Here is a 69,938-nt window from a genome sequence, read left to right on the forward strand (position 1 = left end):
TCCCACTGACACCAATGATGGGGCACTATTCCTCGCACTGACACCAATGATGAGGCACTATTATTCCCACTGACACCAATGATGGGGCACTATTCCTCCCACTGACACCAATGATGAGGCACTATTCCTCACACTGACACCAATGATGAGGCACTATTATTCCCACTGACACCAATGATGGGGCACTATTCCTCCCACTGACACCAATGATGGGGCACTATTCCTCCCACTGACACCAATGATGAGGCACTATTCTTACCACTGACACCAATGATGGGGCACTATTCCTCCCACTGACACCAATGATGGGGCACTATTCCTCCCACTGACACCAATGATGGGGCACTATTCCTCCCACTGACACCAATGATGGGGCACTATTCCTCCCACTGACACCAATGATGGGGCACTATTCCTCCCACTGATACCAATGATGGGGCACTATTCCTCCCACTGACACCAATGATGGGGCACTATTCCTCCCACTGACATCAATGATGAGGCATTATTACTCCCACTGACACCAATGATGGAGCACTATTCCTCCCACTGACACCAATGATGGGACACTATTCCTCCCACTGACACCAATGATGGGACACTATTCCTCCCACTGACACCAATGATGGGGCACTATTCCTCCTACTGACACCAATGACATCTTGCTTTTCCTCCCCCCAATACCAAAGAAGCATTGTTTAATCGTTCCCTCACCCACATCTTCAATCTCTCCCTCTCTACTGGCGCATTCCCCTCCCCCCTAAAGCACGCACATATCACCCCCATCCTCAAAAAGCCCTCCCTGGATCCCGGGGACCCCAACAACCTCAGACCCATCTCCCTGCTGCCACTCACCTCCAAGCTCCTTGAGCGCATAGTCTACGATCGCCTAAGCGCCCACCTTATTGACAATAACCTCCTTGACCCATTACAGTCCGGCTTCCGTCCCCTACACTCCACTGAAACTGCCCTCCTCAAAATCACTAACGACCTACTAAACGCCAAAGCCAAGGGCGACTACTCTGTCCTCCTTCTCCTGGACCTCTCTGCGGCCTTCGACACAGTCGACCACCCCCTCCTCCTTAATAAACTACTCTCCCTTGGCATCAGAGATACCGCTCTCTCCTGGTTCTCATCCTACCTATCCCGACGCTCCTTCAGCGTCACCTACAATGGTACCACCTCCCCCTCCCTCCCCCTCTCTGTTGGGGTCCCCCAAGGCTCTGTCCTTGGAGCCCTTCTCTTCTCCATCTACACCTCCTCCCTGGGCAAACTCATACACTCCCATGGCTTCAACTATCACCTCTATGCTGACAACACCCAAATCTACCTCTCCACCACTCTCCTCACTCCCACATTCTCCGCCCGCATCACTCACCTCCTAAACGACATCTCAGACTGGATGTCGCTCCATTTCCTCAAACTTAACCTCTCCAAAACCGAACTCCTTGTCTTTCCCCCTGCCAACCCCCCCCCCCCCAGCCTATCCATCACCACCACCAACTCCATTATCATTCCCGCCCCGCAAGCCAAAATCCTTGGCGTCATTCTGGACTCGAACCTCTCCTTCCAACCGCATGTCAAATCACTTGCAAACACATGCAGGCTCCATCTCCGCAACATTGCCAAGATACGTACCTTCCTCACCCCAGACACCACCAAACTTCTAGTACACTCCCTCATCATCTCACGCCTTGACTACTGTAATTCTCTTCTCACCGGCCTACCCAAGTGCAGGCTCTCCCCGCTCCAGACCATCCTGAACTCAGCGGCTAGACCAGGGGTGGGCAAACTTTTTGACTTGAGGGCCGCAATGGGTTCATATATTGGACCCGGGGGCCGGACCAAGAGTAGATGAATGATGTGTATGTGTCATCCATAGTAAGTATAGTAATATTCCCCCATAGTAAGCATAGTAATTAATCCCCCATAGTAATTAATCCCCCATATAGTAATTCATCCCCCATAGTAATTCATCCCCCATAGTAATTCATCCCCCATAGTAATTCATCCCCCATATAGTAATTCATCCCCCATATAGTAATTCATCCCCCATATAGTAATTCGTCCCCCATATAGTAATTCGTCCCCCATAGTAATTCATCCCCCCTATAGTAATTCATCCCCCATAGTAATTCATCCCCCATATAGTAATTCATCCCCCATAGTAATTCATCCCCCACATAGTAATTCATCCCCCACATAGTAATTCATCCCCCACATAGTAATTCATCCCCCATATTAATTCATCCCCCATATAGTAATTCATCCCCCATAGTAATTCATCCCCCACATAGTAATTCATCCCCCACATAGTAATTCATCCCCCATATTAATTCATCCCCCATATTAATTCATCCCCCATATAGTAATTCATCCCCCATATAGTAAGTCCCCCATATAGTAATTCATCCCCCATATAGTAAGTCCCCCATATAGTAATTCATTCCCCATATAGTAAGTCCTCCATATAGTAATTCATTCCCCATATAGTAAGTCCTCCATATAGTAATTCATTCCCCATATAGTAAGTCCCCCATATAGTAAGTCCCCCATATAGTAATTCATTCCCCATATAGTAAGTCCTCCATATAGTAATTCATTCCCCATATAGTAAGTCCCCCATATAGTAATTCATCCCCCATATAGTAAGTCCCCCCCCTGTGTCAATTCACTTACCTTTGGTCCGCGCGCTCCTCTCGTATTCCCGCGCCGTTCTGGTCTTCAGGGAGGACTGTGAGAGGAGTTCGTCACGCTGCCCCGCCTACATCCTGGCTGCCCCGCCTACATCCTGACAGCTGCAGAGTCCTGACGTCCGAGAGGAGGGAGGGGGGCGGCCATCCGAGAGGGGGGGCGGCCATCCGAGAAGAGAGGAGGGGAGAGGAGGAGAGGAGGGAGGGGAGAGGAGGAGAGGAGGGAGGGGAGCGGGCGCCCGGCACACAGGAGAGCCGCATCTAAATTTGTAAAGAGCCGCAGCTTGCCGACCACTGGCCTTGCGGGAGCCTAGCTCCGCGGGCCGGATTAAAAGGTCCGCCGGGCCGTATACGGCCCGCGGGCCGTAGTTTGCCCATTGCTGGGCTAGACTCATCCACCTCACCACCCGCTCCACCTCTGCCACCCCCCTCTGCCTCTCCCTCCACTGGCTCCCGATTGCCCAACGCATCAAATTTAAACTCCTAACCCTGACCTACAAAGCCGTTCACAACACTGCCCCTGACTACCTCACCAACCTGATCCCCAAGTACCACCCTACCCGTACCCTTCGCTCTTCACAGGACCTCCTTCTATCCTGCTCCCTGGTCTCCTCCTCCCATGCACGACTGCAGGACTTCTCCAGGTCCTCCCCTATCCTCTGGAACTCACTGCCCCAATCCATCAGACTGTCGCCTTCCCTCCCCACATTCAGGCGCTCCCTCAAAACCCATCTCTTCAGGGAAGCCTACCCCCCCCCTTTCCTAACGGCCATCCTCCCTCATTCCTCCTACCACTCCATCCCCCACAGCCACTTCATTCCCCTCAGCCACTTCCTATTGTTCCACTACCCCCTCCCTCCTAGATTGTAAGCTTGAAAGAGTAGGGCCCTCTTACCCCTTGTGTGCTGTTTGTTGTTGCTGTACTGTTTCATGTATTGTCCCCCCCTCTATTGTACAGCGCTGAGCAAACCCTTTGGCGCTATATAAACTCGATGTAATAAATAAATAAATAAATAATAATCCCACTGATACCAGGACCATTTCTACTCCCACTGGCCACAGTCCGCCCCCCTCTGAAGTCTGAAGGAAAGTCAATTGGCCGTTTGTTTAGAATGTCTGGAGGCTGCTGCCCTAAACCATACAAAGTGCTGTGTCTGCCTCATATCACACAGGGTTGGTCCCTCTAAGGAAGCACAACGGCAAATATTGACTGTGTACTCTGCCAATAAAATCTTTCACAGGATTATTAATAAACAATTCCGTTTATCAAAGTGTCAATATGTGGAATGGTGAAGACGGCATGTCCCTTGTGATGAGTCCAGCTGGAAAAGTAAAGAGTTGCCTTCATCCTTGCACAGTTGTAGCAGCTCCTCTCCTGGACTAAACCGGCTTCCTCACCACGTCACATTGCAGCAAAGTGTCATTTCTCCAGTGTTGTCACATGGAAAGAGAGAATCAAATATTTACAGAAATGTGAGGGGGAGGGGCTCACTTCTGGGAGATACTGGATAGGGCAGGTGTCTGCAACCTTTAAGACATAAAGAGCCACTTGGACCCGTTTCCGAGAGGGAAAAAAACAAATCCGACACTGCATATATTGCAAAAAGCGCTCTGGTCATGAAGGGGGTTTAAGGGCCCAGTAAGCAAAGGGTTAATCAGGGCCACAGTGTATCGTCATAATCACAATCATAGCCTTAGGTCAGTGGTGGGCAACCTTTTTTTTCAACTGAGCCAAATCTCGCCAAAACCACGATTGAAATTTATTTTGAGAGCCACATTTTTAAAACTGAAAATACATCCCCCATATAGTAATTCATCCCCCATAGTAATTCATCCCCCATATAGTAATTCATCCCCCATATAGTAATTCATCCCCCATAGTAATTCATCCCCCCTATAGTAATTCATCCCCCATATAGTAATTCATCCCCCATAGTAATTCATCCCCCATAGTAATTCATCCCCCATATAGTAATTCATCCCCCATAGTAATTCATCCCCCATATAGTAATTCATCCCCCATATAGTAATTCATCCCCCATAGTAATTCATCCCCCATATAGTAATTCATCCCCCATATAGTAATTCATCCCCCATAGTAATTCATCCCCCCTATAGTAATTCATCCCCCCTATAGTAATTCATCCCCCATAGTAATTCATCCCCCCTATAGTAATTCACCCCCCCTATAGTAATTCATCCCCCATAGTAATTCATCCCCCATATAGTAATTCATCCCCCATAGTAATTCATCCCCCATAGTAATTCATCCCCCATATAGTAATTCATCCCCCATATAGTAATTCATCCCCCATAGTAATTCATCCCCCATATAGTAATTCATCCCTCATATAGTAATTCATCCCCCATAGTAATTCATCCCCCATATAGTAATTCATCCCCCATAGTAATTCATCCCCCATAGTAATTCATCCCCCATATAGTAATTCATCCCCCATAGTAATTCATCCCCCCTATAGTAATTCATCCCCCCTATAGTAATTCATTCCCCATAGTAAGTCCCCAAGTCCCCCCTGTGTCAATTCACTTACCTTTGCTCCGCGCGTTCCTCTCGCCGTGTTCCCGCGCCGTTCCGGTCTTCAGGGCGGACTGTGAGAGGAGAGGAGTTCCTCACGCTGCCCCGCCTACATCCTGACAGCCAATGTTTGCCACGCTCTGCGGGCCGGATTAAAAGGTCCGCCGGGCCGTAGTTTGCCCATTGCTGGGCTAGCTGCAGAGTCCTGACTTTTGGGGCGGCCGCCGGAGAGGAGGGAGGGGAGCGGGCGCCCGGCACACAGAAGAGCCGCATTGAAGTGTGTAAATAGCCGCGGCTTGCCGACCACTGAGCTACGGCAACCCTATTGCCTGTCACCTGGTGGGCAGTGTGCTCCGGAGCCGCAGCAAAGGTGAAAAAGAGCCGCGGGTTGCCGACACCCGGTATAGGGGAAGGGGATCAAATCCTTATTTCCCTCATGAACATGCAGATCAGTCATCATTTGTTAGACGCATTTCTGCTGAATTTGTTGTTGTATTCTGTCTCTCAGTGTTACACCGAACATTCCATTGTTAGACCGATCATTTCTGTGTGAGGGGCGAACATTCAGCATCAGCCGGGGAGCAAATACACATTTCCTTCACTGTATGTACAAAGTGACATCGATCCAAGCTGGACCTACAGTATGTAACTATGCAAAAATATCCATAGCTGGAATTTATCTCTAAAGAAAGGTCCAGTTTTCTCCAATATGGAAAACATATATCCTTAAAGCGGGGGTGTCAAACTCCATTTCATGGCGGGCCGTATCTGCAATATGGTTGCCCTCAAAGTGCCGGTTGCATCTGTAAGACTAGATGTCCAGAGCACCCCACCCCCATTGCATCAGATGTCAAGAACCCCACACCATCTCTAACAGCACCCCTTTTGGGAGCAGAGCTGGAAAGCAGAAAGAGCAGGGTCTGGAGGAGGACCAGAGGAGGAGTGGAGTCAGTTAGTGCAGGGTCTGGAGGAGGACCAGAGGAGGAGTGGAGTCAGTTGCCAGAGTCTGCAGAATGCTGCGACCAGGGGAGGCAGAGATGAGGGGGTGCTGCAGCTGCACTGAGAAGTGCAGGATTTGGCAGAGGAGTTCTATTCTCCTCTCTGCTGCCGACTGCTAAGACAGGGTGGGGGTAGAGACAGGGGGATACCTGCAGGAGAGGTGCAAGGGCCACATGAAATGGCCTGGAGGGCCGGATACGGACCGCGGGCCTTGTGTTTGACACCTGTGCCTTAAAGCCTAAATTTAGGTAAAGAGTAAAAAAAAAAAAAAAAAAACAACAGCCCAAGGGATGGTACTCATGTGAAGTGTCCCTTGTCCCAATGCTTAAGTCATTGTGGAAGTTCAAAGTTCTCTGCCTCCTTCCCATACCATGCCAGAATTTGGTGCTGCGAGGATTAATATCAGAGTTGGACCTGTGCCATGCATTCATCAACTATACTTCCCTCCTCCATTCATAGCAGCTGTACTTAGGGATGCACCAAAATTTTGGTGGCCGAAACGTTTTGGCCAAAAACACCCCTATTGGTCTTTGGCCAATATGAAAATAAGCACCAATACAGGTGCTGAAAAAAACCCCGCCCGCCGCTGCCACCCCTCTCCGCTGCCCACCTGCCTCTGCTGCCTCCATCCACCAGCGATCGGTGGTTCTCAGCCTTACCTGAGAAACCAATGAACGATCCTGGACCTGGTCATAGAGATAAGTGAAGGGAAGATGGCCTCCACTCATCTCTATGCCCTTGGAGGACTGGAGCGACGTCACTTCCAGTTCACACGTGAAGTATGGCCACGTATGTTGGAGTAAGAGCAATAATTCTCGCACTAGACCTCCTCTGTAACTTTACACTGGTAACCTGTAGAAATTTTTAAAGCATCACCCATGGAGATTTTTAAGTGCCGCAGTTTGATGCTGTAATGGAACCGACCCCAGACTGCGCTTGAGTACTTCTGTTAGAATACCACTTCCCCATCTGAACACCGACAACAGACACCACAGCTGACCATACAAGACTAGACGACACCAGTCTTGAAGTAAACCAGGAGGTAGACTAGTTTATTTGAACACAGATACAAGATATATACACTCAGGGGACAATCCCCCCTCCCAGCATAATGACACAGGGCGGGGCTATCTACATTTAGTAACAAGAGACCCACCAACAGACAGTCCCATCAGGAGGGAGGGCTGCTGGAGACCCCCCTCCCTCTACCAAGCCAATACACATAAACACATACATCCCATAATAGTTTGCTCCCAAGCCAGACACACAATAGAACAACGGGATGCAACCACACAACACCAAACAATCCACAACCCCCCACCCCAATATTAGGACAGATCACCCTGTACCCCTAACAGGCACAGGGTGACTTACACATAAGAGGGACATAGGGAGCTGAGACAGGGGTCTCCCCACCTCTCCAAAGTGAGCTGGGTTCCATGGGCCACCGACCCAAAGTGACTCCCGTCAAAGATGCCATTCCACGAGCGTGCGCAATTTTAAAGCGTTACATGTTGGGTATCTATTTACTCGGCGTAACATCATCTATCATATTTTACAAAGAAATGCCGTATATATTGCTTTTTTTTAATCATTAAAGTGTATTTTTTAAAAAATATATATATTAATATTTAAAAACTGTCCATTTTGGTTTAAATTTTGGCCAAGTGCATCCTGAGTTTTTGGTTTCGGCACCAGAATTTTCAATTCGATGCACCACTAGCTGTACTACAGCTTCCATGAATGAAAAGCAATCTACGAATGGAGGACAGACAGATGAATGAAAGGTCCACGTCCTCCATTCATACACAGCTGCACCGATTTTAAAAGTGAATGTAGCTGAGGGGAGAGGAACCCCCCACCCACTGTTGGGGGGCGGGGTTAAGGGGTACGCTTTACCGAAACATGTTCCATGTTACACCCTACAAATGGGGGCTATATATAACATGCTCCAAAAGGTGAACTTATCCTGTAACCTCTTATCGCTGATAGTACACATTATGCGGCTTCTCGGAGGGTGGGCCTTAGCACCAAGAGGCCATATATATGTGTACCGAAATGTAAAGACAGCTGTTCCCGAGAGCGCGCCCCCTGTCCGCTCCCGACACAGTTACCCGACGCTAGCAAAAAAGTTCCCAATCTCAACTTGTGATCGGGAGCTTTCCAATCATGTGACTGCTGTGACAGCCAATCACGGTGGTCACATAATCAGAAACCCCGCCCCACCTCTTAGCATCAGAAACCTCTTAAAGGGCTGGGAGGCGATGGCATTAAGGGGTTAAATGACATAAGTTGTGGTTTACTAAAGCTGCAGAGTGCAAAATCTGGTGCAACTGTGCAGAGAAATCAGCTTCCAGGTTTTATTGCCAAAGCTTAACCCCTCGCCCTCCAGAGGATTTCCCCCCCTACCATTTTTTGCGTTACGGCGCTGCGTTACTTTAACTGACAATTGCGTGGTCATGCAACGCCGCACCCAGATGAAATTGATGTCCTTTTTTCCCACGAATTGAGCTTTCTTTCGGTGGTATTTGATCGCCTGTGCGTTTTTTAATTTTTGCGCTATAAAAAAAAAAGACAGACAATTTTGAAAAAAAAAAAAACAACATTTTTTACTTTTTTGCTATTAAACATGTCCAGTAAAAAGTTTTAAAAATCAAATTTCGTCATAAATTTACACCAAAATATATTCTGCTCCGTGTCTTTACTAAAAAAAAAATCCCAATACGTCTAAACTGGTTTACGTGAAAGTTATAGCGTTTACAAATGGCGGTTTAGATAATGGGATTTTTTTTTGTTCTACTAGTAATGGTGGCGATTGCCGACTTATAGCGGGACTTCGGGCATTCTGACACTGGGGGGAGGGGGGACTTGGTGTCATTGACACTCCCAGTGACACCAATACAGTGATCAGTGCTAAAAAAAAAGCACTGACTGTACTTATGGCACTGGGCATGAAGGGGTTAATATGAGGGGCGATCAAAGGGTTAACTGTGTGCTGGGAGTGTTTTCCTAGGGGGCGGGAGGTGTGTGCTTCACTGTAAGCACACTGATCGGGATGGCTATGCTGTGCAGTGTGCTGAGCTGACAGGGAGGAAGACTGTTAGTAAACAAAACAGTCTTCCTCCGCGTTGAAGATGCTCGGTAATCACCGGGCGCTGGCGGGTAATTACCGGCTGGGACTCGGTAATTGACAGCTGTGGCCGCGAATGGTGGCACGGGTAGGGAGCGCGCGCGCCCCTTACCCGGAATTGCAAGATCACGTATATATATGTGATTTTGCATACCCCTGCCGCCCTGTAGCAGTATATCTGCTATAGGGCGGTGAGGAAGCGGTTAATTGAACAAGCTGAAGTTGGAAGCTGATTGGCCACCATGCACAACTGTGCCTGATTCTGAGTGCTGCAATTTTAGTAATTCTCCCCCATTGTCTCCTAAATGTCAGGCATTTTCTAGCATTGCTTGAGCAAACAGGCCCTTAGATAGCAGAAATCCATTAAAACTATAGAATGACATCACAGAAAGCACAACAGATAATAAAATAATAGACCCGTTTATAAATAAATAATTTGCAACCAAATCCTAAATACTTGGGACAGCACACGACATCTGACTGATCACCGCTCTCAGTCGGTGTAGGAATTGTTCTGGAGGCGGACTTAACGCCTCTACATCCAGCTTTTGAAAATCTGCATCACCAATCATCGTCGACAATACATCTGCGATCTTCTCCAGGTCAAACAGGGCGTGGCGCGGCCCTGGGATCATTCGGTCCTCGGTGGGGATATCTACGCCGTCTGTTTCCAGGACTTCCAATCTGGGCTGTGCTATCATCTTCAGGAAGGTGTAGAATTCTGTATAATCGATCCCTGTGCAAGATTTCATGATGACCTGAGGAAGGAATGCAAAAGAAAAAAAAAAAAATCGGCGTTATAGAAAACAATAATAAATATCGCAATTTAGAATTTTTATATAACATTTATTAAAGCAGAGCTCCACTCAAAAGGGGAAGTTCCGCTTTAAGGACTGCTCCCCCGCTCCCCATTAAGGATTGGCACCTTCGGGGGGCAGGTACCCAAATTTGACAGGTACCTGATCCCACTTCTGGGCCAATCACCTAGGCCAGGGGTAGGCAACCTGAGAAACGCAGGACTACAAGTTCCATCATTCCTCTGCAAGTCACAGCTGTAACTGTCAGTTTTGTAATCTTTGCGATGCCTACTGGGAAATGTAGTTCCACAACAGCTAGAGAGCCGCAGGTTGCCTACCCCTGACCTAGGCGATCGGAAGAGGAAGGTGTCCTTTCTCCCTCTCTGTAGTCTTTTGGGACACGTGACAGGTCTCAGAAGACTACAGGACCATTCAGGAAGCGCAGCGCTACTCGCGCATGTGCAGTGGGTACCTGGCTGTGAAGCCGCAAGTTGTCACAGCCGGGTGCCCACACTGATGATGTCGGCCTCCTGGAACACAGGACGGCCGGTGAAACGGGCTGCGGGGGACACACCACGGGACGGAGGGACAGGTAAGTGGCTATTTTTTAAAAGTCAGCAGCTACAGTTTTTGTAGCTGCTGACTGTTATTTTTTGACAGCGTGAGTGGAACTCCGCTTTAAATAATATACCAATAACCACCCGTGCTTATGTCAGTCAAACACAGATGAATTTATATTCGCAGCCGCTACCCCATCTCAAAAAAACAATCCAAAAATATAACATACAGTCAGGTGAATAAATATTGGGACATGGACACAATTCTAACATTTTTGGCTCCATACACCACCACAATGGATTTGAAATGAAACGAACAAGATGTGCTTTAACTGCAGACTGTCAGCTTAAATTTGAGGGTATTTACATCCAAATCAGGTGAACGGTGTAGGAATTACAACAGTTTGCATATGTGCCTCCCACTTGTTAAGGGACCAAAAGTAATGGGACAATTGGCTTCTCAGCTGTTCCATGGCCAGGTGTGTGTTATTCCCTCATTATCCCAATTACAATGAGCAAATAAAAGGTCCAGAGTTCATTTCAAGTGTGCTATTTGCATTTGGAATCTGTTGCTGTCGACTCTCAAGATGAGATCCAAAGAGCTGTCACTATCAGTGAAGCCATCATTAGGCTGAAAAAACAAAACAAACCCATCAGAGAGATAGCAAAAACATTAGGCGTGGCCAAAACAACTGTTTGGAACATTCTTAAAAAGAAGGAACGCACCGGTGAGCTCAGCAACACCAAAAGACCCGGAAGACCACGGAAAACAACTGTGGTGGATGACCGAAGAATTGTTTCCCTGGCGAAGAAAACACCCTTCACAACAGTTGGCCAGATCAAGAACACTCTCCAGGAGGTAGGTGTATGTGTGTCAAAGTCACCAATCAAGAGAAGACTTCACCAGAGTGAATACAGAGGGTTCACCACAAGATGGAAACCATTGGTGAGCCTCAAACACAGGAAGGCCAGATTAGAGTTTGCCAAACGACATGTAAAAAAGCCTTCACAGTTCTGGAACAACATCCTATGGAGAGATGAGACCGACATCAACTTGTACCAGAGTGATGGGAAGAGAAGAGTATGGAGAAGGAACTGCTCATGGTCCTCAGCATATCACCTCATCAGTGATCATGGTGGTGGTAGTGTCATGGCGTGGGCATGTATGGCTGCCAATGGAACTGCTTCTCTTGTATTTATTGATGATGTGACTGCTGACAGAAGCAGCCGGATGAATTGTGAAGTGTTTCGGGAATATTATCTGCTCATATTCAGCCAAATGCTTCACAACTCATTGGACGCTTCACAGTGCAGATGGACAATGACCCAAAGCAGACTGCAAAAGCAGCCAAAGAAGTGGAATGTTCTGCAATGGCCAAGTCCATCACCTGACCTGAATCCGATTGAGCATTTCACTTGCTGAAGACAAAACTGAAGGGAAAATGCCCCAAGAACAAGCAGGAACTGAAGACAGTTGCAGTAAAGGCCTGGCAGAGCATCACCAGGGATGACACCCAGCGTCTGGTGATGTCTATGCGTTCCACACTTCAGGCTGTCATTGACTGCAAAGGATTTGCAACCAAGTATTAAAAAGTGAAAGTTTGATTTATGATTATTATTCTGTCCCATTACTTTTGGTCCCTTAACAAGTGGGAGGCACCTATGCAAACTGTTGTAATTCCTACACCGTTCACCTGATTTGGATGTAAATACCCTCAAATTAAAGCTGACAGTCTGCAGTTAAAGCACATCTTGTTCGTTTCATTTCAAATCCATTGTGGTGGTGTATAGAGCCAAAAATGTTAGAATTGTGTCCATGTCCCAATATTTATGGACCTGACTGTACACCTGATAGCTAGTGATGCACCGAAATGAAAATTCTGGTGCCGAAAATTCAAAATGCACTTTGCTGAAAACCAAAATGTGCAGTTTTCAAAAGTTAATATATATTTTTTTTTGCAAAAAAATACTTTGATTAAAAAAAAAAAAAAAAACCAAAAAACCAATATATTCCCCAATTTTTTTGTAAAATATGAAAGAGGATGTTACAGCGAGTAAATAAATACCCAACATGTCACGCTTAAAATTGCAGCATGCTTGTGAAATGGCGTGAAACTGCGGTACTTAAAAATCTCCATGGGTGATCCTTTAAAAATTTCTACAGGTTAGCAGTGTGAAGTTACAGAGGAGGTCTAGTGCGAGAATTATTGCTCTCGCTCTGATGTTCGTGGTGATACCTCACGTGTGTGGTTTGAACATCATTTACATATGTGGGCATGGCCTACGTATGCGTTCATCACTACGTGTGGGGGGGGAGGGCACTTTAAACATTTTTTTTAAATTTATTTAAACTTTTTTAAAAAATTTATTTAATTTTTTTTTCTGTCCCTTTAAATACAGTTTAATCGCTTTTATTCTTATCATAAGAAATGTATGCATCCCCTGTGATAGAAATAATTAGTGACAGGTCCTCTTTATGGAGAGATATGGGGTCAATAAGACATAATTAGTGACAGGTCCTCTTTATGGAGAGATATGGGGTCAATAACACATAATTAGTGACAGGTCCTCTTTATGGAGAGATATGGGGTCAATAGGACATAATTAGTGACAGGTCCTCTTTATGGAGAGATATGGGGTCAATGAAACATAATTAGTGACAGTTCCTCTTTATGGAGAGATATGGGGTCAATAACACATAATTAGTGACAGGTCCTCTTTATGGAGAGATATGGGGTCAATAACACATAATTAGTGACAGGTCCTCTTTATGGAGAGATATGGGGTCAATAAGACATAATTAGTGACAGGTCCTCTTTATGGAGAGATATGGGGTCAATAGGACATAATTAGTGACAGGTCCTCTTTATGGAGAGATATGGGGTCAATAACACATAATTAGTGACAGGTCCTCTTTATGGAGAGATATGGGGTCAATAGGACATAATTTGTGTCAGGTCCTCTTTATGGAGAGATATGGGGTCAATAGGACATAATTAGTGACAGGTCCTCTTTATGGAGAGATATGGGGTCAATAGGACATAATTAGTGACAGGTCCTCATTATGGAGAGATATGGGGTCAATAACACATAATTAGTGACAGGTCCTCTTTATGGAGAGATATGGGGTCAATGAAACATAATTAGTGACAGGTCCTCTTTATGGAGAGATATGGGGTCAATAGGACACAATTAGTGAGAGGTCCTCTTTATGGAGAGATATGGGGTTAATAGGACATAATTAGTGACAGGTCCTCTTTATGGAGAGATATGGGGTCAATAACACATAATTAGTGACAGGTCCTCTTTATGGAGAGATATGGGGTCAATAGGACATAATTAGTGACAGGTCCTCTTTATGGAGAGATATGGGGTCAATAGGACATAATTAGTTACAGGTCCTCTTTATGGAGAGATATGGGGTCAATAGGACATAATTAGTGACAGGTCCTCTTTATGGAGAGATATGGGGTCAATAACACATAATTAGTGACAGGTCCTCTTTATGGAGAGATATGGGGTCAATGAAACATAATTAGTGACAGGTCCTCTTTATGGAGAGATATGGGGTCAATAGGACACAATTAGTGAGAGGTCCTCTTTATGGAGAGATATGGGGTCAATAGGACATAATTAGTGACAGGTCCTCTTTATGGAGAGATATGGGATCAATAGGACATAATTAGTGTCAGGTCCTCTTTATGGAGAGATATGGGGTCAATAACACATAATTAGTGACAGGTCCTCTTTATGGAGAGATATGGGGTCAATAGGACATAATTAGTGACAGGTCCTCATTATGGAGAGATATGGGGTCAATAACACATAATTAGTGACAGGTCCTCTTTATGGAGAGATATGGGGTCAATAACACATAATTAGTGACAGGTCCTCTTTATGGAGAGATATGGGGTCAATAGGACATAATTAGTGACAGGTCCTCTTTATGGAGAGATATGGGGTCAATAGGACATAATTAGTGACAGGTCCTCTTTATGGAGAGATATGGGGTCAATAGGACATAATTAGTGTCAGGTCCTCTTTATGGAGAGATATGGGGTCAATAGGACATAATTAGTGACAGGTCCTCTTTATGGAGAGATATGAGGTCAATAACACATAATTAGTGACAGGTCCTCTTTATGGAGAGATATGGGGTCAATAGGACATAATTAGTGACAGGTCCTCTTTATGGAGAGATATGGGGTCAATAGGACATAATTAGTGACAGGTCCTCTTTATGGAGAGATATGGGGTCAATAGGACATAATTAGTGACAGGTCCTCATTATGGAGAGATATGGGGTCAATAACACATAATTAGTGACAGGTCCTCTTTATGGAGAGATATGGGGTCAATAACACATAATTAGTGACAGGTCCTCTTTATGGAGAGATATGGGGTCAATAGGACATAATTAGTGACAGGTCCTCTTTATGGAGAGATATGGGGTCAATAGGACATAATTAGTGACAGGTCCTCTTTATGGAGAGATATGGGGTCAATAGGACATAATTAGTGTCAGGTCCTCTTTATGGAGAGATATGGGGTCAATAGGACATAATTAGTGACAGGTCCTCTTTATGGAGAGATATGGGGGGTCAATAGGACATAATTAGTGACAGGTCCTCTTTATGGAGAGATATGAGGTCAATAACACATAATTAGTGACAGGTCCTCTTTATGGAGAGATATGAGGTCAATAGGACATAATTAGTGACAGGTCCTCTTTATGGAGAGATATGGGGTCAATAGGACATAATTAGTGACAGGTCCTCTTTATGGAGAGATATGGGGTCAATAGGACATAATTAGTGACAGGTCCTCTTTATGGAGAGATATGGGGTCAATAAAACCCCACATCTCTCCTCTGCAATGTAAAGCATTAGCTCAAAAAAAAAAAAAGCATTGATCTAGTGCTTTAAAAAAAAAAGAGAAGTGGTCAGAACGGGACGTGACATCGCTCCGGTCATCCAAGGGCATAGAGATGAGTGGCGGCCATCTTTCCTTCACTCATCTTTATGCCCAGCGGCAGATCGATGGTTTCTCAGGTAAGGCTGAGAACTACCAAGCGGCGACGACGGCAGCGAGGTTTTTTCGGCACCTGTATCGGTGCCTTTTTTCATATCAGCCGACGGCCGAAAGGGGTATTTTCGGCCGAAGCGTTTCGGCCACCGAAATTTCAGTGCATCCCTACTGATAGCGCTTGCAAAACAACACTCAACACAATGTGCAAATATCCCAAAAAAAATATTTCTATACGGACACTTTATGTTTTTTGTGGCGTTTTAACAGATGAAAGCACAAACTAACTGGAACTTCGCAGTGATTGGCTTTGAATACAGTTAATTTTTGTTTAAGAAAAAAAAAATGTGAATTTTTGGAGATTTGCACATTGTATTGAGTGTTGTTTTGCAAGCGCTATCAGGTGTGTGTAATATTTATTGAATAATATCTATTATATCTGTGAGAAATGACGTCTAAACTTGCGTCCAGAGCTTCGGGAGAGGGGGGCAGGGGGCCATTTTGCACTTTGCATTCAGAAAGCTCTGTAAGTAAATTGGGGAAACTACATTTCCCACCCTTCATTGTAGCATTTCTGCATAGTATGGAGCTGGGCTGCTGTTAGGTAGGCTGTACAGGGGCCCTGTGATGTGTGACAGCGCCCCCCTTACCACCCCAAAAAATATCAAGATTATATTTTCACTAAAAAAAGCACTTACTAGAATAGAATGCAGCGGTGCTGCACGCTCCCAGGGAGTGCGCACAAGCAGGGAGCGGGAAGGATGTTTATAAACGGCCGGACGGGAGCAGTGCAGGGGCGGGTGGCTGTTTATAAACGTCCTCCCCGCTCCCTGGGAGTGCGCAGCACCGCGATCCGGTGCCCGCTGTGTCCGGAGGACCGATCGTTGCACGGGACCTCTGTGTAAGGTCCCGATCATGTGATCACCGATTGGTCGATCAGTGATCACATGAAGAGTAGTAAGCAAGATGTCACTAAGTGGTTAAAGCAGCGCAGTGCCGAATATCAAAAAAATGTCCTGGTCACGAAGGGGGTAAAACCAAATTACCAAAATGAAGGCCGCAGGATTATATAACCCCTTCACACCGGCGCCTCCCGGCCCTTTAAGAGTTTCAGAAGCCGGGAGGCGGGACAGGCGGGGTTTAGGGATCATGTGGCCGCCGTGACGCGTCGTCACGGCAGTCACATGATCGGGAAAGGTCCCGATAGAAAGAGGAGACCGGGACCTTTTCCGTGAGTACCGGACATGTGGACGGGCGGGGTTTAGGGATCATGTGACCGCCGTGATGCGTCGTCACGGCGGTCACATGATCGGTAAAGGTCCCGATAGAAAGAGAAGACCGGGACCTTTTCCGTGAGTACCGGACATGTGGACGGGCGGGGTTTAGGGATCATGTGACCGCCGTGACGCGTCGTCACGGTGGTCACATAATCGGGAAAGGTCCCGATAGAAAGAGGAGACCGGGACCTTTTCCGTGAGTATCGGACATGTGGACGGGCGGGGTTTGGGGATCATGTGACCGCCGTGATGCGTCGTCACGGCAGTCACATGATCGGGAAAGGTCTTGATAGAAAGAGAAGACCGGGACCTTTCCGTGAGTACCGGACATGTGGACGGGCGGGGTTTAGGGATCATGTGACCGCCGTGACGCGTCGTCACGGCGGTCACATGATCGGGAAAGGTCCCGATAGAAAGAGGAGACCGGGACCTTTTCCGTGAGTATCGGACATGTGGACGGGCGGGGTTTGGGGATCATGTGACCGCCGTGATGCGTCGTCACGGCAGTCACATGATCGGGAAAGGTCTTGATAGAAAGAGGAGACCGGGACCTTTCCGTGAGTACCGGACATGTGGACGGGCGGGGTTTGGGGATCATGTGACCGCCGTGATGCGTCGTCACGGCAGTCACATGATCGGGAAAGGTCTTGATAGAAAGAGAAGACCGGGACCTTTCCGTGAGTACCGGACATGTGGACGGGCGGGGTTTAGGGATCATGTGACCGCCGTGACGCGTCGTCACGGCGGTCACATGATCGGGAAAGGTCCCGATAGAAAGAGGAGACCGGGACCTTTTCCGTGAGTATCGGACATGTGGACGGGCGGGGTTTGGGGATCATGTGACCGCCGTGATGCGTCGTCACGGCAGTCACATGATCGGGAAAGGTCTTGATAGAAAGAGGAGACCGGGACCTTTCCGTGAGTACCGGACATGTGGACGGGCGGGGTTTGGGGATCATGTGACCGCCGTGATGCGTCGTCACGGCAGTCACATGATCGGGAAAGGTCTTGATAGAAAGAGAAGACCGGGACCTTTCCGTGAGTACCGGACATGTGGACGGGCGGGGTTTAGGGATCATGTGACCGCCGTGACGCGTCGTCACGGCAGTCACATGATCGGGAAAGGTCTTGATAGAAAGAGGAGACCGGGACCTTTCCGTGAGTACCGGACATGTGGACGGGCGGGGTTTGGGGATCATGTGACCGCCGTGATGCGTCGTCACGGCAGTCACATGATCGGGAAAGGTCTTGATAGAAAGAGAAGACCGGGACCTTTCCGTGAGTACCGGACATGTGGACGGGCGGGGTTTGGGGATCATGTGACCGCCGTGATGCGTCGTCACGGCAGTCACATGATCGGGAAAGGTCTTGATAGAAAGAGAAGACCGGGACCTTTCCGTGAGTACCGGACATGTGGACGGGCGGGGTTTAGGGATCATGTGACCGCCGTGACGCGTCGTCACGGCGGTCACATGATCGGGAAAGGTCCCGATAGAAAGAGGAGACCGGGACCTTTTCCGTGAGTATCGGACATGTGGACGGGCGGGGTTTGGGGATCATGTGACCGCCGTGATGCGTCGTCACGGCAGTCACATGATCGGGAAAGGTCTTGATAGAAAGAGGAGACCGGGACCTTTCCGTGAGTACCGGACATGTGGACGGGCGGGGTTTAGGGATCATGTGACCGCCGTGACGCGTCGTCACGGCGGTCACATGATCGGGAAAGGTCCCGATAGAAAGAGGAGACCGGGACCTTTTCCGTGAGTATCGGACATGTGGACGGGCGGGGTTTGGGGATCATGTGACCGCCGTGATGCGTCGTCACGGCAGTCACATGATCGGGAAAGGACTTGATAGAAAGAGGAGACCGGGACCTTTCCGTGAGTACCGGACATGTGGACGGGCGGGGTTTGGGGATCATGTGACCGCCGTGATGCGTCGTCACGGCAGTCACATGATCGGGAAAGGTCTTGATAGAAAGAGAAGACCGGGACCTTTCCGTGAGTACCGGACATGTGGACGGGCGGGGTTTAGGGATCATGTGACCGCCGTGACGCGTCGTCACGGCGGTCACATGATCGGGAAAGGTCCCGATAGAAAGAGGAGACCGGGACCTTTTCCGTGAGTATCGGACATGTGGACGGGCGGGGTTTGGGGATCATGTGACCGCCGTGATGCGTCGTCACGGCAGTCACATGATCGGGAAAGGTCTTGATAGAAAGAGGAGACCGGGACCTTTCCGTGAGTACCGGACATGTGGACGGGCGGGGTTTAGGGATCATGTGACCGCCGTGACGCGTCGTCACGGCGGTCACATGATCGGGAAAGGTCCCGATAGAAAGAGGAGACCGGGACCTTTTCCGTGAGTATCGGACATGTGGACGGGCGGGGTTTAGGGATCATGTGACCGCCGTGACGCGTCGTCACGGCGGTCACATGATCGGGAAAGGTCCCGATAGAAAGAGGAGACCGGGACCTTTCCGTGAGTACCGGACATGTGGACGGGCGGGGTTTAGGGATCATGTGACCGCCGTGACGCGTCGTCACGGCGGTCACATGATCGGGAAAGGTCCCGATAGAAAGAGGAGACCGGGACCTTTTCCGTGAGTATCGGACATGTGGACGGGCGGGGTTTGGGGATCATGTGACCGCCGTGATGTGTCGTCACGGCAGTCACATGATCGGGAAAGGTCTTGATAGAAAGAGAAGACCGGGACCTTTCCGTGAGTACCGGACATGTGAATGGCGGGAAATTATTTTGGTATGCAAAGTGGTTAAAAAAATAATTCGTTAAGTAAACCAATGCATTCCAAAATCACAACGTTCGGTTTGGTGATGAAGGTTTTGATGAATGTGCAGGAGGACTGAAAAAAAAAAGAAAGAAAGTCCTGAAAGAAACACATCACACAAAAGCCTCATGTGAGAAGTAGAAGCAACCTCAGCCCTCCGACGCGTTTCGTCCCACCCCCGGGGCGTAGTCTTAGGGAACAAGTCAGGACACGGGAAAGTCCCACTTCAATTTGGCCGGGTGTGGGCTACCGATACCTGACAGTGCTGATCCCAGTTATCCATTGTGTCCATCCACTCCGCGATCTCCCGCTGCACCGCTGTCAACTCTTTCTGCAGAAACCGCCACATCACCGTCACGTTGCAGCCGTTGACCCAGTTGTGATTGATGGAAATGGTGTCTATCTGGAACACAGGAAACGTATATTATGGAGAACGATGACAAGGGCTTGTAAAGTGGCCGTTTCTATAATAAAAGTAGTCAATGGCAGCCATCCTGTAAAGGAGCAGGCTGAGTACTTACCAGCTGGGCACTGTGGTTCCTCCTGCTGACATCCATGTCGTTACAGAACACAGTAGTGACACAGGAGTTGGGGGGGGGAAAGGAATCGGTGGGGTGAAATTACTAACAGCATATTGGGGGGAGGGGGGGGGGTTGATTTACTCAAGGCAAATAGACTGTGCACTTTGCAAGTGCAGTTGCTCCAGAGCTTAGTAAATGCGGTGAAGCTCTGTTGACTTCCATCATCCAATCATAAGCAAGCACAAAAATATATATATATTTTTTTTATTTTCCTCGCATGTGATTGGGTAATCTTTGCAAAGTGAAGCTCCATCCTATTTACTAAGCTCTGACGCAACTGCACTTGCAGAGTGCACAGTCTATTTGCCTTGGGTAAATCAACCCCGATAACGTATACGTCCAATGGGTGGTGAGGGGAATCTGCGCTTCCAAGAGCTCCTGACACTGATGCTATGTAACTCTCTGGGGTCAATCAGACAGCACTCCCCTCCCAGACGCTGTGGGATGATTTACTAAAGGCAAATAGACCGTGAACTCTGCAAGTGCAGTTGCCCTCATTTTTCCCCAGATCTTAGTAAATGCGGTAAAGCTCTGCTGATTTACACCATCCAATTGCGTGCAAGCAAAAATGCTGGGGTTTTTTTTGCATTTTTTAGCGTTTTTTTTTGGGGGGGGACGTCCAAAAACACTGGTTTTCTGTGTTTGACAGCGTTTTTCTGAGTTTTGCTGCGTTTTTCAGTGTTAGAGCGCTTTTACAGCTAAAAAACTCCTCTAGAAATCCACTAGTTCTGGTTTTTTTCCAGCCAAAAAACATTGATTTCAATCTCTGTGTGTATGGAGACAGAGGATAACATGCTGGGGGGGTTTACTGGCTGTAGAAAAAAAATGTCAAAAGCCGAAAACAGCCGCTGTAAAAACTTCCCGTGTGCGTGAGGACTAAATCAGAAAACAGGACTGGGGCAAAAGAAAATACACGGAAGGGCTGATTTACTAAAACTGGAGAGCGCAAAATCTGGTGCATAGAGACCAATCAGCTTCCGGGTTTTATTATTCACCTTTTGAACAAACATAATAAATACATTTTTTTTGCAGTTAAAAAAAAAAAATACATTTATTATTTTTTTGTTTCAGGAGCCTGTAAAACATTGCACCAGAGATCAGCAGATTGCTGGTGCCATGCAGGTCTCCTGCAGACCTGTCAGTATATCTGCTAACTGGTATGGAATTGCAGCACAGTGGCTAAATGGTTAGCACTTCCGCCTGGCAGTACTCGGATTGTTGGTTCAAATCCCAACCACGGCACCACCTGCCTGGAGTTTGCATGTTCTCCCTGTGCCTGTGTGGGTTTCCTCCCACACTCCAAAGATTGAGCTTTCTTTCAGTGGTATTTAATTGCTCGTGCGGTTTTTATTTTTTGCGTTGTAGAAAAAAAAAAGACCGACAATTTTGAGAAAAAAAAACCAATATTATTTTTGCTATTAACCCCTCGCCTACCGAGTACTCTCACCCCCTTTCTGTCCAGGCCAATTTTCAGCTTTCAGCGCTGTCGCATTTTGAATGACAATTGCGCGGTCATGCAACACTGTACCCATATGATATTTTTATCTTTTTTTTCTCACAAATAGAGCTTTCTTTTGGTGGTATTTAATCGCCGCTGGAGGTTTTACTTTTTGCGCTATAAACAAAAAAAGAGCAAAAAAAAGTTTTTTTCTTTGTTTCTATTATAAAATTTTGCAAACAGGTAATTTTTCTCCTCTCGTTGATGAGGCTGCATGGATAAGCAACAATGATGGGCGACACTGACAGGTGGCACTGGTGGGCACAGATGGGTGGCACTGCGGGGATACAGTAAATGCAGGTTCCGGGGAGAGCGGATACAGTGAATGCGGGGTCTGGGGAGAGCGGATATAGTGAATGCGGGGTCCGGGGAGACCAGATATAGTGAATGCAGGGTCCGGGGAGAGCGGATATAGTGAATGCAGGGTCCGGGGAGAGCGGATATAGTGAATGCGGGGTCCGGGGAGAGCGGATATAGTGAATGCGGGGTCTGGGGAGAGCGGATATAGTGAATGCGGGGTCCGGGGAGAGCGGATATAGTGAATGCGGGGTCCAAGGAGAGCGGATATAGTGAATGCGGGGTCCGGGGAGAGCAGATATAGTGAATGCGGGGTCCGTGGAGAGCGGATATAGTGAATGCGGGGTCCGGGGAGAGCGGATATAGAGAATGCGGGGTCCGGGGAGACCGGATATAGTGAATGCGGGGTCCGAGGAGAGCGGATATAGTGAATGCGGGGTCCGGGGAGAGCGGATATAGTGAATACGGGGTCCGGGGAGAGCGGATATAGTGAATGCGGGGTCCGGGGAGACCGGATATTGTGAATGCGGGGTCCGGGAGAGCGGATATAGTGAATGCGGGGTCCGGGAACAGTGGATATAGTGAATGCGGGGTCCGGGGAGACTGGATATAGTGAATGCAGAGTCCGGGGAGAGCGGATATAGTGAATGCGGGGTCCGGGGAGAGCGGATATAGTGAATGCGGGGTCCAGGGAGAGCGGATATAGTGAATGCGGGGTCCGGGGAGACCGGATATAGTGAATGCGGGGTCCGGGGAGAGCGGATATAGTGAATGCAGGGTCCGGGGAGCGCGGATATAGTGAATGCAGGGTCCGGGGAGAGCGGATATAGTGAATGCAGGGTCTGGGGGGAGCGGATATAGTGAATGCGGGGTCCGGGGAGAGCGGATATAGTGAATGCGGGGTCCTGGGAGAGCGGATATAGTGAATGCGGGGTCCGGGGACAGTGGATATAGTGAATGCGGGGTCCGGGGACAGTGGATATAGTGAATGCGGGGTCCGGGGAGAGCGGATATAGTGAATGCGGGGTCCGGGGAGAGCAGATATAGTGAATGCAGGGTCCGGGGAGAGCGGATATAGTGAATGCAGGGTCTGGGGGGAGCGGATATAGTGAATGCGGGGTCCGGGGAGAGCGGATATAGTGAATGCGGGGTCCTGGGAGAGCGGATATAGTGAATGCGGGGTCCGGGGACAGTGGATATAGTGAATGCGGGGTCCGGGGACAGTGGATATAGTGAATGCGGGGTCCGGGGAGAGCGGATATAGTGAATGCGGGGTCCGGGGAGAGCGGATATAGTGAATGCAGGGTCCGGGGAGAGCAGATATAGTGAATGCAGGGTCCGGGGAGAGCGGATATAGTGAATGCAGGGTCTGGGGGGAGCGGATATAGTGAATGCGGGGTCCGGGGTTTAGTACCACTTTAATTGAACAAGCTGAAGTTTGTAGCTGATTGGCTCCCATGCACAGCTGCACCAGATTTTGCCCTCTCTAGTGTTGGTCAATCCTCCCCGACATGTCCCGTCGTGTCCTATATACAAGGTCTATGATCTCCATGTGATTCTCCTCTGTGATGGTCACCTGAACACGGCCTCAGCACACTTGCCCGTCGCCTTACCACGTTGTACACCTGATGATGCCACCCGCTGGGCACAAAGATGATCTCTCCGGCTTCCTGTGTCACCTCCATCGGCGGGCAGCACTTCTGATAATTGGGGTACAGTTTAGGGTCCCGAAGGGTAGAAGACGTCACATCATACGGGAGATTTCCATGGCAATCCCTGAGGTTTTCCTCTGATCCCGGGGGAAAGAGCAGCCACTTCTTCCTCCCGCAGATATTCGCCGACCAGCTGTATGAACGGAAGACGTCGGCGTGGAACGGAGTCCTGTAATCAAACAAGTACAGAATAGCCACATAGAAAAAAACGTTTTCCATCAGTCAGACCCGGCTGGCAGACCGTAAGGGCCATTCACACCGGCAGGCATGCTACAACAGGATTTTTGTAACTCACCGTAAAATCCCTTCTGCCATGCAGAGCCATACAAAGCAGTGTGCAGGAGCTGACAGGGGAGAGATCTGTGTTGTTCATACGAAGGTCTCTCCCCTGTCAGAGATAATCAGCGATCACCGGGTGCCGGCGAGTAATCACTGGGCGAGACCCGGTGAATGACAGCCGAGACCACGAATGTATACCGTATTTTTCGCTCCAAAAAACGCACTTTTTTCCCCCCGAAAAATGGGGGAAAATGTCTGAACGTCTTATGGAGCAAATATGGTGCAGCGGGGCCAGTATTCCCGCCGCCGCCGTGTAAGAATACTGGGCCATCCGCTTGGCTCTACTGTGCAGAAGAACCTGCTCCTCGGTCCTACCAGTTCCTCAGTCCAGCGGTGTCCTGCTTTTACCGGCCGTCTTCTCTCCCCGGCTTCTTTAGTGTGGGCACTCGGCTGTGACAGCTTGCAGCTTCAGGAGATGCCCACTGAGCATGTGCAAGAGCACTGCTCTTTGTGAATGGCCACCTGCAGTCTTCTGGGACCTGTCACATGACCCACAAGACTACGGGGAGGACAACTCCGCGGAAGTGGGAGCGAGTACCTGTCAAATTCAGGTACCCGCTCCCCCTCCCTCCCCAAAGGTCCGCAGTCTCTGGTCATCTCCTGTACTGTGTCCGCAGTCTCTGGTCATCTCCTGTACTGTGTCCGCAGTCTCTGGTCATCTCCTGTACTATGTCCGCAGTCTCTGGTCATCTCCTGTACCGTGTCCGCAGTCTCTGGTCATCCCCTGTACTGTGTCCGCAGTCTCTGGTCATCTCCTGTACTGTCCGCAGTCTCTGGTCATCTCCTGTACTATGTCTGCAGTCTCTGGTCATCTCCTGTACTGTGTCCGCAGTCTCTGGTCATATCCTGTAGTATGTCTGCAGTCTCTGGTCATCTCCTGTACTGTGTCCGCAGTCTCTGGTCATCTCCTGTACTGTCTGCAGTCTCTGGTCATCCCCTGTACTGTGTCCGCAGTCTCTGGTCATCTCCTGTACTGTGTCCGCAGTCTCTAGTCATCTCCTGTACTATGTCTGCAGTCTCTGGTCATCTCCTGTACTGTCCGCAGTCTCTGGTCATCTCCTGTACTATGTCTGCAGTCTCTGGTCATCTCCTGTACTGTCCGCAGTCTCTGGTCATCCCCTGTACTGTGTCCGCAGTCTCTGGTCATCTCCTGTACTGTGTCCGCAGTCTCTGGTCATCTCCTGTACTATGTCCGCAGTCTCTGGTCATCTCCTGTACTATGTCCGCAGTCTCTGGTCATCTCCTGTACTGTGTCTGCAGTCTCTGGTCATCTCCTGTAGTATGTCCGCAGTCTCTGGTCAGCTCCTGTACTATGTCTACAGTCTCTGGTCATCCCCTGTACTATGTCCGCAGTCTCTGGTCATCCCCTGTACTATGTCCGCAGTCTCTGGTCATCTCCTGTACTGTGTCCGCAGTCTCTGGTCATCTCCTGTACTATGTCTGCAGTCTCTGGTCATCTCCTGTACTATGTCCGCAGTCTCTGGTCATCTCCTGTACTGTGTCCGCAGTCTCTGGTCATATCCTGTAGTATGTCTGCAGTCTCTGGTCATCTCCTGTACTGTGTCCGCAGTCTCTGGTCATCTCCTGTACTGTGTCTGCAGTCTCTGGTCATCTCCTGTACTGTGTCCGCAGTCTCCGGTCATCTCCTGTACTGTGTCCGCAGTCTCTGGTCATCTCCTGTACTATGTCTGCAGTCTCTGGTCATCTCCTGTACTGTGTCCGCAGTCTCCGGTCATCTCCTGTACTATGTCCGCAGTCTCTGGTCATCTCCTGTACTATGTCTGCAGTCTCTGGTCATCTCCTGTACTGTGTCCGCAGTCTCTGGTCATCTCCTGTACTGTCTGCAGTCTCTGGTCATCTCCTGTACTATGTCCGCAGTCTCTGGTCATCTCCTGTACTGTGTCCGCAGTCTCTGGTCATCCCCTGTACTGTGTCCGCAGTCTCTGGTCATCTCCTGTACTGTGTCCGCAGTCTCTGGTCATCCCCTGTACTATGTCCGCAGTCTCTGGTCATCTCCTGTACTATGTCTGCAGTCTCTGGTCATCTCCTGTACTGTGTCCGCAGTCCATTGGTTCAGAATATTTTCTTTCTTGTGTTCCTCCTCTAAAGTCTAGGTGCGTCTTATGGAGCGAAAAATACGGTACATACGTGATTGTGCGCACCCGTGCCTCCCTGTAGTAGTATTTCTCCTATATGGCGCCGCGAAACCAGTTAACCAGGCAGTGCTTACTCCAAAACATTTAACATTCTCTGGCTCTGAAGAAGAGGAGACTGCTCCTCGAAACGCGGCAGTTTTTGAGGGTCCTCTCGTGATATGGAGCTGATCCGGCTATTGCTTGCTTTGGACTTTGATATGCTCTTTTTTTTTATGAGTATATAATTACTGGGATACAATAAAGCTGTCATCTTTGGTAACGCCCTAGGCTGGTGCGCCCTCTTTTTCCTGGTCTTTACAGCAATTCTCTGAACCTTGCCTGCCTTGAACCACAGACTGCCATTGGACCAATCTGCCTGGCTGCCAACCACACGGACCTATTTGCTGTGCTTATGTCAGGGTCCTGTCCACGGCAGGAGTTCTGGAAGATCTGGCATTTCTGCCAGTACTCTACATGGCCGCAGAAGTACACATCAACCTCAGTCTGGTGCTAGGCGGCCTTTATAAGGAGGCTCATCACTTCCTCAAGTTACTGGATGATCTCTAGCTCCCCGTGCCCTGTTCCTGGTTTCTGTGACTTGACCTGTGATTTCCTGTTACCGACTCGGCTTGCTCCTGGACCCGTCTACTCTACTTTACCCCTGATCTGACCTCGGCTTGGCTTACGGATACTCTCTCTCTCGCTCCTCTGTGTATGACCTCGGCTATCCCATCTGATTATGTCTGCTCTGATTCCCACCTGGTACCTGACCTTGGCTTGAACCGACTACCCAGTAAACATCTAAATCCCGGAAGGCTTGCATACCACGCACAGGCGCCTCCTGTCTGCAGACCTATCTCCGTGCACCAGCTGTGCTTCTGCGTGGACCACCAACCAGAACTCCTACAGGCGACCTGTGCAACTTTGGGCCTGACTCCCGCTGTCCCACTGTCAGGGGAGTCTGGAACGTAGCCGCAAGGGAAGCCCTCTCTCCATTGGCCTCCATCACCAGGTACATGATAGCTTAGTTTGCACCTGCCCTGGCATGGTGGCCAGGCGCTATAGCATTGTGTATAAATCCTGAGGGCAACCAAGTACCAGTAGGCCTTTTTTTCCTTACGGGAAAGGGGGCTGCTATAGGTGAAAAGCACAGCTGCAGTGCCTGAGTACCAACGCTAGGGGGAGGCGTGACATAGGTTTGCCACATTTTTACGCAGCTCAATGCACAAAAACTGCCAGACACAGCAGAGGTTGGAGGTTCAGATACCAGTCCTGACACCTACTATGCCTCAGAAAGGAAAAGATCGTCTGCAATTCGAACAATGGTAACTTTATTCATTCGGACAACATGAACAGAAATTCCCACCTGACTTCTCACCCAGGACCTCCTCTGTTGATGCGTTTCTCCCACGAGATTGGGGTTCATCGTACAGCCTAGCCTTGAGAATGAAAAGCATCAGAGCAGGAGGTCCCAGGAAGGCATTTCTGTTCGTGTGGTCTGGATGAATAAAGTTACCAGCCTTTTTTTTTTTCTCACAGGCAGCCGGCCTTTTTCAAATAAAACATCCCGTCGAGGGGTTAATCTTCCAGCGGGCACCCCCCTTCCAGTCCGCACACTTTTCCCCCTCTTCCAGTCCGAACACTTTAACCCTCTTCCAGTCCGAACACTTTAACCCCCTTCCAGTCCGGACACTTTCACCCCCTTCCAGTCCGGACACTTTCACCCCCTTCCAGTCCGGACACTTTCCCCCCCTTCCAGTCCGGACACTTTCCCCCCCTTCCAGTCCGGACACTTTCCCCCCCTTCCAGTCCGGACACTTTAACCCTCTTCCAGTCCGGACACTTTTCCCCCCCTTCCAGTCCGGACACTTTCCCCCCCTTCCAGTCCGGACACTTTCACCCCCTTCCAGTCCGAACACTTTAACCCCCTTCCAGTCCGAACACTTTCCCCCCCTTCCAGTCCGAACACTTTAACCCCCTTCCAGTCCGGACACTTTCCCCCCCTTCCAGTCCGGACACTTTAACCCCCTTCCAGTCCGAACACTTTCCCCCCCTTCCAGTCCGAACACTTTAACCCTCTTCCAGTCCGGACAATTTCCCCCCCTTCCAGTCCGGACACTTTAACCCCCTTCCAGTCCGAACACTTTCCCCCCATTCCAGTCCGAACACTTTCCCCCCCTTCCAGTCCGAACACTTTCCCCCCCTTCCAGTCCGGACACTTTCCCCCCCTTCCAGTCCGGACACTTTCCCCCCCTTCCAGTCCGGACACTTTCCCCCCCTTCCAGTCCGGACACTTTCCCCCCCCTTCCAGTCCGGACACTTTCCCCCCTTCCAGTCCGGACACTTTCCCCCCCTTCCAGTCCGGACACTTTCCCCCCCTTCCAGTCCGGACACTTTCACCCCCTTCCAGTCCGGACACTTTCCCCCCTTCCAGTCCGGACACTGTCACCCCCTTCCAGTCCGGACACTTTCCCCCCTTCCTGTCCGGACACTTTCCCCCCCTTCCAGTCCGGACACTTTCACCCCCTTCCAGTCCGGACACTTTCCCCCCTTCCAGTCCGGACACTTTCACCCCATTCCAGTCCGGACACTTTCCCCCCCTTCCAGTCCGGACACTTTCCCCCCTTCCTGTCCGGACACTTTCCCCCCCTTCCAGTCCGGACACTTTCCCCCCCTTCCTGTCCGGACACTTTCCCCCCTTCCTGTCCAGGCCAATTTTCAGCTTTCAGCGCTGTCACACTTTGAATGATAATTGCGCGGTCATGCAACACTGTACCCATATTAATTTTTTAGCATTTTTTTGAGACAGATAAAACTTTATTTTGGTGGTATTTATTCACCGCTGGGATTTTTAGTATATAAAATGAAAATGTCCAAAAATTTTGAAAAAAAGTGTTTTTCTTATAAAATTTTGCAAATAAATAATCTTTCTTCATAAATCTTGGCCAAAATTTATTCCGTTATCTTTTTAGTAAAAACAAAAATAACCCAAATTAGTTTATAACCAAATTATAATTTTTCTAAATTTCTTTTACATTTTTATATTATTGTTTTTTTTTCTTTTTTTTACATACTGTCAACCTAGCAGTACAGTGTTACCATGGTGACACTGTACTACTTGTGGGGGGTGATGAAGATTTTTTTTTTTTTTTTACACAGATTGCTTTTACACCCATAACGGCTGTAAAAGCAATCATTTCTCCTTCTCTCTGGCTGCATTCTTGCAGCCATTGAGAACTACTTTGTGAGCTGTGATTGGCCACAGCTTGTCACATGGTACAAGGCTGTTGTGAATAGCTCTGTACCGTGTGATCTCTGTGATCATTCACAGATTTCACACGTAGTAAGCAATGATGTCAGAAGTGACATCTTGCTTACTACTCTGCATGTGATCACTGATTGGCCAATCAGTGATCACATGATCGGGACCTCACACAGAGGTCCCGTACGATGATCGGTGTTCCTCTGTGTCCGGAGGATACGGTGGGCACCGGATCACGGAGCTGCGCGCTCCCAGGGAGCGCGCACAAGCAGGGTGCGGGGAGGACGTTTATATACATGGGCCGGACGGGAAGTGGTTAATAACCTTCACTGACAGATACATAAAGCAATATCAAATGGCCCTAAAAAAATCATGATGTCTGTACCATGAAGCAGCCGGACCCATATAGACAAAGCGATAATCGTCCACGGCGATGGCGTCCCAGTATTCATTCAGCCAGTCTGATGAGAAGTATTCTGGTATTTCATATGCATCATAATCTGGATACTCCCTGGAAGACGGAAGACGTGATCGTTAGTTATTAAGTTCAACACTGACACTGAGGCTTAGCAGCACAGAAGGATGAAGCCATCTTTGTTCAGGCATCATCCAGGGTCACCGTCTACTTCCTGGACTGAGCGGCCGGCTCAGATATGACACATCATTCTGGCACCCCAGCAGTTCTTATCTGTGTTTAAAATGTCTGACACAAATCAGACCCTGCTGCAGCCTCGTGACTGGCTACAAAGTACAGTCTGATCACTGGGGGGAGGGGAGACTGAGGAAATGCTTCCTCCTGCCTGCAGCAGACTGATGTCAGCATCTCAGCCTAGGCAAAGTCACTGATTGTAGATCGAGGGCGGCATTTTAATGACAAAAAGTGAAGCTTTTATGAAAAATGATACTGTTGCTGTATATTGTGACATCGGAGTGTACACTTGGAGACCGATAGATTCACTCTAAAGATGAATTCCAGGTATGGATATTTGTTTTTTACATAGTTACATTGTTTCAGCTTGGACCAATTATTATTATACATGTAACTATGTACAGAATCTACTATACCTGGCCAATTCCACTGGAAGCAGGAAATCTCTGTAGCGGTCCCCGCTACTACACCTCTATTACTTGCTACTACAACCCAATTGTACCTCTACTACAATGCTACTACAACCCTACTGCACCTGTTACACAGCTACTACAACACTACTACACCACTACTACAACCCAATTGTACCCCTACTACACCGCTACTACAACCCAATTGTACCCCTACTACACCGCTACTACAACCCTACTACAACCCTGCTACACCACTACTACAATCCTACCACAACCCTACTGCACCTGTTACACAGCTACTACAACCCTACTACACCACTACTACAACCCAATTGTACCCCTACTACACCGCTACTACAACCCTACTGCACCAGTTACACAGCTACTACAACACTACTACAATGCTACTACAACCCAATTGTACCTCTACTACAATGCTACTACAACCCTACTGCACCAGTTACACAGCTACTACAACACTACTACAATGCTACTACAACCCAATTGTACCTCTACTACACCGCTACTACAACCCTACTGCACCAGTTACACAGCTACTACAACACTACTACAATGCTACTACAACCCAATTGTACCTCTACTACAATGCTACTACAACCCAATTGTACCCCTACTACACCGCTACTACAACCCTACTACAACCCTGCTACACCACTACTACAATCCTACCACAACCCTACTGCACCTGTTACACAGCTACTACAACCCTACTGCACCACTACTACAACCCTACTACAACCTTGCTACACCACTACTACAACCCTACTGCACCCCTACTACACTGCTACTACAACCCTACTGCACCACTACTACAACCCTACTACAACCTTGCTACACCACTACTACAACCCTACTGCACCACTACTACAATCCTACTACATTAATACTACAACTCAACTGCACTGCTACTACATTCAGGGGTGTATTTGGAGTGAGGCTAACAATGTTTGCCTTGGGTGGCATTTTTCCAGGGGGCCCCTGGTAGAAGGGGAGTGAGGGAAGCCATGGTGTCCGGGGGGGGTGGGGGGTGTTTGTGTGTGGGGTGTCGCAGGTTGTGGGGGGGGGGGGTTGTCTGGTTAGTGGCACATTTTTTGTATTGCCTGGGGCAACACAAACACTAACACACATATAAATAAGTACATACATATATATATATTAATTACTTTGGTCCGAGTTGAAGCATTATAATTATGTATGGGCAGCACAGCGGCTAAATGGTCAGCACTTCCCCCTGGCAGTACTCAGGTCATTAGTTCAAATCCCAACCACGTCACCACCTGCCTGCAGTTTGCATGTTCTCCCTGTGCCTGCGTGGGTTTCCTCCGGTTTCCTCCCACACTCTAAAGACATGCTGGGAGGTGAATTGGCTCCTGTCTACATTGTCCCTAGTATGTGTATGAATGAATGGGAGTTAGGGACCTTAGATTGTACACCCCTTGAGGGTTGGGGACCTTAGATTGTACACCCCTTGAGGGTTGGGGACCTTAGATTGTACACCCCTTGAGGGTTAGGGACCTTAGATTGTAATCCCCTTGAGGGTTAGGGACCTTAGATTGTACGCCCCTTGAGGGTTGGTGACCTTAGATTGTACACCCCTTAAGGGTTAGGGACCTTAGATTGTACACCCCTTGAGGGTTAGGGACCTTAGATTGTACGCCCCTTGAGGGTTGGGGACCTTAGATTGTACGCCCCTTGAGGGTTGGGGACCTTAGATTGTACGCCCCTTGAGGGTTGGGGACCTTAGATTGTACGCCCCTTGAGGGTTGGGGACCTTAGATTGTACTCCCCTTGAGGGTTGGGGACCTTAGATTGTACACCCCTTGAGGGTTAGGGACCTTAGATTGTACTCCCCTTGAGGGTTAGGGACCTTAGATTGTACACCCCTTGAGGGTTAGGGACCTTAGATTGTACACCCCTTGAGGGTTAGGGACCTTAGATTGTACTCCCCTTGAGGGTTGGGGACCTTAGATTGTACGCCCCTTGAGGGTTAGGGACCTTAGATTGTACGCCCCTTGAGGGTTAGGGACCTTAGATTGTACGCCCCTTGAGGGTTAGGGACCTTAGATTGTACACCCCTTGAGGGTCAGGGACTGATGTGAATGTACAATATATATGTAAAGCGCGGAGTAAATTGACAGCACTATATAAGTACCTGAAATAAATCAATAAATGTAGACAATGAAAGGGAGAGGTGAATGCAGTTGTGTCTCATTTTTGCTATCCTGAAATAGTAAAACAAGTGAGCATTGTTACGTAAATTGACGGCGCTATACAAGTACCTGAAATAAATAATAAAATAAAATACACATACCTGGAATTACTTTTTACTATATATAGGTCCTTTCTCCAGTATCGGTGCATTACCTCTGCATGTGCCAGTCTTTCAGGTACAGACATCCCTTGGCAGACTGGTAGGCGTTGTCCCTGCGCTCCCTCCAGTATTCCCTGTATTCCTGGAGAGGGATCTGCTCCTTGGGGTTGGCGTTGTACTCCTTCACATCGCAGTTAGCAACAGGAACAGCGGCATCCCCTGGAACAGATGTAATCAGCATAAGTAAAGCAAAAACGCAGCGCGTCAGCCTGAGCTTCTCTACCGTAACAACGCTGTCACATACGGGACCCAATCACAGGTCTTGTATTAGCCTGCTGGCGGCTTTTCCATAAATCCACAACGTATGTACTTTGCTGGGATCCCGGTCTTCCAAAGGGAACATATAAGGATTGATTTAGGGGAGCTGGCACTGGTTACTTGGTTCCTAACCCCTCCCTGCCAACCCCAATGTCCCTTTAACCGCTTCCAGTCCGGACACTTTCCCCCCTTCCAGTCCGGACACTTTCACCCCCTTCCCGTCCGGACACTTTCCTCCCCTTCCCGTCCGGACACTTTCCCCCCTTCCAGTCCGGACACTTTCACCCCCTTCCAGTCCTGACACTTTCACCCCCTTCCAGTCCGGACACTTTCACCCCCTTCCAGTCCTGACACTTTCACCCCCTTCCAGTCCTGACACTTTCACCCCCTTCCAGTCCGGACACTTTCCCCCCCTTCCAGTCCTGACACTTTCACCCCCTTCCAGTCCGGACACTTTCACCCCCTTCCAGTCCGGACACTTTCACCCCCTTCCAGTCCGGACACTCTCACCCCCTTCCAGTCCGGACACTCTCACCCCCTTCCAGTCCGGACACTCTCCCCCCCTTCCAGTCCGGACACTTTCCCCCCCTTCCAGTCCGGACACTTTCCCCCCCTTCCAGTCCGGACACTTTCCCCCCCTTCCAGTCCGGACACTTTCCCCCCCTTCCAGTCCGGACACTTTCCCCCCCTTCCAGTCCGGACACTTTCCCCCCCTTCCAGTCCGGACACTTTCCTCCCCTTCCAGTCCGGACACTTTCACCCCCTTCCAGTCCGGACACTTTCCCCCCCTTCCAGTCCGGACACTTTCCCCCCCTTCCAGTCCGGACACTTTCCCCCCCTTCCAGTCCGGACACTTTCCCCCCCTTCCAGTCCGGACACTTTCCTCCCCTTCCAGTCCGGACACTTTCCCCCCCTTCCAGTCCGGACACTTTCCTCCCCTTCCAGTCCGGACACTTTCACCCCCTTCCAGTCCGGACACTTTCACCCCCTTCCAGTCCGGACACTTTCCCCCCCTTCCAGTCCGGACCCTTTCCCCCCCTTCCAGTCCGGACGCTTTGCCCCCCTTCCAGTCCGGACGCTTTCCCCCCCTTCCAGTCCGGACGCTTTCCCCCCCTTCCAGTCCGGACACTTTCACCCCCTTCCAGTCCGGACACTTTCCCCCCCTTCCAGTCCGGACACTTATACCCCCTTCCAGTCCAGACACTTTCCCCCCCTTCCAGTCCAGACACTTTCCCCCCCTTCCAGTCCGGACACTTTCCCCCCTTCCAGTCCGGACACTTATACCCCCTTCCTGCCCAGGCCAATTTTCAGCCTTCAGCGCTATCACACTTTGAATGACAATTGCGCGGTCATGCAACACTGTACCCATATGAGATTTTTAGCATTGTTTTGAGACAGATAAAACTTTATTTTGGTGATATTTATTCACTGCTAGGATTTTTATTTTTTTGCTATATAAATGAAAAAGTCCAAAATTTTGAAAAAAAGCGTTTTTCTTATAAAATTTTGCAACTAAATAGTCTTTCTTCATAAATCTCGGCCAACATTTATTCAGTTATCTTTTTAGCAAAAAAAAAAAAAAAAACTCAAATTAGTTTATAACCAAAAATGATAATTTTTCTAAATTTCTTTTTACAATTTTATATTATTATTTGTTTTTTCTTTTTTACATACTGTCTCCCTAGCAGTACAATGTTACCATGGTGACACTGTACTACTTGTGGGGGGTGATGAAGATTTTTTTTTTTTTCTTTTACACTGATTGCTTTTACATCCATAAAGGCTGTAAAAGCAATCCTTTCTCCTTCTCTCTGGCTGCATTCTTGCAGCCATTGAGAAATACTGTGTGAGCTGTAATTGGTCACAGCTCGTCACATGGTACAAGGCTGTTGCGAATAGCCCTGTACCATGTGATCTCTGTGATCGTTCACAGATTTCACACGTAGTAAGCAGTGATGTCAGAAGTGACATTCAAGTCTATGGGGGAGGCATCTTCCCATTCAAGTCTATGGGGGAGGCGTCTTCCCATTCAAGTCTATGGGGGAGGTGGGGGAGGCGTCTTCCCATTCAAGTCTATGGGGGAGGCGTCTTCTCAGTCAAGTCTATGGGGGAGACGTCTTCCCGGTCAAGTCTATGGGGGAGACGTCTTCCCGGTCAAGTCTATGGGGGAGGCGTCTTCCCGGTCAAGTCTACGGGGGAGGCGTCTTCCCCAGTCAAGTCTACGGGGGAGGCGTCTTCCCGGTCAAGTCTACGGGGCAGGCGTCTTCACGGTCAAGTCTACGGGGGAGGCGTCTTCCCGGTCAAGTCTACGGGGGAGGCGTCTTCCCGGTCAAGTCTACGGGGGAGGCGTCTTCCCGGTCAAGTCTACGGGGGAGGCGTCTTCCCGGTCAAGTCTACGGGGGAGGCGTCTTCCCCAGTCAAGTCTACGGGGGAGGCGTGTACCCACTCAAGTCTAAGGGGGAGGCGTGTACCCACTCAAGTCTACGGGGGAGGCGTGTACCCACTCAAGTCTACGGGGGAGGCGTGTACCCACTCAAGTCTATAGGGGAGGCGTCTTCCCATTCAAGTCTATGGGGGAGGCGTCTTCCCATTCAAGTCTACGGGGGAGGCGTCTTCCCAGTCAAGTCTACGGGGGAGGTGTTTCCCCAGTCAAGTCTACGGGGGAGGCGTGTACCCACTCAAGTCTACGGGGGAGGCGTCTTCCCATTCAAGTCTATGGGGGAGGCGTCTTCCCATTCAAGTCTATGGGAGGCGCGATTTCCTATTGACGTCTATGGGGCACAATTTCCTATTGAAATCTATGGGAGGCAGTGTGTGAACGAATCCAGACGTCAAGACGCAATTTCTAGCCGCCATGGCGACCAGGGATTTGTCGAGCCGATATATAAATATGACAAATTGTCATTCACACAATGACGGCACTGGAAGGGGGTGTACCATGCCTGTACTGAGGTGGTTAGGATGTCAGAAGGCAGGTGTATGGGCTCCTTGCTGGCTGGCAGTGCTGGGTCATTGACCTTGGACCACCCATTACCATGAGTACAATGAGGTCTGTGGGTCATTGTAAAATACCAAAATTCTGCAGCAGATGATCCCAGTTCGGCTGGTTGTCGGCGCTGACCCAGAATTTCCGGCTCCCCCAGGATCTGGTGAAGTTGGAGGAGAAGAGGCACGGCACGTTCCCGATCATGTACTTGTGGAAGAACTCATGATAGCTGAAGGTTTCTGGGTCTTCAATGAAGTCGATGTGATCCCGGACGTGGTGTAGAACATCTGATTGTTCCGTCAGCCTTTCCTCCATGAGATCTCTGGATTTGGGGGGGGGGGGTGTCACATCATCTCATCGGCCATCTGTGGACCTTCACTGGTCCTGTAAATACACAATGCACAACCATTGGGGCACATTCACACTGATCTGTAGCATAAGCGCGGAAGAAAACGCATATGTGATTTTGCCGTGATTTTCTTGCAATTGCGGTGCGTTTTTTTTCCAGGACATGCGACTCAAAAACTGCCTCAAAAATAAACACGGGTGCGTTTTTCAGGGTGTAACCTCCACACACACTGATTGAGCCAGCATGGTATCACTCCCCCTCTGTTCTCATTGGCTTGACCAGCATGGTGTCATTCCACCTCTTCTCCCTCACTGGTTCGGCCATAATGGTGTCACTCTTCCCCCCCCCTCTACTACACCATCACTGATTGGACCAGCATGGTGACACGCCCCCTTATACTCTCACTGATTGGACCAGCATGGTGTCACTCCTTCAAACAACTTTACTGGTTGGACCAGCATGGTGACACGCCCCCTTATACTCTCACTGATTGGACCAGCATGGTGTCACTCCCCCGAACAACTTTACTGGTTGGACCAGCATGGTGTCACTCCCCCTTACACCCTCACTGGTTGGGTCACCATGGTGTCACTACCACTTACACCCTCAATGGTCGGGCCAGCATGGTATCACTCCCCCCTCTACACCCTCACTGGTTGGACAAGCATGGTGTCATGCCCCTTTACACTCTCACTGATTGGACTAGCATAATGCCACACCCCCCTTACACTCTCACTGATTGAACCAGCATGGTGTCACTCCCCCTTACACCCTCACTGGTTGGGCCAGCATGGCGTCACTCCCCCTTACACCCTCACTGGTTGGACCAGCATGGCGTCACTCCCCCTTACACCCTCACTGGTTGGACCAGCATGGTTTCACTTTACCCTACACTCTCCCTGGTTGGTGTCACTCCCCCTTACACTCTTACTGGTTGGGCCAGCATGGTGTCACTCCCCTTGGTTGGACCAGCATGGTGTCACTCCACCACTGGTCACTCTTTGGCTGGGCCAGCATAGTAGCACCCCCCCCCCCCCGTTCCTAGGAATTCAGGAAGGGGTGGTATTCTGTATCCTTTATATATCAGTTTAGGATGAAGCAGCCCGCCATGTGAAGCCCAACACCGACCACAACGCAGCACTGTGTATAATGTGGGGAGGAGTTAGACCCTCTGTCAGGTTTTCACCATGGAGGGATCTGACACCACTTCCTCTCAGGACAGGAAATAATGTAAAATCTATCCAATGGGGACACCGATAGAAACGTTAGCAGGGCTAGAAGCTCTGGAAATGTTTGTATTGCTGCCGGTGCTTTCCTGTTCTGGTGACAACCATTATGTCTATTTTATGGGTGTCTCTGGGACAGGAAGTAAGGCAAAATCTCCCTTATGGGGTCACAGCCAGAAAAACCAAAACACATGACAGAAATGTCCTCAGTCCATCCATATTACACAGAAATATTTCTAGGAGGGTGACAGAACAGAATAAGCTGTGATATCATTGGTCAGCCTGTTATATCCCCTCCCCCGCCCATAATACAGATCTCATTATGAAGAGGGGGGTCTGTTCCCCCAATCTGTGATCAGAAGCCCCCTCTGTATAAGACCCCCGACCATCCTCACCCGGAACCAATCCGACTTGCTCATGTTTCGGGGCGGACGGAGTTTCCGGGTGCACACGGCATGGTCAGCTGACCCCGCGGGGTGACGTCACTCCGGCATAGAATAACAAAAGCAACCGGGAGAGCGAGGTGAGCGGCCGGGGAGGGGACCGGTGATTAGCGGACGGGAGCAGAGGGGCGGGGACTGGAGAACTACAAATACCAGACGGTGTCAGAGGAAGCTGAATGTCCGGGGGGCTGAGGGTGGTTGCATCTGTGTGGAAAGCTGCTGTCACCTGATTTATCTACACAGAGAGTCTGTACCAGAGGAGCTTACACCCAAATGTCCCCTCCCCCACAGTCCCATCAGTCTCTGTACCAGAGGAGCTTACACTCTAATGTCCCCTCCCCCACAGTCCCATCAGTCTCTGTACCAGAGGAGCTTACACCCAAATGTCCCCTCCCCCGCAGTCCCATCAGTCTCTGTACTAGAGGAGCTTACACCCAAATGTCCCCTCCCCCACAGTCCCATCAGTCTCTGTACTAGAGGAGCTTACACTCTAATGTCCCCTCCTCCGCAGTCCTATCAGTCTCTGTACTAGAGGAGCTTACACCCAAATGTCCCCTCCCCCGCAGTCCCATCAGGCTCTGTACCAGAGGAGCTTACACCCAAATGTCCCCTCCCCCGCAGTCCCATCAGTCTCTGTACTAGAGGAGCTTACACCCAAATGTCCCCTCCCCCGCAGTCCCATCAGTCTCTGTACTAGAGGAGCTTACACTCTAATGTCCCCTCCCCCGCAGTCCCATCAGTCTCTGTACTAGAGGAGCTTACGCTCTAACGTCCCCTCCCCCGCGGTCACATCAGTCTCTGTACCAGAGGAGCTTACACTCTAACGTCCCCTCCCCCACAGTCACACACTGTTATTACTATACATTTATATAATTTTTTTTCTCATTTCCCTTTAATTACAAACTCTTCCTGGAGACATCAGGGGTCTATTAGACGACCCTTGTCTCCCCTCCCCCCGCAGCACATGGAGCAGAGACTGTGCTTGGTTAGCTGCCTCCCTGTCTGCAGTGGCCAGGAGCTGCGACAATCCTGTCCTGTAAAGAAGGCGGGTCCTCGGCATCATCCATGACACCAACACTGTATTGGCAGCACAGAAGTAACGTGAACGCCTTGAGGAAGGCTTCAGGACGAAACGCGTTGGGTGTTACTGCTGCATCCTACCGGGGAGGGGAGGGGCCGGTACACCTGCGCAAGACTGGAGGGGAGGGGCCGGTACACCTGCGCAAGACTGGAGGGGAGGGGCCGGTACACCAGCGCAAGACTGGAGGGGAGGGGCCGGTACACCAGCGCAAGACTGGAGGGGAGGGGCGGGTACACCTGCGCAAGACTGGAGGGGAGGGGCGGGTACACCTGCGCAAGACTGGAGGGATGGCTGGAGGTCCAAAATTAGTTTTTGGACCCAATCTGTTGGGGATTTTGGGGTGACCTCAGTGGATGTGTTTGTTTCCTCAGCCTGGTTCTCTCTGTATCAATCCTCAGCAGAGCCCGACCTCAGATAATACAGAGATGTGTTTTATGTCTCCTATTTTGTAGAGCTCCGCTCTGGGATTTCCTGGAAGGTCCTCCCCGGGTCCCTCTACTCTGATGACTAAGGAAGTCCCTGTCCAGTCCTGGCCTTGTTCCTACTACCTGAACAGCGAACGGCGATGGGTTCCCGGCCGCCTCTCGCTGACTCCCACCCACCTGCGGTTCAGGGAGGACAACGCGGAGACGTTCTCGGTGGACTTCCACCTGTCCAGCATCAGTGAGATGAAGAAAGAGTCCTCCAGTTACATCTTCAGCTCCATCACCGTGTTGGAGAAGGACAACGCCAAGCACTGGTTCAGCTCCCTGCAGCCAAACCGCAGCGCCGTCTTCACCGTCCTGGAGCATTTCTGGAGGGAGCAGCTGCTGTCACCGCGGGGAGAGCGGGAGGAGGCCAAAACCTCCAAAGGGAAGGAACTCATCAACATTGTCAGCGGGTCCCAGAAGAGGCTGGAGGACACCACCAAGGTGCTTCACCATCAGGGGGAACAGTTCGACAATATCATGAAGGACTTGAACAAAATAGAAGCCGACATGGCCACGGCCGACAGGTGAGCGCAAAATATTCAGATACACAGCAGTGTTGGCTTCTTCTAGTGAGCTAAAATATTTGAAGTCCCAATTCTGGGGATGAAAAAAAAAAACTTGCAGTGCCCCCCCTCCCCCACTGCAAGGGTTAAATGTTCATTATGTCTGGGGGTATTACTTATCTGATTTCCCACTTCAGTTGGCTGCAGGACTCTCTGGTCTGTGGGATGAGCCTCAACATCATCAGTGCAGTGCAGGGCTCTTAACCCTGCTGGTGGTGGGTTCCCACAAATGTAATGCATGCAGGGACCTACAGAAAGTTACCCCAGTGTCAGGGAGAGGAATAGTGCCCCATCATTGGTGTCAGTGGGAGGAATAGTGCCCCATCATTGGTGTCAGTGGGAGGAATAATGCCACAAAACTGGTGTCAATGGGAGGATTAGTGCCCCATCATTGGTGTCAGTGGAAGGAATAATATCCCATCATTGGTGTGAGTGGAATAAATTGTGTCCCATTGTTGGTGTCGGGAGGAATAGTGCCCTATTGTTGGTGTCAGTGGAAGGTGTAGCACTCCATTGGTATCATTGGGAGGAACAATGTCACATCACTGGTGTCAGTTGGATGATATAGTGCTCTATTGATGTCAGTGGAAGGAATAATATCCCATCATTGATGTGAGTGGAAGGAAAAGTGCCCCATTGTTGGTGTCATTGGGAGGAATAGTGCCCTATTGGTGGTGTCAGTGGAAGGTGTAGTGCTCCATTGGTGTCATTGGTAGAAACAATGTCCCATCACTGGTGTCAGTGGGAGGAATAGTGCCCAATCATTGGTGTCAGTTGAATGGTATAGTGCCCTATTGCTGTCAGTGGAAGGAATAGTGCCCAATTGTTGGTGTCAGTGGGAGGAATAGTACCCCATCATTGGTCTCAGGGGAAGGAATAATATCCCATCATTGGTGTGAGTGGAATAAATTGTGTCCATTGTTGGTGTCAGTGTCAGTGGAAGGTGCAGTGCACCATTGGTGGCATTGGTAGAAACAATGTCCCATCACTGGTGTCAGTAGGAGGAATAGTGCCCCATCATTGGTGACAGTTGGATGATATAGTGCTCCATTGATGTCAGTGGAAGGAATAGTACCCAATTGTTGGTGTCAGTGGAAGGAATAATATCCTATCATTGATGTGAGTGGAAGGAAGACTGCCCTATTGGTGGTGTCAGTGGAAGGTGTAGTGCTCCATTGGTGTCATTGGTAGAAACAATGTCCCATCACTGGTGTCAGTGGGAGGAATAGTGCCCAATCATTGGTGTCAGTGGAAGAAATAGTGCCCAATTGTTGGTGTCAGTGAAAGGAATAGTGCCCAATGGTTGGTGTCAGTGGAAGGAATAGTGCCCAATCATTGGTGTCAGCGGGAGGAATAGTACCCTGAGGGCAGATAATGGGGAGCCAAGGATGCATCTGACCTGCGGTATACACTTTGGGGACCACTGCTCCAAGAGGGAGTTAGAATGGGTCCAGGTTTGGAGGCTTCCTAGCAGATTACCGGGGAGGAAAATGTTATCTTCACATGAAGCACATGGAGGTAAGTTATTCCTGGAAACTGCCGTCACAACTGCACTGCTAATTCTCTAGATATTTGCTTCTACAGCCACATGCAGTTTATATTCGTAGTGATGACTCTTTGTCTCTCCTGATCTGTGTGCCTGGAGGAAATACCAGTTTGCTGGGACCCAAATTTCCTGCAGCAACATCCAATGGTTTCTCGGGACCCTTGTAGTCTCAGGGATTTCTGGGCTGTGGAGGAGGGTAATGACTTCTGTCAATGCGCTGGAAGTCTGGACGGGGTTGGTTAGTACTCGTGGCAGGGTGGGGGTCTCTGCAAATTGTAAGCAATCAATCGATTCCAGTATTGGAGTGGTGAAGGTCAATTCATAACCTCCCTGGTCTCCTGGACTCCAGAGGTGAAGATTGCGACATTGATGAGTGGCTGTGTCCTCCTCCTGTAGACCGTCCAGTGGTTATACTGGAAACTAAAAGCCACGAGGATTTTGTCACTTCCGCTTCTGGCTCTCTGTTTACCTGGCGGCCTGTTTACCTCTCTCTCTCTCTCTCTATATCTATATCCTTGTGGACAGCCTTCCCAGAAGAGTTGTAGCTGTTATAGCTGCAAAGGGCCAACTCAATATTGAACCCTACGGACTAAGACTGGGGGGCCATTAAAGGTCATGTGCGGGGGAAAGGGCGGGGCCAACTCAATATTGAACCCTACAGACTAAGACTGGGATACCAAAATTATATATCTATATATATAAAATTATATATAGATATATAATTTTGGTATCCCAGTCTTAGTCCGTAGGGTTCAATATTGAGTTGGCCCCGCCCTTTCCCCCGCACATGACCTTTAATGGCCCCCCAGTCTTAGTCCGTAGGGTTCAATATTGAGTTGGCCCCGCCCTTTCCCCCGCACATGACCTTTAATGGCCCCCCAGTCTTAGTCCGTAGGGTTCAATATTGAGTTGGCCCCGCCCTTTCCCCCGCACATGACCTTTAATGGCCCCCCAGTCTTAGTCCGTAGGGTTCAATATTGAGTTGGCCCCGCCCTTTCCCCCGCACATGACCTTTAATGGCCCCCCAGTCTTAGTCCGTAGGGTTCAATATTGAGTTGGCCCCGCCCTTTCCCCCGCACATGACCTTTAATGGCCCCCCAGTCTTAGTCCGTAGGGTTCAATATTGAGTTGGCCCCGCCCTTTCCCCCGCACATGACCTTTAATGGCCCCCCAGTCTTAGTCCGTAGGGTTCAATATTGAGTTGGCCCCGCCCTTTCCCCCGCACATGACCTTTAATGGCCCCCCAGTCTTAGTCCGTAGGGTTCAATATTGAGTTGGCCCCGCCCTTTCCACACACATGACCTTTAATGGCCCCCCAGTCTTAGTCCGTAGGGTTCAATATTGAGTTGGCCCCTCCCTTTGCAGCTATAACAGCTTCAACTCTTCTGGGAAGGCCGTCCACAAGGTTTAGGAGGGTGTCTATGGGAAGGTTGGACCATTCTTCCAGAAGCACATTTGTCAGGTCAGGCACTGATGTCGGGGGAGGAGGCCTGGCTCGCAGTCTCCGCTCTAATTCATCCCAAAGGTGTTCTATGGGGTTGAGGTCAGGACTCTGTGCAGGACAGTCAAGTTCCTCCACCCCAAACTGGCTCCTCCATGTCTTTATGGACCTTGCTTTGTACACTGGTGCGCAGTCATGTTGGAACAGGAAGGGGCCATCCCCAAACTCTTCCCACCAAATTCAGAGCATGAAATTGTCCAAAATGCTGCCTTAAGAGTTCCTTTTACTGGAACTAGGGGGCCAAGCCCAACCCATGGAAAACAACCCCACACCATAATCCCCCATTCACCAAACTTTACACTTGGCACAATGCAGTCAGGCAAGTACCGTTCTCCTGGCAACCGGCCAAACCCAGACACGTCCATCAGATTGCCAGACAGAGAAGCGTGATTGGTCACTCCAGAGAACACGTCTCCATGCTTTAGAGTCCAGTGGCGGCGTGCTTTACACCACAGCATCTGCTTCTTTGCATTGCACTTGGTGATGTAAGGCTTGGATGCAGCTGCTCGGCCATGGAAACCCATCCCATGAAGCTCTCTACGCACTGTTGTTGGGCTCATCTGAAGGCCACACCAAGTTTGGAAGTCATATACGCATCCAAAATGATCCCTACTTGTAAATTATGATGGATCGAATCTCAGCAAGTTCAGCAGGGACCGGCTAAGATGCGATCCACCTATGGGCAGGCTGGTTGTATGAAGTTGATCCATCAATCGACTTCAGTACAACCAGCCTGTTGGGGTTTTTTTTAGTGCAGTCACTGCTCAGTTGTTCTTCTAGCAGGGAAGTCTCCCCACCGACAGAACACAACAGCGCTGTGGGATGCACCCATAGACATATACTGCCACATACAGATGCAAACAAAATTATACGCCGTATGCAGTGTTTTTAATTGCCTGTGTGAATGAGACTTCAAAGCACATCTCCAGTCAAGTTACTCACCACTGCCCCCCCACCATGCTATTTTTTGGTTTTAAACCCCTATACCTTCTGTACCAGACGGTGATGTGGCCAGGACTTTCTCTTCCTTCTCTGGGGGTGACAGGGGTGCATTCTTCTAGGACTGAGCTGTGTCCACGTAATGACATGTGAGTACTTCTCAGTCCTGTAACACTGTGAGTCCAACCTGCATGATGATGTGCTCCCTAGGGGATGGGCAAACAAAGAGCTGGACTCCCAGGAAATGGGAATTGCCGTTTCCAGGTCATACATTGTAATTTCCTGTACTGCTGGCACTGGATGGAGGAGGAAGTCGGGGACAGCACTGGAGCATAAGGAAGGTAATTAGAGCCCCCTCCTTACATCCATTAGACACCCCTCCTAGATCCAAGAGGTCCCAAAAGAGTTCCCCCTTAGATGCAGGAGGAACCAACAGAGCTCCCCCCTCTCTTAGATCCAGGAGGCCCCATGAATCCCACACTTCAATCCAGAAGGCCCCATGAGAGTTCCCCCTTAGGTCCAGGAGGCCCTTGAAAGCCCACCTATAGATCCAGGAGGCCCTTGAAAGCCCACCTATAGATCCAGGAGGCCCCTTGAAAGCCCACCTATAGATCCAGGAGGCCCCTTGAAAGCCCACCTATAGATCCAGGAGGCCCCTTGAAAGCCCACCTATAGATCCAGGAGGCCACTTGAAAACCAACCTATAGATCCAGGAGGCCCCTTGAAAGCTCACCCTTAGATCCAGGAGGCCCCTTGAAAGCCAACCTTTAGATCCAGGAGGCCCCTTGAAAGCCCACCCTTAGATCCAGGAGGCCCCATAAATCCCACCCTCAGATCCAGGAGGCCCCTTGAAAGCCCACCCTTAGATCCAGGAGGCCCCTTGAAAGCCCACCCTAATATCCAGGAGGACCCTTGAAAGCCCACCCTTAGATCCAGGAGGCCCCATGAATCCCACCCTGAGATCCAGGAGGCCCCTTGAAAGCCCACCCTGAGATCCAGGAGGCCCCTTGAAAGCCCACCCTGAGATCCAGGAGGCCCCTTGAAAGCCCACCCTGAGATCCAGGAGGCCCCTTGAAAGCCCACCCTGAGATCCAGGAGGCCCCTTGAAAGCCCACCCTGAGATCCAGGAGGCCCCTTGAAAGCCCACCCTGAGATCCAGGAGGCCCCTTGAAAGCCCACCCTGAGATCCAGGAGGCCCCTTGAAAGCCCACCCTGAGATCCAGGAGGCCCCTTGAAAGCCCACCCTGAGATCCAGGAGGCCCCTTGAAAGCCCACCCTGAGATCCAGGAGGCCCCTTGAAAGCCCACCCTGAGATCCAGGAGGCCCCTTGAAAGCCCACCCTGAGATCCAGGAGGCCCCTTGAAAGCCCACCCTGAGATCCAGGAGGCCCCTTGAAAGCCCACCCTGAGATCCAGGAGGCCCCTTGAAAGCCCACCCTGAGATCCAGGAGGCCCCTTGAAAGCCCACCCTGAGATCCAGGAGGCCCCTTGAAAGCCCACCCTGAGATCCAGGAGGCCCCTTGAAAGCCCACCCTGAGATCCAGGAGGCCCCTTGAAAGCCCACCCTGAGATCCAGGAGGCCCCTTGAAAGCCCACCCTGAGATCCAGTAGGCCCCTTGAAAGCCCACCCTGAGATCCAGGAGGCCCCTTGAAAGCCCACCCTGAGATCCAGGAGGCCCCTTGAAAGCCCACCCTGAGATCCAGGAGGCCCCTTGAAAGCCCACCCTGAGATCCAGGAGGCCCCTTGAAAGCCCACCCTGAGATCCAGGAGGCCCCTTGAAAGCCCACCCTGAGATCCAGGAGGCCCCTTGAAAGCCCACCCTGAGATCCAGGAGGCCCCTTGAAAGCCCACCCTGAGATCCAGGAGGCCCCTTGAAAGCCCACCCTGAGATCCAGGAGGCCCCTTGAAAGCCCACCCTGAGATCCAGGAGGCCCCTTGAAAGCCCACCCTGAGATCCAGGAGGCCCCTTGAAAGCCCACCCTGAGATCCAGGAGGCCCCTTGAAAGCCCACCCTGAGATCCAGGAGGCCCCTTGAAAGCCCACCCTGAGATCCAGGAGGCCCCTTGAAAGCCCACCCTGAGATCCAGGAGGCCCCTTGAAAGCCCACCCTGAGATCCAGGAGGCCCCTTGAAAGCCCACCCTCAGATCCAGGGGGCCCCTTGAAAGCCCACCCTTAGATCCAGGAGGTCCGATAAGAGTCCCCCCTTATAGTCAGGAAGTCCCATGAGAGAACACCTTAGATCCAGGAGGTCCCATGAGAGTCCCTCTGGACCTAGGAGAGCCTATCAGGGGGACTGGGGGATGGCTGGCTGGCAATAATCTGTGTTTCACAATATGGAGACAGTGGCCAGAAAGGGGGTACTTTCACAGACAGTTGCTGAGGGCCAGGTAAAATCTTGCAGCGGGCCAGATGTGGCCTGTGGGTCATAGCTTAGAGACCCCCTAGTGTAGGTGAACAAAACAAGCAGTTTAAATTGCTCAATTGAGCGCCCCCTAGGGGACATATAACCAACAAGCTGGGCTCCCAGGAATTGGGAATTTCCATTTCCAGGCCATTCTGCCCTGAAGAGTACCACCGGCAGTAGATGGAGGAAGAAGTCGGGGACAGCATTGGAGGTTAAAGAGGGTGAGTAGAACTCCTCCTTCTTCTTCTTTTTTTTTTTTTTTTTTTTTTTTATGCCTATTAGGTGGAAGGAAAAAAAATGAAACTTTAACCGAGATTTTTCTTCCTTTGAAGCTTTGTTCAAGGCGCCGTTTTCCTCTCTCCGACAGACGTCTGAATATCGCTCACACTGCAGGAATTCCATCCAGAGAAATCCTGCTGTTGTTATAAAGGTGTTCGATGAATCTAAATATATCTGTAGCCGTGCGATGCCGGAGGACATACATGATTCATGATCATCCTTTACCGTTTCAGCGCCCGTGTGACTATGTCCGCCACCCTCCTGCACATCTGCGCACATCTGTCCAGGCTACTGAGCGGTTAATAGAAAGAAAAAGCTTGGCCCGCCTTTCATTAACACTGGGCAGCTGCTGCTTTACAAGTGAGGAAGGAATTAAAAGCTGGGTCAATATTTTCTCTGGAGACTCTCCAGCGGCATTAAAGGACATCGCGCTGTGTAGAGCCGGCGAAGCAACCGAGCCATGAAAGCAATCCGCTCCTGATTTCACTGGAGATATGTGGATGAGGTTGTCAGACGGGGTGTGCTGGGATCACGGGAACATCGCCTTGTCTGTCTGTCTGTTATGGTAATCAGAGCGCAAGAAAATTCCCCGAAAATCAGGCTGCTGGCTGCAAACGGAACGCAATCCAAACCCTTTCTATTCAAAGCAGTTGTATATTATAGCATTTCTGTAGTCATTTATAGATGAACAGGCAGTCCCCTGGTTACTGACAAGGTAGGTTCTGTAGGGTCGTCCTTAACCACTTCCGGTCCGGACGCTCCACCCCCCCCCCCCGCCTTCCGGTCCGGACGCTTTCCCCCCGCCTTCCGGTCCGGACGCTTTCCCCCCCGCCTTCCGGTCCGGACGCTTTCCCCCCGCCTTCCGGTCCGGACGCTTTCCCCCCGCCTTCCGGTCCGGACGCTTTCCCCCCGCCTTCCGGTCCGGACGCTTTCCCCCCGCCTTCCGGTCCGGACGCTTTCCCCCCGCCTTCCGGTCCGGACGCTTTCCCCCCGCCTTCCGGTCCGGACGCTTTCCCCCCGCCTTCCGGTCCGGACGCTTTCCCCCCGCCTTCCGGTCCGGACGCTTTCCCCCCGCCTTCCGGTCCGGACGCTTTCCCCCCGCCTTCCGGTCCGGACGCTTTCCCCCCGCCTTCCGGTCCGGACGCTTTCCCCCCGCCTTCCGGTCCGGACGCTTTCCCCCCGCCTTCCGGTCCGGACGCTTTCCCCCCGCCTTCCGGTCCGGACGCTTTCCCCCCGCCTTCCGGTCCGGACGCTTTCCCCCCGCCTTCCGGTCCGGACGCTTTCCCCCCGCCTTCCGGTCCGGACGCTTTCCCCCCGCCTTCCGGTCCGGACGCTTTCCCCCCGCCTTCCGGTCCGGACGCTTTCCCCCCGCCTTCCGGTCCGGACGCTTTCCCCCCGCCTTCCGGTCCGGACGCTTTCCCCCCGCCTTCCGGTCCGGACGCTTTCCCCCCGCCTTCCGGTCCGGACGCTTTCCCCCCGCCTTCCGGTCCGGACGCTTTCCCCCCGCCTTCCGGTCCGGACGCTTTCCCCCCGCCTTCCGGTCCGGACGCTTTCCCCCCGCCTTCCGGTCCGGACGCTTTCCCCCCGCCTTCCGGTCCGGACGCTTTCCCCCCGCCTTCCGGTCCGGACGCTTTCCCCCCGCCTTCCGGTCCGGACGCTTTCCCCCCGCCTTCCGGTCCGGACGCTTTCCCCCCGCCTTCCGGTCCGGACGCTTTCCCCCCGCCTTCCGGTCCGGACGCTTTCCCCCCGCCTTCCGGTCCGGACGCTTTCCCCCCGCCTTCCGGTCCGGACGCTTTCCCCCCCCCCCTCCTGTCCGGACGCTTTCCCCCCCCCCCTCCTGTCCGGACGCTTTCCCCCCCCCCCCATCCTGTCCGGACGCTTTCCCCCCCCCCCCCCCATCTGTCCGGACGCTTTCCCCCCCCCCCCCCCCATCTGTCCGGACGCTTTCCCCCCCCCCCCCATCTGTCCGGACGCTTTCCCCCCCCCCCCATCTGTCCGGACGCTTTCCCCCCCCCCCCATCTGTCCGGACGCTTTCCCCCCCCCCCCCATCTGTCCGGACGCTTTCCCCCCCCCCCCATCTGTCCGGACGCTTCCCCCTCCTCCTGTCCGGACGCTTCCCCCCCCCCCCCCTCCTGTCCGGACACTTTCCCCCCCCCCCCCCTCCTGTCCGGACGCTTTCCCCCCCCCCCCTTCCTGTCCGGACACTTTCCCCCCCCCCCCCCCCCCCCTCCTGTCCGGACACTCCCCCCCCCCCCCCCCCTCCTGTCCGGACACTTTCCCCCCCCCCCCCCCTCCTGTCCGGACACTTTCCCCCCCCCCCTCCTGTCCGGACACTTTCCCCCCCCCCCTCCTGTCCGGACACTTTCCCCCCCCCCCCTCCTGTCCGGACACTCCCCCCCCCCCCCCTTCCTGTCCAGGCCATTTTTCATCTTTCAGCACTATCACACTTTGAATGACAATTGCGCGGTCATGCAACACTGTACCCAGATGAATTTTTTAGCATTTTCTTGAGACCGACAAAGCTTTATTTTGGTGGTATTTATTCACCGCTGGGATTTTTATTTTTTTTGCTATATAAATGAAAACGTCCAAAAATATTGAAAAAAGTATTTTTCTTACGGTATATAATTTTTGCAAATAAATAATATTTCATCATAAATCTTGGCCAAAATTTATTCAGTTATCTTCTTAGTAAAAAAAAGTAACCCAAATTAGTTAAAAATGTAAAAAATCTTTTAATTTTTGGTTATAATTTCATTTTTTTATATTATTATTTATGGTTTTTTACATACTGTCACCCTAGCAGTACAGTGTCACCATGGTGACACTGTACTACTTGGGGGGGGGGGGGGTGATTAAGTTGTGTGTTTTTTTTAAATTATATTATACATTCTAGCAGCTTCTGACTTTTCTACTTCCCAGTTGCTGGTTTTGTACTATTTGTACAGCATTTACAGGGGGTATAGAAAGGAATCCCCCCTCCCCTTTAAAATAATCACATTTTGTTGGTTTGCAGCCTGAAATGAAGACAGACACAGTTTGTGTTTTATCCAGCTGTATTCACTCAGTGCAACTTATAACATCTAAGTGAAAGATATACCACCATCAGGGTATAGAAAAGACCCCCTCTGTAAAAAAAATTCAAAACCAGAATCATCGAGTTGGAAAAAGGAGGTTCAACAAAATACTGACATAAGGGGGATGCCCAGTATTTTGTTGAACCCCCTTTTGCTTTAATTCCAGCATTTAGTCTTTTGGGATATCTCTGCCAACTTTGCACATCTAGACTTTTCAATATTTTCCCGCTCTTCTTTGCAGAACTGCTCAGGTTCAGTTCAAGTTTCCTCCTGGCTCTTCCATCCAGTTTGGAGTGACGTCCTGATCCAGGGAGGGTCTGTGTTGTACCAAATACCTTCCACTTCTTAATAATAGACATCACTCTTCTAGGCATTAATAAAGCCTTTGAAATGGTTTTGTATCCATCTCCTGACTTATGCCTGTCCACAACTTTATCCCGGTGACATTGCCTTGCCACCCATAGTTGATTGTTTGCTTCAGTTGCACTACCAGAGACTGAAATGTTCCAGGAAAGCTCTTTTCGTGCTCAGCTAATCAAAATGACCGCAGCTGATCACAGTGGAAAGTCAGATGGCTTTGTGTACCATTGAGAAGGTGATGAGCTACACCTGATTGAGTTTACAAGTCATTTTTAGGAGGGGGTGAACCTTTTTCTAACTCAGTGATTCTGTCTTCTCCTACATCAAACTGAATCAGCCATCCCTGGACAGGGGTGGGGGACTTCTACACCATCTGTGTTCCACATATAATGCCATGTTTAACATCTCTTCCCTGGAGATTTGACAACAATTTACACTTTCAGCCATGTAACTCATAGGATTAGCACCTATGCAGACTTCCTGGCACCAAACGTGCAATTATGTAACTAGGGGGGGGGGTCCACAACTTCTCCCACCCTGTTGAATAATCAACATCTGCACATTCCACGGTGACTGGATTGAGGTGTCGGTGCTATCTGTGTGGATATAAATGTTGGGTTATCTTTTAGAGAAGCTACAAAACATCTTCAATATTACGGAAGAAGTCCAGATGAATGTGACTTGGTACTGCTAGCTGTGTATATTCATACTGATGTGTATATAGGGAACAGCCACGATTGGCAATTACTCTTTTACAGAGGCCTCCAAACCTTTCAGTATGAGGGCCACATTGTGGATTTACAAACATTTGCAGCCTGAAAAAAAATCAGTTTTATTGTGCAAGTCTGGAGTACTTCCAAACATCAGGGACTGCCCATCAGAGTCTCCACATAGATCCAGGTGTTCCCATCGCAGTCCCTCCTTTGAAGCGGGAGCGCCCATCGCGGTCCCTCCTTTGAAGCGGGAGCGCCCATCGCGGTCCCTCCTTTGAAGCGGGAGCGCCCATCGCGGTCCCTCCTTTGAAGCGGGAGCGCCCATCGCGGTCCCTCCTTTGAAGCGGGAGCGCCCATCGCGGTCCCTCCTTTGAAGCGGGAGCGCCCATCGCGGTCCCTCCTTTGAAGCGGGAGCGCCCATCGCGGTCCCTCCTTTGAAGCGGGAGCGCCCATCGCGGTCCCTCCTTTGAAGCGGGAGCGCCCATCGCGGTCCCTCCTTTGAAGCGGGAGCGCCCATCGCGGTCCCCCCTTTGAAGCGAGAGCGCCCATCGCGGTCCCCCCTTTGAAGCTGGAGCGCCCATCGCGGTCCCCCCTTTGAAGCTGGAGCGCCCATCGCGGTCCCTCCTTTGAAGCGGGAGCGCCCATCGCGGTCGCTCCTTTGAAGCGGGGGCGCCCATCGCGGTCCCTCCTTTGAAGCGGGGGCGCCCATCGCGGTCCCTCCTTTGAAGCGGGGGCGCCCATCGCGGTCCCTCCTTTGAAGCGGGGGCGCCCATCGCGGTCCCTCCTTTGAAGCGGGGGCGCCCATCGCGGTCCCTCCTTTGAAGCGGGGGCGCCCATCGCGGTCCCTCCTTTGACCCGGCAGCGCCCATCGCAGTCCCTCCTTAGACCCGGCAGCGCCCATCGCAGTCCCTCCTTAGACCCGGCAGCGCCCATCGCAGTCCCTCCTTAGACCCGGCAGCGCCCATCGCAGTCGCTCCTTAGACCCGGCAGCGCCCATCGCAGTCCCTCCTTAGACCCCGGCAGCGCCCATCGCAGTCCCTCCTTAGACCCGGCAGCGCCCATCGCAGTCCCTCCTTAGACCCGGCAGCGCCCATCGCAGTCCCTCCTTAGACCCGGCAGCGCCCATCGCAGTCCCTCCTTAGACCCGGCAGCGCCCATCGCAGTCCCTCCTTAGACCCGGCAGCGCCCATCGCAGTCCCTCCTTAGACCCCAGCAGCGCCCATCGCAGTCCCTCCTTAGACCCCAGCAGCGCCCATCGCAGTCCCTCCTTAGACCCGGCAGCGCCCATCGCAGTCCCTCCTTAGACCCCAGCAGCGCCCATCGCAGTCCCTCCTTAGACCCGGCAGCGCCCATCGCAGTCCCTCCTTAGACCCCAGCAGCGCCCATCGCAGTCCCTCCTTAGACCCGGCAGCGCCCATCGCAGTCCCTCCTTAGACCCGGCAGCGCCCATCGCAGTCCCTCCTTATAACAATGATTGAAAGCTATAGAGGATATGTGATTCACCTGTTTTATAAATAAATATTCTGCACTGTTCTAGTTTTTATCATTTTTATGTTGTGTCTTATTGTTCCTTTCTATGGCAGAATGTTATCAGTCCTGGAAGCTCCAGTTTGGTGGCCATTTAGCGGCAATCCATGGAAGAGATTCACCAGCACCGCGTCCAAGGAAACGTCCGCCAACAACCGACAACACGGGAAGGAGGGTGTCATCGTGTCCATACCGATCGTCTTCTCCCATCATCCTGACCACAGCCTGAAGCCAGGGAAACTGACCGTTCTGTTGTCTGCGCTGGAGATCGCGGATTGTCATTTCCGTCTCCTTCATAGATACGGGCGGCAGGATGTGGACGACATCAGGGCGATCACGGGACACGAAATTAACATCCGCCAGAGATTTATCGGGAAACCGGACATCGCATACAGGATTATATCTGCCAAACTGCCGGACGTCTTGCCTCTGTTAGAACTGCAGTACGGGAAGAAGATGGAGTTCCTGGAGGAGGCCGCCATGTTCAGTGAAAAATGGAGGAAATCTCCCAGCGATCGGGGCAGCCCGGGATGGCAGACAGGTAGGACGCGGTTCATTCGCTGGGTTTTTGTTACAAAATTTTGCAAATAAATAATATTTCATCATAAATCTTGGCCAAAATATATTCTGTTTATCTTTTTAGTAAAAAAAATAATAACCCAAATTAGTTTATAACCAAAAATTATAATTAAAAAAAAAAAAAACTTTTTACATTTTTATTTTTTATATTATTTTTTTTTTCTCTTAACATACCGTCACCCTAGCAGTAGTATCACCATGGTGACACTGTACTACTTGTGGGGGGTGATGAAGATTTTTTTTTTTTTACACTGATTGCTTTTACACCCATAAAGGCTGTAAAAGCAATAATTTCTCCTTCTCTCTGGCTTCATTCTGGCAGCCATTGAGAAATAGTGTGAGAGCTGTGATTGGTCACAGCTTGTCACATGGTACAAGGCTATTGTGAATGGCCCTGTACCATGTGATCTCTGATCATTCACAGATTTCACACGTAGTAAGCAATGATGTCAGAAGTGACATCTTGCTTACTACTCTGCATGTAATCACTGATTGGCCAATCAGTGATCACATGATCAGGACCTCACACAGAGGTCCCGTCCGACGATCAGTGTTCCACTGTGTCCGGAGGACACAGCGGGCATTGGATCACGGTGCTCCCAGGGAGCGCGCACAAGCGGGGGGTGGTGAGGCCGTTTATAAACGTCCACCCGCCCCTGCACTGCCACCGTCCGGCCATTTATATACAACAGCCGGATAGGAGGTGGTTAAACTAGGAAAGGACAAAATCATCATGGATGTGTCTTGATCTCCTTCTCTTCCTGTCTGTCCCCGGAGGAACAGGTGAACCACTGTGGGGAGTGGCGGGTCGGCAGCACAGAGGGGAGCGCCTTTCTCACTACTGTAAAAGTGATCGGGCCGCAGTAGAGCCACCTAGGTCACTTTTTTCTGAAGAAATGGCACCAAGCTCATGGCTGCAGGATGTTTTAAAACATTTAAAGTGGTTGTAAAGTACAGAATTCTATCAGAATCATTCAGTCATAATTCTATGGGGGTTATTTACTAAAACTGGAGAGTGCAAAATCTGCTGCAGCTGTTCATAGCAACCAATCCGCTTCCAGGTTTTATTGTCACAGCGTAATTGAACAAGCTGAAGTTAGAAGCTGATTGGCTGCCATGCATGGCTGCACCAGATTTTGCACTCTCCAGTTTTAATAAATCTCCCCCTAAGGCAGGCCATAGAAGAGTCGAAAATAGGCTGTTTTTTTGGTCGAAAAAAAAAATAGGCTGATTTTTGCACTGTTAATGGGTTAATTGGTCGGCCGTTTTTCTGGATTTTGGCACATTTTTTTGATCGGTAAAGTTGGAAAAAAATCGGCCGATTGGTCGATTTTCGCAGCAATGATGGGCAAATTAGCCGATCTTTTTACCGATAAAAAAATCTGCGCATGAGCCGTGACCTGCAAGAAGAAGAAAAAGGAAGAAGAAGAAGAATTCCAGTCCGCTATTATATTTGACATGAAAAAAAGTCTTGCGGTTGCAACAATGTATCTATTTGTATCCGAATAAAAACATCTGTATCCGAAATGGATACAAATGGATACATTGTTGCAACTGCAAGACTTTTTTTCATGTCAAATATAATAGCGGAGCTCTCTGCAGGGACAGAAGTAATTAAATGCCGGCCGTAGACGGGACAAAAATCGGGCGATTTTTATTTTTTATTTTTTTTTTTCCCCATTGGTGGTAACTATTGAACGACCGATTTTTCGTTTTTTTGTTAAAAAAAACGCCGGTTTTCGACCCGTCTATGGCCTGCATAAGTGTTGCAATTGTAGTAAAAAGCCATTTCCGGAGGTTATTTTATTCCTACAATCCGCCAATCCATGTCACCTGCGGCGCCCCTCCCTGCCTGGTGTAAGGCAGTGCAGTCTCCCTCTGCCGGTGTCGGAATGTGATATAACCCGGATGCAGCTGCTGCTAATCCCAGGATTAATGGTGGGAATTCTGTCCAGGGAGAGATGCCGTCACGGCTCCCATTGCTATATTTATCCCCCGTCTGCCGGCGTCGGGCTGTTCTGGGTCATCACAGGGATTCTAGGACCCAATACAGGGCTTCGGATAGGACAGATGTGTTCTTGTATCTGCATTGTACTAATATCCGGAGAGTATGGAACAAGGTGAGCTTATAGGACTGTCGCTGAGGTAGAAGAGCGCATTTCCTTCCTTTGGGGGTCTATCAGGAGATCCTGTCACCAACTTCAACAATCCTGGTGAAAGCACAGAAATTTAATATGTTTAAATGCTTACTTAGTGTTGCTAAACCCGGACCCCGCATTCACTATATCCGCTCTCCCCGGACCCCGCATTCACTATATCAGGTCTCCCCGGACCCCGCATTCACTATATCAGGTCTCCCCGGACCCCGCATTCACTATATCAGGTCTCCCCGGACCCCGCATTCACTATATCAGGTCTCCCCGGACCCCGCATTCACTATATCCGCTCTCCCCGGACCCCGCATTCACTATATCCGCTCTCCCCAGACCCCGCATTCACTATATCCGCTCTCCCCGGACCCCGCATTCACTATATCCGCTCTCCCCGGACCCCGCATTCACTATATCCGCTCTCCCCGGACCCCGCATTCACTATATCCGCTCTCCCCGGACCCCGCATTCACTATATCCGCTCTCCCCGGACCCCGCATTCACTATATCCGCTCTCCCCGGACCCCGCATTCACTATATCCGCTCTCCCCGGACCCCGCATTCACTATATCCGCTCTCCCCGGACCCCGCATTCACTATATCCGCTCTCCCCGGACCCCGCATTCACTATATCCGCTCTCCCCGGACCCCGCATTCACTATATCCGCTCTCCCCGGACCCCGCATTCACTATATCCGCTCTCCCCGGACCCCGCATTCACTATATCCGCTCCTTCCGGACCCCGCATTCACTATATCCGCTCTCCCCGGACCCCGCATTCACTATATCCGCTCTCCCCGGACCCCGCATTCACTATATCCGCTCTCCCCGGACCCCGCATTCACTATATCCGCTCTCCCCGGACCCCGCATTCACTATATCCGCTCTCCCCGGACCCCGCATTCACTATATCCGCTCTCCCCGGACCCCGCATTCACTATATCCGCTCTCCCCGGACCCCGCATTCACTATATCCGCTCTCCCCGGACCCCGCATTCACTATATCCGCTCTCCCCGGACCCCGCATTCACTATATCCGCTCTCCCCGGACCCCGCATTCACTATATCCGCTCTCCCCGGACCCCGTATTCACTATATCCGCTCTCCCCGGACCCCGCATTCACTATATCCGCTCTCCCCGGACCCCGCATTCACTATATCCGCTCTCCCCGGACCCCGTATTCACTATATCTGCTCTCCCCGGACCCCGCATTCACTATATCTGCTCTCCCCGGACCCCGCATTCACTATATCCGCTCTCCCCGGACCCCGCATTCACTATATCCGCTCTCCTTGGACCCCGTATTCGCTATATCCGCTCTCCCCGGACCCCGCATTCGCTATATCCGCTCTCCCCGGACCCCGCATTCGCTATATCCGCTCCTTCCGGACCCCGCATTCGCTATATCCGCTCCTTCCGGACCCCGCATTCACTATATCCGCTCTCCCCGGACCCCGCATTCGCTATATCCGCTCTCCCCGGACCCCGCATTCGCTATATCCGCTCTCCCCGGACCTCGCATTCGCTATATCCGCTCCTTCTGGACCCCGCATTCACTATATCCGCTCCTTCCGGACCCCGCATTCACTATATCCGCTTTCCCCGGACCCCGCATTCACTATATCCGCTCCTTCCGGACCCCGCATTCACTATATCCGCTCTCCCCGGACCCTGCATTCACTATATCCGCTCTCCCCGGACCCCGCATTCACTATATCCGCTCTCCCCGGACCCTGCATTGCTATATAAATGAAAAAGTCCAAAAATTTTGACAAAAAGTGTTTTTCTTATAAAATTTTGCAAATAAAATTTCATCATAAATCTTGGCCAAAATTTATTCCGTTATCTTTTTAGTAAAAAATAACCCAAATTAGTTTATAACCAAAAATTACAATTTTTAAACATTTTTTTTTTTACTTTTTTATTTTTTTTATTTTTCTATATTTGTTTTTTTTTTTAATTTTTTTTACATACTGTCACCCTAGCAGTAGTGTCACCATGGTGACACTGTACTACTTGTGGGGGGTGATGAAGATTTATTTATTTATTTTTTTTCCACACTTTACTGATTGCTTTTATACCCATAAAGGCTGTAAAAACAATCATTTCTCCTTCTCCTCTGAGAACTACTGTGTGAGCTGTGATTGGTCACAGCTTGTCACATGGTACAAGGCTGCTGTGAATAGCCCTGTACCATGTGATCTCTGTGATCATTCACAAATTTCACACAAAGTAAGCAATGATGTCAGAAGTGACATCTTGCTTACTACTCTGCATGTGATCACTGATTGGCCAATCAGTGACCATGTGATTGGGACCTCGTACAGAGGTCCCATCCGATGATTGGTGTTCCACTGTGTCCGGAGGACACAGCGGGCACCGGATCGCAGTGCTGCGCGTTCCCAGGGAGCACGCACAAGCAGGGGGCGGGGAGGCCGTTTATAAATGGCCACCCGACTCTGCACTGCCACCGTCCGGCCGTTTATATACATGGGCCGGACAGGAAGTGGTTAAAATAAAGTGCAAACCATTGCACTGAAATGCTGGAGCTCCCTCTACTGGCCAATGTGCAGATCTTTATATTTAAATTTTTATATTTATTACAGTAACAAAAAATATGGTAGAAATGAAATATGTAAAAATGTGAAAGTCAAAAAACCAATTCCTCTTCTGCCCCACAAGCATAGGGTTAAAGGAGGCCTCCGGCACTCACCTCTTCTCTGTGACGCTCTGGGTTGTAGGCGGACCATTGGCCTTGCATTGCATGTGATGTCATAGTGTGACCGCCAGCCAGAGTGCTGTGGAGAAGAGGCTTCGGGGGACCGCTCATACAGCCTGGAGGGAGGAACCAGGTGAGTGGTACCGCTCATTCTTCTACCCCCAGACTTGAGGAACATTTAACCCTTGCAGTGCGGGGAGGCCCCACCACTAAGGGAATTTTTTTTTTGCTGGTGCCCGGAGTGGTGCTTTAACCTATAGCATACTTTTCCTTTACCCGCAGCTCCATGTAATGCTCTGGGGTTTGTGAACTTTTTACTTGGCGCTCAAAAACGTTTACAGAGCTCGGTGCGATTGTCTGCTGATGGTGTCCGGCCAACGGCAATTGTCAACATTCACAAGAACCCTGTTCAACTTCCTCTGACAATTCATCCTCTCCCTGTTCATCTGACTCAGTGTGTTGATATTGCTGACACCCAGGCCCCCACCTGCACTTTTATTGTTATAGTTGGAAGCCGCGCCAGTGTGGAAATCCTGACTGTTTGGGGCCCCACCTCAGTGTAGGCAACAGCTTGGAATCCCCATTGTAGCCCTGCCATTCCTATGTCGGCCAGTAGATGGAGACAAAACTAAAAAAAAAATACTTTACACCACATATTTAAAATGCCCATTTATTTTATTAGTTTTATATTCTCATCATTGTCACCAAATTTGACAAAAGTGAAAATAATATGGGATTCTTAGACTTTTTTATGTTTTAAGAACAGCAATGGAGTCCCCATAATCTCTTTGCCTGACTGTCCAAATCATCCTCATTATTATTATTATTAATATTATTATACAGGATTTACATATTATTATTATTATACAGGATTTATATATTATTATTATTATACAGGATTTATATATTATTATTATTATTATAATACAGGATTTATTTTTTATTATTATTATTATACAGGATTTATATTATAATACAGGAGTTATATAGTATTATTATTATTATACAGGATTTAATTGTTATTATTATACAGGATTTATATTATAATACAGGAGATATATAGTATTATTATTATACAGGATATAATTCTTATTATTATACTGGATTTATTTATTATTATTATTATACAGGATTTATTTTTTATTATTATTATTATTATTATTATTATACAGGATTTATATTATAATACAGGAGTTATGTAGTATTATTATTATTATACAGGATTTAATTGTTATTATTATACAGGATTTAATTGTTATTATACAGGATTTATTTTGTATTATTATTATTATACAGGATTTATTTGTTATTATTATTATTATTATTATTATACAGGATTTATATATTATTATTATTATTATACAGGATTTATTTATTATTATTATTATTATTATACAGGATTTATATATTATTATTATACAGGATTTAATTGTTATTATTATACAGGATTTATTTTGTATTATTATTATACAGGATTTATTTATTATTATTATTATTATTATACAGGATTTATTTATTATTATTATTATACAGGATTTATATATTATTATTATTATACAGGATTTATGGCGCCAACAGTTTGCTCAGCACTTTACAATATAACGGGAGACAATACAGCAACAATACAGTTCAATACAATAGGGATAGGAGGGCTCTGATCCTGGGAGCTTACAATCTAGGAGGGAGGGGCTAGTGGTACAAAAGGTAGTAACTGTGGGGGATGGACTGGTTGGAAGAGTAGAAGATTCCATTGTTAGCTGAGGGCAGGATAGGCTTCCCTGAAGAGATCGGTTATCAGAGATCTCCTAATCCTCATGACCAATCTTATTAGGTACCACGGCGACTTCACCAGATGTCAGTAGCTTGGTTTTGCTTTACATTTTGATAGCGAAGAAGAGAACAGCTGAAAGAAAATCATAAGGCTATAAATATATATATATATACACTAAATTGCCAAAAGTATTGGCCCCGCCCTCCCAATCATGTGATTCAGGTGTTCCAATCCCCTCCATGGACACAGGTGTATACAATCAAGCCCCTAGGCATGCAGACTGCTTCTACAAACATTGGGGAAAGAATGGGTCGCTCTCAGGAGCTCAGTGACTCCAAGCGTGGTCCCGTGATAGGTGGCCACCTGTGCAATAAGTCCATCCGTGACATTTCCTGGCTACTAAATATTCCACGCTCAACTGTTAGTGGGATTATAACAAAGTGGAAGCAACTGGGAACAACAGCCACTCAGCCACCAAGTGGTAGGCCAGGTCACATGACAGGGCGGGGGCAGCGCATGCTGAAGCGCACAGTGCGCAGAAGTCACCAACTGTCTGCAGAGTCAATAGCTAAAGACCTCCAAACTTGGTGTGGCCTTCAGATTAGCACAATAACAGTGTGTAGAGAGCTCCATGGAATGGGTTTCCATGGCCGAGCAGCTGCATCCAAGCCTTCCATCACCAAGTGCAATGCAAAGGGTCAGATTCCGTGGTGTAAAGCACGCCGCCACTGGAGTGTAGAGCAGTGGAGACGTGTTCTCTGGAGTGACCAATCACGCTTCTCTGTCTGGCAATCCGATGGACATGTCTGGGTTTGGCGGGTGCCAGGAGAACGGTACTTGCCTGACTGCATTGTGCCAAGTGTAAAGTTTGGTGGAGGGGGGATTATGGTGTGGGGGTGTATTTCAGGGGTTGGGCTTGGCCCCCTAGTTCCAGTGAAGGGAACTCTTAAGGCGTCAGCATATCAAGACATTTTGGACAATTTCATGCTCCCAACTTTGTGGGAAGAGTTTGGGGATGGCCCCTTCCTGTTCCAACATGACTGCGCACCAGTACACAAAGCAAGGTCTATAAAGACATGGAGGAGCCAGTTTGGGGTGGAGGAACTTGACTGTCCTGCACAGAGTCCTGACCTCAACCCCATAGAACACCTTTGGGATGAATTAGAGCGGAGACTGCGAGCCAGGCCTCCTCCCCCGACATCAGTGCCTGACCTGACAAATGTGCTTCTGGAAGAATGGTCCAACCTTCCCATAGACACCCTCCTAAACCTTGTGGACGGCCTTCCCAGAAGAGTTGAAGCTTTTGTAGCTGCAAAGGGCGGGGCCAACTCAATATTGAACCCTACGGACTAAGACTGGGAGGCCATTAAAGGTCATGTGCGTGGAAAGGGCGGGGCCAACTCAATATTGAACCCTACGGACTAAGACTGGGGGGCCATTAAAGGTCATGTGCGTGGGAAAGGGCGGGGCCAACTCAATATTGAACCCTACGGACCAAGACTGGGGGGCCATTAAAGGTCATGTGTGTGGAAAGGACGGGGCCAACTCAATATTGAACCCTACGGACTGACCCTCGGTTCACATATATGCGGCAGTGCGGGCTGCATTTTGCAAGAGCACGAGAGCCCATTCATTTGAATGGACTCCCGTGACACGCAGGGAAGAAGTCTCTGCACTTCTTTGGAAAACGCAGCCCGCACGGGAACCTCGGTTCCCAGTACAGTTGTGTTTTCCAGTGCGGGCGGCGTGCCATTATAATTACCATGGGTCTGCACTTGTTTGTGCGTGTGGTGCGGCTGGACGGATTTTCGTGCAGATCCGCAGCGGCACCACCCGCACAGATGTGACCCATGAGTAAGACTGGGGGGCCATTAACTTGTTGCCGACCGCAGATAGCCGAATGACGTCATATGACGTCCTCTCAGAGCGCGCTCTCCTGGCGCGCACCCGGCGATCTCCGTGATCGCTGTGTCCTACGGACACAGCTGATCACGTGATGTGGTAAAAGGCCAATCACAGCGGCCTTTTACCACGTGATCAGCGGTGTCCAATGACACGCTGATCAGAGGGAAATGCAAGTGCCGGTTCTCGGCTGCACTTTCCTCACGCTGTCAGATCGTGAGGAAAGTACTGCCGAGAACCGGCAGTTGTCAGAGCGGGGATCGGCACCGATCATCAGGGCACTGATGATCAGTGCCCTGATGATCGGTGCCCAGCAGTGCCACCCGCAAGTTCCGCCCACCTGTGCCCAGCAGTGCGCCCACTAGCTCCGCCCACCTGTGCCCAGCAGTGCACCCACCTGTGCCACTCTGCAGTGTCACAAACCTGTGCCCACCCACCTGTGCCCACCAGTGCCACCCACCTGTGCCCACCCACCAGTGCAGCCCAGCAGTGCTGCCAGTCAGTGCCACCAGTCAGTGTCCAGCGGTTGTGCCAGTCAGTGCCGCCAGTCAGTGCCCAGCAGTGATGCCAGTCAGTACCGTCTATCAGTACCCATCATCAGTGTCACCTATCAGTGCCGCCTATCAGTGCTGCATATTAGTGCCGCCTATCCGTGACACCTCATTACTACTGCCTATCAGTGCCCTTTAGTGCTGCCTATCAGTGCCGCCTATCAGTGCCCATCAGTGCCGCCTATCAGTGTCCATCAGTGCCGCCTATCAGTGCCCATCAGTGCTGCCTCATCAACGCACATCAGTGAAGGAGAAAAATTACCGGTTTGAAAAATTTTATAATAGAAACAAAGAAACTTTTTTTTTTTTTTTTTCAACTTGTTTGCACTTTTTTTATTTATAGCGCAAAAAGTAAAGCGCCCAGTGGCAATTAAATACCACCAAAAGAAAGCTCTATTTGTGAGAAAAAAATGATCAAAATTTCATATGGGTACAATGTTGCATGACCGCGCAATTGTCAATCAAAGTGCGGCAGCGCTGAAAGCTGAAAATTGGCCTGGTAAGGAAGGGGGTATAAGTGCCTGGTAGGCGAGGGGTTAAAGGTCATGTGCGTGGGAAGGGCCGGCCGCCCAATACTTTTGGCAATATATTGTATATAAATTATATCCACTCAAAGATCAAACCTTTTTCTGGCACTTTTTGTTTACATGTATCAATCAGTATTTTTTGCTCGAAAATTTAATAGAACCCTCAAACACACACACCACCCCCCAACACGGGATTTCCCACTAAGTCATGTTTTGTGAAGGGGATCAAATCCTTCTTTCCCTCATGAACATGCAGATCAGTCATCATTTGTTAGACGCATTTCTGCTGAATTTGTTGTTGTATTCTGTCTCTCAGTGTTACACCGAACATTCCATTGTTAGACCGATCATTTCTGTGTGAGGGGCGAACATTCCATTGTTAGACCGATCATTTCTGTGTGAGGGGCGAACATTCCATTGTTAGACCGATCATTTCTGTGTGAGGGGCGAACATTCCATTGTTAGACCGATCATTTCTGCGTGAGGGGCGAACATTCCATTGTTAGACCGATCATTTCTGTGTGAGGGGCGAACATTCCATTGTTAGACCGATCATTTCTGTGTGAGGGGCGAACATTCCATTGTTAGACCGATCATTTCTGTGTGAGGGGCGAACATTCCATTGTTAGACCGATCATTTCTTTGTGAGGGGCGAACATTTAACATCAGCCGGGGAGCAAATACGCATTTCCTTCACTGTGTATTGATTGGTTTTTGTGGAAGTTATAGCATCTACATATGGCATTATATATACTGGAATTTTTATTATTATTATTTTGTATTTATTTTTACTAGTAATGTCAGTGATCAGCGACTTATAGCGGGACTGCGATACTACGACGGGCATTTTCACATTGGGGGGGAACTGACTAACTGACACTGACATCTCCATTGACACTAATACAGTGATCAGTGTTAATAATATACACTGACGCTGTACTAATGACACTGGGCAGGAAGGGGTTAACGTTTGGGGCGAGCAAAGGGTTACCAGTGTGTTAGGGAGCGATTAATCTGTGTACTGTGTTGTGTTCTTCTAGGGAACGTGCTGGTTTTTATCTCCCTGCTTTGCGCATACACTCACAGATCTCTCTTCTGTCAGCTGCTCTGCCGATCAGTGAGTGATCATCATTACCCAGCTATTCATGGCCAGGACCTGGTGTTTGACAGCTATGGGAGCCAATGACAGCACGGGTAGGACAGCGCATGCGCAACCCCTGGCCGGAAATACGAAATCGTGTGTGTGTGTGTGTATATATATATATATATATATATGTGTGTGTATATATATATATATGTGTGTGTGTGTGTGTGTGTATATATATATATGTGTGTGTGTGTGTGTATATATATATGTGTGTGTGTGTATATGTATATATATATATATATATATATATATATATATATATATATATATATATATATACACAGTTGCAAGAAAAAGTATGTGAACCCCTTGGGATTCCGTGGAGTTTTGCATGAATTGGGCATAAAATGTGCTCTGAACGTCATCTAAGTCACAACAATAGAAGAACACAGTCTGCTGAACATAATACTACACAAACATTAGATGTTGCCATGGTTTAATTGCACATAACATGTAAACATTCACAGTACAGGGAGGAAAAAGTATGTGAACCTTTGGACTTAATAACTGGTTGACCCTCCTTCGGCAGCAATAACCTCAACCAAACGTTTCCTGTAGTTGCAGATCAGACCTGCACAACGATCTGGAGTCATTTTGGACCACTCCTCTTCACAAAACTGTTTCAGTGTAGCAATATTCTTGGGATGTCTGGTGTGAATCGCTCTCTTAAGGTCATGCCACAGCATTTCAATCGGGTTGAGGTCAGGACTCTGACTGGGCCACTCCAGAAGGCGTATTCTGTGCTGTTGCAGCCATTGTTTTGTTGAATGACTTGTATGCTTTGGGTCATTGTCCTGTTGCATCACCCATCCTCTGCGGAGCTTCAGTTGGCGGACAGATGGTCGTACGTTTTCCTGCAAAATGTCTTGATAAACTCTGGAATTCATTTTCCCATCAATGACAACAATCCGTCCAGGCCCTGAGGCAGCAAAGCAGCCCCAAACCATGATGCTCCCTCCGCCATGTTTCACAGTGGGGATGAGGTTTGATGTTGGTGTGCTGGGCCTTTTTTTTCTCCACACATAGTGTTGTGTGTTCTTCCCAAACAACTCAATCTTGGTTTCATCTGTCCACAGTATATTCTGCCAGTAGTGCTGTGGAACATCCAGGTGCTCTTTTGCAAACTTCAAACGTGCTGCAATCTTCTTTTTGGACAGCAATGGCTTCCTCCGTGGTGTTCTCCCATGTACTCCATTCTTGTTTAATGTTTTCCTTATTGTAGATGTGTCAACAAAAATGTTAGCATGTGCCAGAGATTTCTGTAGGTCTTTAGCTGACACTCTGGGATTCTTCTTTACCTCATGCAGCATTCTGCGCTGTGCTCTTGCAGTCATTTTTACAGGACGACCACGCCTAGGGAGAGTAGCAACAGTGCTAAACTTTCTCCATTTGTAGACAGTCTGTCTTACCGTGGACACATGAACATCAAGGCTTTTGGAGATACATTTGTAACCCTTTCCAACTTCATGCAAGTCAACAATTCTTGATCGTAGGTCTTCTGAGAGCTCTTTTCTGCGAGGCATGGTTCACATCAGACAGTGCTTCTTGAAACCAGTAAACCCAAAACAGGTGTGTGTTTTTTAAGGGCAGGACAGCTGTCAGTAACACATCCAATATCATCACACTGATTGGAGTCAAGGTTGGCTCACTCCTGGCTCCAATTAGCTCTGGGAGAAGTCATTAAGCTAGGGCCTCGCATACTTTTTCCTCCCTGAACTGTGAATGTTTACATGTTATGTGCAATTAAACCATGGCAACATCTAATGTTTGTGTAGTATTATGTTCAGCAGACTGTGTTCTTCTATTGTTGTGACTTAGATGACGTTCAGAGCACATTTTATGCCCAATTCATGCAAAACTCCACGTAATCCCAAGGGGTTCACATACTTTTTCTTGCAACTGTATGTGTGTGTGTGTGTATATATATATATAATTTTTTTTTTTTTTTTTTTTGCAGAGCGGCCTCCCTGTAGCAGTAAAACTGCTACACGGCAGTCTGCAAGTCGATAGCGACTGATCACTGTGATAGCCAATCAGAAGCTATGGCAGTGATCGGGATCCGGGCTTTCTGGTTCCCGATTGTTCGTATGGGACGTGGGGTTCTTAGTAAGAGCACGGTCCCTGTGCTGAGAGTGCGCAAAGCAGCGCACTTCCAGCACAAAAACATGTACGTATATAAGTGTCCCCATGGAAGAAGGTCTTCTGTGGGGCCACATATATGTGTACAAACATCAAGAAGAGGTTAACAGCCAACATCCAGTCTCCTTCATTTACCAAAAAATGCAGTTGTATCAAAAACACTTAAAAATGCAAATCAAGTTGCTTTACATAATCGCACAGCAAATCGGATCAAATTGCAGCTGCACTGGTATGAACCCAGCCTGGACCATTAACTGAGCCAACAGCAGACATGGAAATCGATATCTGTAGGTGCCTGTGTATACACTCACAGTACATACAGAGCATCCAGAAAGTATTCCCGGTACATACAGCGCATCCAGAAAGTATTCCCGGTACATACAGCGCATCCAGAAAGTATTCCCGGTACATACAGAGCATCCAGAAAGTATCCCCGGCACATACAGAGCATCCAGAAAGTATTCCCGGTACATACAGAGCATCCAGAAAGTATTCCCGGTACATACAGAGCATCCAGAAAGTATTCCCGGTACATACAGAGCATCCAGAAAGTATCCCCGGCACATACAGAGCATCCAGAAAGTATTCCCGGTACATACAGAGCATCCAGAAAGTATTCCCGGTACATACAGCGCATCCAGAAAGTATTCCCGGCACATACAGAGCATCCAGAAAGTATTCCCGGTACATACAGCGCATCCAGAATGTATTCCTGGTACATACAGCGCATCCAGAAAGCATTCCCGGTACATACAGTGCGTCCAGAAAGTATTCCCGGTACATACAGCGCATCCAGAAAGTATTCCCCGTACATACAGCGCATCCAGAAAGCATTCCCGGTACATACAGAGCATCCAGAAAGTATTCCCGGTACATACAGCGCATCCAGAAAGCATTCCCGGTACATACAGCGCATCCAGAAAGCATTCCCGGTACATACAGCGCATCCAGTTAGCATTCCCGGTACATACAGCGCATCCAGTTAGCATTCCCGGTACATACAGCGCATCCAGAAAGCATTCCCGGTACATACAGAGCATCCAGAAAGCATTCCCGGTACATACAGAGCATCCAGAAAGCATTCCCGGTACATACAGAGCATCCAGAAAGTATTCCCGGTACATACAGCGCATCCAGAAAGTATTCCCCGTACATACAGCGCATCCAGAAAGCATTCCCGGTACATACAGCGCATCCAGAAAGCATTCCCGGTACATACAGAGCATCCAGAAAGTATTCCCCGTACATACAGCGCATCCAGAAAGCATTCCCGGTACATACAGCGCATCCAGAAAGTATTCCCCGTACATACAGCGCATCCAGAAAGTATTCCCGGTACATACAGAGCATCCAGAAAGTATTCCCCGTACATACAGAGCATCCAGAAAGTATTCCCGGTACATACAGCGCATCCAGAAAGCATTCCCGGTACATACAGCGCATCCAGAAAGTATTCCCCGTACATACAGCGCATCCAGAAAGTATTCCCGGTACATACAGAGCATCCAGAAAGTATTCCCCGTACATACAGAGCATCCAGAAAGTATTCCCGGTACATACAGCGCATCCAGAAAGTATTCCCGGTACATACAGCGCATCCAGAAAGTATTCCCCGTACATACAGCGCATCCAGAAAGTATTCCCCGTACATACAGCGCATCCAGAAAGCATTCCCGGTACATACAGCGCATCCAGAAAGTATTCCCCGTACATACAGTGCATCCAGAAAGTATTCCCGGTACATACAGAGCATCCAGAAAGTATTCCCGGTACATACAGAGCGTCCAGAAAGTATTCCCGGTACATACAGAGCGTCCAGAAAGTATTCCCGGTACATACAGAGCATCCAGAAAGTATTCCCGGTACATACAGAGCATCCAGAAAGTATTCCCGGCGCTTATCTTTCGCCACATTTTGTGATGTTACGGCCTTATTCCAAAATGGATTGAATTCATTTTTTTCCTCCACATTCTACAAACCATCCCCCATAATAACAACGGGAAGGAAGTTTGTTTTTAAATCTTTGCAATTTATTAAAAATAAAAAAAATGAAACTCCCCCCCCATGTACATAAGTATTCCCAGCCCCCCCTCCCATGTAATTAAGTATTCTCCCCCCCATGTACATAAGTATTCCCAGCCCCCCCTCCCATGTAATTAAGTATTCTCCCCCCCATGTACATAAGTATTCCCAGCCCCCCCTCCCATGTAATTAAGTATTCTCCCCCCCCCATGTTCATAAGTATTCCCAGCCCCCCCTCCCATGTAATTAAGTATTCTCCCCCCCATGTACATAAGTATTCCCAGCCCCCCCTCCCATGTAATTAAGTATTCTCCCCCCCATGTACATAAGTATTCCCAGCCCCCCCTCCCATGTAATTAAGTATTCTCCCCCCCATGTACATAAGTATTCCCAGCCCCCCCTCCCATGTAATTAAGTATTCTCCCCCCCATGTACATAAGTATTCCCAGCCCCCCCTCCCATGTAATTAAGTATTCTCCCCCCCATGTACATAAGTATTCCCAGCCCCCCCTCCCATGTAATTAAGTATTCTCCCCCCCATGTACATAAGTATTCCCAGCCTTAGCTCCATATTTTGTTGAGGCCCCTTTAGCCCCCATTCCAGCCTCGAGTCGTTCTGAGGACGATGCTACAAGCCTGGACACCTATTTTTGGCCAATTTCTCCCATTCTTCTTTGCAGTCCCTCTCCAGCTCCATCAGGTTGGATGGGGAGCGTTGGTGCACGGCCATTTTCAGATCTCTCCAGAGATGTTCAATCGGGTTCAAGTCTGAGCTCTGGCTGGGCCACTCCAGGACATTCCCAGAGTTGGCCCGTAGCCACTCCTTTGTTATGTGGGCTGTGTGCTGAGGGTCGTTGTCCTGTTGAAAGATGAACCGTCGCCCCAGTCTAAGGTCCAGAGTGCTCTGGAACAGGTTTTCATCAAGGTTGTCTCTGTACATTGCTGCATTCATCTTTCCTTCCATCCTGTCTAATCTTCCAGTTCCTGGCGCTGAAAAACATCCCATCAGCATGATGCTGCCACCACCATGCTTCACTGTAGGGATGGTATTGGCCAGGTGGTGAACGGTGCCTGGTTTCCTCCAGACATGACGCTTGGCATTCAGGCCAAAGAGTTCAATCTTTGTTTCATCAGACCAGAGAGTTTTGTTTCTCATGGTCTGAGAGTCCCTCAGGTGCCTTTTGGTAAACTCCAGGTGGGCTGCCATTTGCCTTTTACTGAGGAGTGGCTTCCATCTGACCACTCTACCATACAGGCCTGATTGGTGGAGTGCTGCAGAGATGGTTGTTCTTCTGAAAGGTTCTCCCCTCTCCACAGAGAAATGCTGGAGCTCTTTCAGAGTGACCATCGGGTGCTTGGTTACCTCCCTGGGTAAGGCCCTTCTCCCTCAATCGCTCATTTTGCCCGGCGATCCGCTCTAGGAAGATTCCTGGTGGTTCCAAACTTCTTCCATTTACGGATGATGGAGGCCACTGTGCTCATTGGGACCTTCAATGCTGCAGAAATGTTTCTGTACCCTTCCCCAGATCTGTGCCTTCATACAATCCTGTCTCGGAGGTCTACGGACAATTCCTTGGACTTCATGGCTTGGTTTGTGCTCTGACATGCACTGTTACCTGTGGGAC

At 49.5% G+C, this 69,938-nt stretch overlaps 2 protein-coding genes across 2 annotated transcripts; one reads left to right on the forward strand and one right to left on the reverse strand.

The window, feature by feature from the left end:
- Window positions 1-7,253: 7,253 nt before the first annotated feature.
- JMJD4 (jumonji domain containing 4) lies at window positions 7,254-36,913 on the reverse strand. Its single transcript, XM_089663304.1, has 6 exons — window positions 36,412-36,913; window positions 33,075-33,240; window positions 30,013-30,138; window positions 23,793-24,060; window positions 20,060-20,206; window positions 7,254-10,116 (listed from the first exon to the last, which is right to left on the reverse strand). The coding sequence occupies exons 1-6, from the start codon at window positions 36,638-36,640 to the stop codon at window positions 9,808-9,810; spliced, it is 1,245 nt and encodes a 414-aa protein (XP_089519430.1). The 5' UTR covers window positions 36,641-36,913; the 3' UTR covers window positions 7,254-9,807.
- Window positions 36,914-38,351: 1,438 nt separating this feature from the next.
- Window positions 38,352-53,414, forward strand: LOC149434860 (synaptosomal-associated protein 47-like). The gene is made up of 3 exons (XM_089663305.1): window positions 38,352-38,423; window positions 39,877-40,418; window positions 52,862-53,414. Exons 2-3 carry the CDS (start codon window positions 39,928-39,930, stop codon window positions 53,394-53,396), a joined length of 1,026 nt encoding a protein of 341 aa, XP_089519431.1. The 5' UTR covers window positions 38,352-38,423; window positions 39,877-39,927; the 3' UTR covers window positions 53,397-53,414.
- The last annotated feature ends 16,524 nt before the right edge of the window (window positions 53,415-69,938 follow it).

This window comes from Staurois parvus, unplaced genomic scaffold, assembly GCF_062004578.1.
Source record: "Staurois parvus isolate SC_StPar_1 unplaced genomic scaffold, SC_StPar_1.0 ptg001651l, whole genome shotgun sequence".
Lineage (NCBI taxonomy): Eukaryota > Metazoa > Chordata > Amphibia > Anura > Ranidae > Staurois > Staurois parvus.

Coding starts and splice junctions, on each gene's coding strand:
- JMJD4 (XM_089663304.1), bottom strand. CDS start 36,640: ATGGAGGAAAGGCTGACGGAACAATCAGATGTTCTACACCACGTCCGG. Junction 20,207..23,792: donor ATCATCAGGTGTACAACGTG/GTAAGGCGACGG, acceptor CCTGTGTTCCAG/ATAGACACCATTTCCATCAA. Junction 10,117..20,059: donor ACTGGGATCAGCACTGTCAG/GTATCGGTAGCC, acceptor TTCCTTCCTCAG/GTCATCATGAAATCTTGCAC.
- LOC149434860 (XM_089663305.1), top strand. CDS start 39,928: ATGACTAAGGAAGTCCCTGTCCAGTCCTGGCCTTGTTCCTACTACCTG. Junction 40,419..52,861: donor GACATGGCCACGGCCGACAG/GTGAGCGCAAAA, acceptor TTTCTATGGCAG/AATGTTATCAGTCCTGGAAG.